The sequence below is a fragment of the Aquarana catesbeiana genome, linkage group LG06 (assembly GCF_042186555.1).
Source record: "Aquarana catesbeiana isolate 2022-GZ linkage group LG06, ASM4218655v1, whole genome shotgun sequence".
NCBI classification, from domain to species: Eukaryota; Metazoa; Chordata; class Amphibia; order Anura; family Ranidae; genus Aquarana; species Aquarana catesbeiana.
Genome location: NC_133329.1, coordinates 81,844,743 through 81,906,169, shown reverse-complemented (window position 1 = coordinate 81,906,169; position 61,427 = coordinate 81,844,743). Strand labels below are relative to the sequence as shown.

The 61,427-nt window shown below is 44.6% G+C and overlaps 1 protein-coding gene across 3 annotated transcripts; it reads left to right on the top strand.

The window, feature by feature from the left end:
- The first annotated feature begins 15,309 nt into the window (after positions 1–15,309).
- Positions 15,310–53,233, top strand: NT5M (5',3'-nucleotidase, mitochondrial). Of its 3 annotated transcripts, none has more exons than XM_073636310.1 (6): positions 15,310–15,397; positions 15,755–16,237; positions 27,191–27,291; positions 32,535–32,595; positions 42,234–42,348; positions 52,554–53,233. In XM_073636310.1, exons 2-6 carry the CDS (start codon positions 15,920–15,922, stop codon positions 52,739–52,741), a joined length of 783 nt encoding a protein of 260 aa, XP_073492411.1. In that variant the 5' UTR covers positions 15,310–15,397; positions 15,755–15,919; the 3' UTR covers positions 52,742–53,233. The 3 variants fall into 3 exon arrangements, with proteins under 3 accessions (XP_073492411.1, XP_073492410.1, XP_073492409.1); XM_073636309.1 differs by having other exon boundaries at positions 15,327–15,573; XM_073636308.1 differs by having other exon boundaries at positions 15,327–15,594.
- Positions 53,234–61,427: the final 8,194 nt, after the last annotated feature.

Here is a 61,427-nt window from a genome sequence, read left to right as displayed (position 1 = left end):
ATTTAGAAATCAGATGAAAGGTTTAGTGCTGGAAAACACCTTTTGTTAGATAAAAAGTGCATTTTGTGTACATCTATATAAATCAGACCAAATTGAGGGACAGATGAGGAGGAATGAGGGACATTGCTCCAAATCAGGGACAGTTGGGAGCTATGTTTTCAGAGGAAGGTCAATGCTGGCAGCTTCTCTCGCTATATAGAGAGAGAGAGAGAGAGAGAGAGAGAGAGAGTGTTCCACTGACATAAAGAGAGGATCCAACAGGAACTATGATGTAAAAAGAGGCTCCAATGGGAACTATTACATAAATGGAGGCTCCAAAGGGGATTATGACATAAAGAGAGGCTCCGATGGGGACGATGATGTAAACGGAGGCTCAGACGGGAACTATAACATAAAGAGAGGCCCCAATGGGGACTATGATGTAAAGAGGGGCTCCAACAGGAACTATGATGTAAAGGAAAGCTCTGATGGGGACTATGACATAAAGGGAGGCTCCGACAGGAACTATAACGTAAAGGAAGGCTCCGATGGGGACTATGATGTAAAGGAAGACTCTGATGGAGACTATGACATAAAGAGAGGCTCCGATGGGGACTATGATGTAAAGGAAGGCTCCACTAGGAACTATGACGTAAAGGAAGACTCCGACAGGAACTATGACGTAAAGGAAGACTCCGACAGGAACTATGACGTAAAGGAAGACTCCAACAGGAACTATGACTTAAAGGAAGACTCCAACAGGAACTATGACTTAAAGGAAGACTCCGACAGGAAGTATGACATAAAGCCAGTCTCCAAAGGGGACTATGTCATAAAGAGAGGCTCCAATGGAGACTATGATGTAAAGCCAGGCTCCAACAGGAACTATGATGTAAAGGGAGGCTCCGATGGGGACTATGGCATAAAAGAAGGCTCCAATGGGGACTATGATGTAAAATGAGGCTCCGATGGGGACTATGACGTAAAGGAAGGCTCCAATGGGGCTATGACATAAAGCGAGGATCCTACTGAGACTATGATGGAAAGCGTGGCTCTGACAGATCCTATGACATCAATGCTGGCAGCCCCTCTCTCTCACTCTCTCTCTCTCTCTCTCTCTCTCTCTCTATATATATATATACAGTATATATATATAGAAAGAGAGAGTTCTACTGATGACTAAAACCCCATTGGGGGGATTTTCCTTTATTTCCTCTTCCAGAGGCACAACAGGAAGTGAGATCTGAAGATATAGCTCTGTTGTCACCTATCTTTTTTAGTAACATTTTCCTTTATTTCTCTTGTGGTGGCTGCAATACAGAAAGTGTAAGAACTTTTTCCTAGCGGGGACACAGACAGCCAAAAGCAACGCAACAGAGGACCTAATCCTCCGCTACTCCATTCAAAATGAGAAAATAATGTTTCTCAATAAAACAATTAGAAAAAAAATCCCACCAAAACCCACCTCTACATAGTGCGTGAACAAGGCTATACCCCTCATCCTGTCACTGGGTGACTCCGGTCCATAACGATGCACAGTGTTGTCACCAGAGGGTACTCGTTCCCATATGGAACTACAAGCTGACACTCTGACACATGCCAAGCCCCACATTGTAGTGCACACCAGCCCACGCTAGATCAAAGCTTGCTCTCTCGTAGCCATCATTTGCCCCTGAGCGATCAGATGTGCATTTCCAGAAGTACAACAATGCTCAATTATAAGGCCGCATTCATATTTTGCGTTTTGTAAAAGTTTGCAAAATCACACCACGTTTTTGCACTTTCTTTGCACCATACGCATAGGGCAGCCCATTGATTTCAGTGGGCTGCCCTATTCATGACAAATGCGGTGAAGTAGCTCATATACCTTTTTGAGTGATGAGCTTTGAGCATTTTTTACCAAGTGTTTCGACACGCACGTTATTTTGTGCAACAAACATTCATATTTATTGCCGCGTTTTGGGTGCCAGTGACAATGAATGCAAAGCAAGAGAGACAGGCATTTTTTTTTATTGGTTTCGTAAATGTGCAAAATTGTACAATTATATGTGTGTTTGCCAATCGCTAAAGTTTAAATGCTGCCTAAGATTTCCATTTTATCCTATAGGACCTATTCAGATCTGAGCACTGTGCTGTCATTTGTTGCACCAAAAAAGTACAGGCATTTCTTTTGGGGCAGGAGCATCTAAGAAAAAAAAAAATTAGCATAATGGGCACTTTTTTTGCATATTTTTAGGTGTCCACATCACTGCCTGTATGAGAAAAAAAAACCTTTTTCAATTCCCCTGTAGCGTCAGATATGGTGACCCATCACATTTCGCTACCCGCTGGAGTGCGCATGCGCGACACCGCCATATGCGTTCCAACACTTTCGCTCGGCATAATTATAATCTAACTCTATGTCCACTTGGATAGTGGGGCTTGAACCTGGGCTTAGGTGTGGAGTTTTGTCGTAAAAGTGTTAGAACGCATATGGCGGTGTTGCGCATGCGCACTCCAGCGGGTAGCAAAATGTGATGGGTCGCCACATTTGACGCTACACCCCTTCTACCTATCCAAACCCATGGTCACATGACTTTCAGGCCCCGATCCTTCACTCTTATCTTTTCTTCCAGCGGGGTCCTTCTTCAGGTTGCCACGTCACTGCCAGCATAAGGTGGACATTGGCTGTTGCAGCAGGGTCTTCTCAGGATCCAGAAGAGGAGTGATGTCACCCCGTTTGCCCTCATGTTTAAAGCGCTGCGCAGGGTCTTCTCAGGATCCAGAAGAGGAGTGATGTCACCCCGTTTGCCCTCATGTTTAAAGCGCTGCGCAGGGTCTTCTCAGGATCCAGAAGAGGAGTGATGTCACCCCGTTTGCCCTCATGTTTAAAGCGCTGCGCAAACTGATGGCGCTACATAAATCCTGTATAATAATAACAATAATGATCCAGAGGGAACAGGGCAGTGAGGATTGAACTGCACACCTGGATCTGTGGTCCCTGCAGCAGGAAATGGTGATGCCAAGGGACTTGTAGCTGAGTATATCCCCTTCCACATCCAAATAGAGAAACATCGGCACCCAGGTGTTCAATGCATGTAAAATCTTCTTTAATTTCAAACCCAAAAGGATCCAATACACAAAAAATTCAGATGCATTTCTGCCCTTATGGACCTTACTTGTAACAAATTTCATAAGACAGCACTCTAAATAATCTCCCTCTGAATTCACAGGGAGGGCCAGGTCCCTATACCTTACACAAAGCCCATGGGTTGTAGCACCGCGCTTCTATATGATGGACATTATATCTCCTTCCACTCCTGGTTCCTCCTACTTTCTAAATACCTTTTCTACCAAGCCAAGTCCACAGTCACATGACTTTTGGGTTCTAATCCTACACTCTTCTTCTCTTTTCTTCCAGCAGGGTCCTTTATCTGTCTACGTCACTGCCTGGGTGATGTGGACATTTCCTATTGGCTGTCTGTTAGCAGGGTACTCTCAGGTTCCAGAAGAGGAGTGATGTCATTGCAAGGGGACAGGACAGTGAGGGATAACCTGCACATCTGGATCACCTGGATGGTGGACTTAGGTCAATCTACTTTGCTTCACCAGGTAAGCCATAAAAACTCTCTTATATGATGGTTTAGAGGGGGGTTAGAGGAAGGGTTGGGAATATTTCAGGTTATGTCTGGAGTTGGGTTTCAAAGCTGAAATCCATGTATGGCAATTTTTACATTGTTCTATCTTGGACCAATTTAAGTATACATATTCTATGCCTGTGGAAGCACCATGGAAGCAGAAATTCACTGTAGTAGTCAGCACTACTACATACCTCCCAACATTTTGAGATGGAAATGAGGAACACCTACTAACAAATGTATGTAGGCATAGGACACGCCCCCTGCCACACCCCCTTAAAGGAGAATTAACCAAAAAAAATTAAATTTAAGTTAATTAAATCCACAAGGACTTTTTTTTTACCACTACTATTCCTTTATATTGGCTTTTAAATTGTACATATGCAGCAATTTAGAAATCAGATGAAAGGTTTAGCACTGGGAAACACTTTTTGAAGGATAAAAAGTGCATTTTATATACAACTATATAGATCAGACCAAAATGAGGGACAAATGAGATGGAATGAGGAACAGAGGGACATTGCTCCAAATCAGTGACAGTCCCTCCAAATCAGGGACAGTTGGAAGCCATGCTACTACAGTGACTGCTGCGGTTCTCTGCATCCCATGCCCATTGACTGCCCTGCTGTATAATCAACAAAAGGGGTCGCTCATTCAGCATGTGTGCCATTAACAGAATACCTTGTATTTTTCTCAATGAATGGAAGGCGGTCTCTGTTTGTGAACCCATAGAAAGATGAAGGGTGCTGCTCAAGGCTCCAGTAAGTCCTTATCTGCTATCAACCGCTGGGAGTGCAGGCAGGGAAGGAACTCGTCTTAGCTCCATGAATGTAAACAGGGAAGGGAGTTAGTCCTGCAAGCTGCACACCACACAAAAATCTGTATAGATAGTAAGAGCAGCCTCAGCCACAGCCCAGACTCCATCCAGGCCATGGTCCCCGACATGTTTCGCCCTGCCCAGGGGGCTTAGTCATGGAGTCATGACGAAATGCGTCGGTGGCAAGGCCCGGACGGAGTCTGGGCTGAGGCTGCTCTTATTATATATACAGGGTTTTGTGTGACGTGCTGCATTCAGGACTAGCTCCCTTTCCTGTTTGTGTTTGTGATCGGACAAGTAGGAGATTGTGAAATCACCAGCCCACCTCTCCACTGCGCTTAATCAAAGGACGCCTTGAAATTCATTGAGAAAAATTCAAGGCGTTCTCAGAATAGGATCCATGCGGAGTCAGCGACCTCTTGTTTTCAGTACTCAGCAGGGCAGCCTTAGGGGTACGTGGCGCAGGATCCGGAAGACACAGAGAATCTCTGTAATAGCGCTGACTTACTACAGTGATTTCCCCTTTCCACTGATAAATATGCATTTTTTTAAGTGCACATTTTCATGAGATTGTTGTATGTTTTTTTTGCATTGAAATATGTGCAGCTGCTTGCTACGGGTAGGGTGCCATTAACAAGGAAGGGTACTACTGCAAGTGCTTTTCATGAGTTTTGTAAAAAAAATGCATGCGTTTAAAAAATGCTCAGGTATAAATGGGTCCTAAAGCCCAATTTCAGGGAAAAATTGCAATTTTCCTATCCCTTTCTCCCACCCCCCTCTAACCAGTCATGTAAAGGTTTATTTTCTGGCTTAGCTGGTAAAATCCACCGTCCAGATCCAGGTATTCAGGTTATCACTCACTGTCCTGTCCCCTCAAGATCACTCCTCTTCTGGACAGGGGCGGATCCGGGGGGGGGGCAATGGGGCAATTGCCACCCCCGAGAAATCTGTTGCAGGCCGGGCAGGTGAGCTCCGCGGGCGGCTCCGCCGCGAGTGGCTCCAAGGGCGGGCGGCTCCACCACGGGTGAATAAGAGAGCGGGCGGCTCCGCGGGAGTGCCGGGCAGCTCCGTGTGAGGGCGGGCAGGCAGGAGATAGAGCAGATTGGCCGGGCTGCCGGGTGGCTCCGTGTGTGGATGGGCGGGTGAGACTGAGGCTGAGCAGGCTAGGTGTGTGTGTGGGGGTGGCTGGCCAATCAGCGAGCCGACGGGCATGGGAGCAGAGAGATGACATCATCTCTCACCGCCCCCACATCATTAACTTCCGCCCTCACTGTGCAGGTAGCGTGGGCAGCAGGGAGATTACATTATCTCTCTGCTGCCTGTCTCTGGGACAAGGAAACAAGAAACAAGCTAAACACCACCTTATCTGGCACGTGACAATCCACATCTGGTGGCAAGTGACAATCTGCATCTAGTGGCAGATGACGTGGCAAGTGACAATCCGCATCTAGTGGCATATGACGTGGCAAGTGACAATCCGCAATGTGTGGCATATGACGTGGCAAGTGACAATCCGCAATGTGTGGCATATAACGTGGCAAGTTACAATCTGCATCTAGTGGCAATTGACGTGGCAAGTGACAATCCACAATGTGTGGCATATGACGTGGAAAGTGACAATCTGCATCCAGTGGCAGGTGACAATCCGCAATGTGTGGCATATGACATGGCAAGTGACAATCAGCATCTAGTGGCAATTGATGTGGCAAGTGACAATCCGCAATGTGTGGCATATGACGTGGCAAGTGACAATCTGCATCCAGTGGCAGGTGACAATCCGCAATGTGTGGCATATGACGTGGCAAGTGACAATCAGCATCTAGTGGCAATTGACGTGGCAAGTGACAATCCGCAATGTGTGGCATATGACGTGGCAAGTGACAATCTGCATCCAGTGGCAGGTGACGTGGCAAGTCAGAATCCACAAGGTGTGGCAAGTGACATTCCGCATCTAGTGGCAGCTGATGTAGCAAGTGACAATCTGCAACATGTGGCAGGCAAGTGACAATCCACAAAATGTGGCAGGCTACGGTGGCAAGTGACACGCTCGGGGTTCCCACTAATTCTGCATTATGGTGAGTTAAATGATTTCATTTTATATTACAATGTATTAATAGAAATAATGCGCTTCAATCATCCTGACACCATAACAACCATGGTGCCGGGATGATTAAAGCACCAACAACAGCCATTTCCCCGATAAATTGTCCGCAAAAAAAATGTATTTTCTGGCAGTGCCCCTCCCGAGACTAGGCTCTGGATCCGCCCCTGCTTCTGGATCCTGAGAGAATCTGCCGCTGGACTGCCAATAGGAAGTGTCCACATCAGGCAGGCAGTGATGTGGGTACCTATCGAAGGACCTTCATGGGAGTAAAGAGAGGAAGAGCAAAGGATTGAGACCCGAAAGCCACGTGACCCAGGCTTGTTTGGGTAGGTAGAAGGGGTATTTACATTTTTTTCCCTTGCATTTTAGTGTAGTAGGAGGGAGGGTGTGGGTTTGTTTTCCAGCCAGAGTTGGGTTTTAGGCTGCATTCACATCTGCGTGTTCCGTGAACGCACACGTACGCTGACAGTGCCATCAATTGTTGATGGCACCCAAACATGGCCGGCAAAATGCACATTTCTGTCTGCAGCAAAACATATACCTAAAACGCAAGTTGAAAACGTGCCAAAACTTGCTTCCCTAGGGCTCATTCACATTAGCTTTGCTCTCTGAAGTGCAGCCCGCATTTGGATCGCTCTTTAGAGAGCATATGACAGGGGGGAGGCCTTGTATTGACTCCTCACTGCCTGGTTTAACCCCTTAAAGCCCGCAATAGTGCACCGCAATAGTGCAGCAAAACTACGTGTGTTGCCCTTGCACTTCCTGTCTGTGTTGTTATTGCTTACTGAGATTAGCACATCACACAGGGGCAAAGTCTGGCAACACTTGGTGCATCCAATATAAACAAAGCAGTGTTACTGAGCTGGTTGCTATGGCAATGGCACCCTCTGCACCCTAGCAACCAATGATGCTATGAGACCCAGCTACCTAGGCTTCCTTGCTACCAATCATGCTGTGGCCTATCTGCCAGTCTCCTAGCAACCAAATGGCAATCCTGTAACATATTCCCATCGCACACATTCCTGGAGGTGGCTACTCGCGGGTGGGTGCTGTATCAACAGCCGGCTGGGAACCGGTATCCACACGCAGCAACTCCATGCGGCCATTGTTGACACACCCCGTTTGGTCGCTAGGTTAAAGCCTATATCACCAGCACACCGTGGATCATCGAATAGCGTGAACAAAAAGTATTAAGGTGGGGTAGGCAACCTGGGGCCACTCAGCTGCAGAACTACAAGTCCCATCATGCCACTGGGAGTAATTGTAACTGCCAGCCTTGCAATGCCTCATGGGAAATGTAGTTCCACAACAGCTGGAGAGCCCCAGGTTGCCTAACCCTGTATTAAGGTGATCACATCAAAACAAAGGGTTAACATAAAACATATAACAAATCTTTTTTTTGTTTTGTTTATATATACAGTATATATATATAATTTATTTTTGTTTATATATTTTTTTATTTTTTTTAATATATATCTATATATCTAGATATCTAGATATATCTATCTATCTATCTATCTATCTATCTATCTATCTATCTATCTATCTATCTATCTATCTATAATTTTTTATTTATTTTTTGCAATAGAAAATTATCGACTTTTTAAGCATACAATACAGGGCATATTAAAAAAAATGCATATGCCAGAACAGTGTACACGTATCTCATGAGGGGGAAGGGATACAAGGGTGGAGGGATGGGGGCTTTAAAATTGCAATGGAGGTTACTAGTTAGTCTTTATGTACACGGGACATTTCAAAACCTCTCCTGAACGATGAAACTTGACAGCTAGTAACGAAGGTTTAAGAACGTCTGTTGTGGCGCATTTAAATGCTGCGTTTATCCACGTTTAGAAGCGTTTTTTTTTCCATTGCAAATGGTCAGAAATGTATCTCCATTAAAAACATCTATAAAAGAAACGCGGCTAAACGCGAGTTACCGTGTTTACAAGCTGTTACAGGCATTTGGCGTTTCAAATGCCTCTGAACATCCGTCCTGAAAGCTTTTTTGCTTTCCAAAAAATGCTTCTAACATCAGCTGCCTGGAAAGGACTAGAAAGGACTCCTGTGTACATGTACTGATAAGATAACATAGAGGAGAGTTCAGGGGGCAGATGAAAAAAACACCCAACTGCTCCTAAATGTCCGTTTACCAGCAGCAATGTACATGAAGCCTTATAGTGTCTACAATAATGAATACATGTTATAAAATGTTCTATTGTAAAATACCAAAAGGGTTACAAATCAGAAAAAGGAAGATGGGACTGCTATTAAACACACGCAGATCATTGCAATATAAAAGTGATTTTTATTAAAAAAAAATTCATACAAATGTTATATGCAACTTTGAAAATGGGCATTTAAACAATAATACACTTATTCGAAGTTGTTGGAAGTAGGCAGATACAAAGTTTTACTTGTTATTTGTGGTTTTGACGCGTTTCCCCCTTTCGCTTCGGCAGGAAACCACAAAGTTTATTAGAACATTGTACAAAAAACGAACATAAAAAATCATACCATACATTTTTTTATGTTAGTGTCAGGGACTTGTCAGCATCGAACAGGGGCACATGCGTGCGCGCATGCGCCCACGCGCCCCCTCCCAAATTGAGCAATGGTATCTGCTTACTGGTATGCACCTGCGTACGAGCGTGCGCGTTAACGCCGTTTGGCGCCACAGAACTTTTAAAAGCCTTACAGCTGCACTTGTGCGGCGCTGTTTTGTCATCAGCTCTGTGCCTTGTTACCCGTATCTGAGTGCTGATCTACTATACCGACCGGGCTCTGTCTGACCTCTCTGATCTCTCCAATCCGATCCCGGCCTGCTTGACTCTGCCTGAACTTCTGCCTGTGATATCCGTTGCTGACCTCTGCCTGTTATACTGACTCTGCCATAGCCTGCTGTGTTCATCCGCCTGATTACCTGCCTACCCGGACTGTCTGACCCTGCTGTTGCCCGCTGCTCCGCCATGTGTGATGCTGTATTCCCGGCTCTTCTCATCAGCTCCAGTTGCCACTGCTGCTGCATCCATCAGCTCTTCAGATCGCTGACCTACTTCTGTCCGCTGTCATCTGCAGTCTAGCCATTCCTGGAGGATCTCCATTCTGCCACAAGTGCCGGCTGCTTCTAATTCCACAGACACTCCTACCCACTGTGCTCACGAGGCCACTGTCCCCATTCCAGTGACTCCTGAACCAGCGTTGTAAGAGAGGTCTCCTCCTACAAGTCGGGCTCTACTACCAGGTACCTAACAGTTAGCATCCATATTCTCACAAATACTTTGTGTGTGCCATAGTAAGAGGGGAGGAGAAAGACCTACCAAGTCTGCCTATACTCATGTACTCCTTTGGAATCCTCAGGAACACCACGGGAGAAAGGCCCCTGGACTAGGGTAACCAGACATCCCCGGTTTCCGGGGACAGTCCCCAGATTAACGGCGCTGTCCCTGTAGCCTGTCTGTCCCCAGATCTGTCCCCGGCGAGCGCTGAGGCAGAGGGGGGGAGGGGCGATCCGCTTGTCCAATGAACATGTGCTGTCTCTTATGGGTAATTGCCGGTCCGGGAAGCGGGACTTGTGTGACAGGGGGGCACCCAGCAATTCAAATTAAAGCTGACACAGTGGGAGATGCCTGCCTGGCAGCCCCCCCCCACAGTGTGTGGCACCCAGGGCGGACCGCCCCCCTTGTGCCTCAGCACTCGCCCAGGATCTGTGTGTTGATCGGCTCTCCTCTCTGATCCCCTGCACACGTGAAGATGCATTCCTGGGCACATGTGAGGCTGCATTCCTGGGCACACATGAGGCTGCATTGCTTGACACCGGTGAGGCTGCATTGCTGGGCACTGGTGGGGCTGCATTGCTGGGCACTGGTGGGGCTGCATAGATGGGCACTGGTGAGGCTGCATAGATGGGCGCAGCTGAGCCCTGCATTCTTTATGTAGTGCAATCCTTAACTCTGCACTCTTTTTTTTTTCTGTCTTTTCTTCATAACATTTGGTAGTCATATCAAAAATTGTAATGCTGTGTACACACGGGCGGACTTTCCGACCAGACTGGTCTGACGGACTTTCCGCCGGACTTTTGACAGACTTCCGCCGGACTTTTTTTTACGAACGGACTTGCCTACACACGACTGGACTATGGACGGTCTTGCCTACACACGACCGGACTTTCCGGCAGACTATGTCCGCCGGTCTTCCTGACGGAGTTACGATGAACTTTCTGAATGAACGGACACACGAACAAGTACGTTCATTTTGAACGTGACCCGGGTACGACGGGACTAGAAAAGGAAGTCAGTCTCGCCGCTTTTATCCGCGAGATTGACAACTTGCGAGCCCCGTCGCGGGGCATACCAGGCCCTTAGGTCTGGTATGGATTTTAAGGGGAACCCCCTATGCCGAAAAAACGGCGTGGGGTCCCCCTAAAATCCATACCAGACCCCTATCCGAGCATGCAGCCCGGCCGGTCAGGAAAGGGGGTGGGGACGAGCGAGCGCCCCTCCTGAATCGTACCAGGCCGCGTTCCCTCAACATGGGGGGTGGGTGCTTTGGGGGAGGGGGGCCTATGGCCCCCCCTCCCCCAAAGCACCTTGTCCCCATGTTGATGAGGACAAGGGCCTCTTCCTGACAACTTTGACAGTTGGTTGTCAGGGTCTGCGGGCAGGGGGCTTATCGGAATCCGGGAGCCCCCTTTAATAAGGGGGCCCCCAGATCCCGGCCCCCCACCCTATGTGAATGAGTATGGGGTACATGGTACCCCTACCCATTCACCTAGGGAAAAAGTGTCAATAAAAAAACACACTACACAGGTTTTTAAAGTAATTTATTAGACAGCTCCGGGGGTCTTCTTCCGACTACGCCGCTCTCTCTGGCCTCTTCTCCCGGTGTCCGGTTCTTCTCCCGATCTCCGGCCTCTTCTCCCGGTGTTCGACCTCTTCTCCTGGTGTCCGGTTCTTCTGCCGGCTCCTCCGCTATCTTCTGCCGCTCTTTTGCTAGCGGTGGCCCGGACTTCATCATCTTCTTCCCTCTTCTCTTCTTCCGATGTTGACACGACGCTCTCTCCCACTGTAATGCTGTGTGAGCGCTCCTCAATGACTTATATAGGCGGTGACCCCGCCCCCTTATGACGTCACAGTCCCGGGGCATGCTGGGACTGTGACGCCATAAGGGGGAGTGGTCACCGGGTGGTGTTGACCACCCCCCTTATGGCGTCACAGTCCCAGCATCCCCGCCCGCAGACCCCGACAACCAACGGCCAGGGTTGTTGGGAAGAGGCCCTTGTCCTCATCAACATGGGGACAAGGTGCTTTGGGGTGGGGGGGGGCCGCAGGGCGCCCCCCTCCCCCCAAAGCACCCACCCCCCCATGTTGAGGGCTCGCGGCCTGGTACGGTTCAGGGGGGGGGGCGCTGGCTCGTCCCCACCCCCTTTCCTGACCGGCCAGGCTGCATGCTCGGATAGGGGTCTGGTATAGATTTTGGGGAGACCCCACGCCATTTTTTCGGTTTAGGGGGTTCCCCTTAAAATCCATACACGACCTAAGGGATATCATCGATTCGCACTCACCGCAATAGGAAAAATAGTTTTTCCTATTGCAGCGAGCGCAAGATGTAGCACCCTGCCCTTGCGTCGTATCTGGTGGTCCATCGGACCAGCATACAGACGAACAGGCTTTCCGTTAGGAACTGAGTCTGGCAGAGTTACGACGTAAAGATTTGAAGCAGGTTTCAAATCTAAAGTCCGTCGGATTTCCGACCGGAACGGTCCGTCGGAAGTCCGATGAAGCCCACACATGGTCAAATTGTCCGCCGGATTCGGTCCGTCGGACCAGTCCGGTCGGGAAGTCCACTTGTGTGTATGCTGCATAAGAAGTAAAAGTTTTTTTAAATCTTTATTTACGGATGAAATGTGAGAGATAACGTACAGTATATATCATACAATCATTCTACACATAGCACGTACACTGCATATATCATTTGAGGAAAATATGCTTATAAAATAGTTTACCATTTGCCAATAAAAAAAATAATATGTCCTTGGATTTCATTTTAAAAATTTGGTCATCTTACCCTGGACCAGACACCCCAGCCAAACCCAAACAGGGGAGCAAATAATGGACTGCAAGGGGAGATAAGGAATTATATAGTAACTGCAAAAGTATCCCAAAAATATACTATATTAATAGGAAGTATTCATATAACACCATGCATTCATTCTTCTCTCGTGTACACCTCTGGAAGAATGAATGCATGATGTTGTATGAATATTCCCTATTAATATAGTATATTTTTGGGAAACTTTTGCAGTTATTATATAATTCCTTATCTCCTCCTGCAGTCCACTGCTTGCTCCTCCGTTTGGGTTTAGCTGGGGTGTCTGGACTGGGGGGCCTTTCTTCTGTGGGGTTCTTGAGGCATCCAGGGAAATACACCTGTGATGGCATCCAGAGTCCACCATTGAACAAGTGTAATATTGTCCAAGTCTCCATTATCATTGGTTTTTTAAAGTCGCATAGAACATATGTATGAGTTTTTGTTATAGAAATGGCTTTTATTGCAATGATCTGTAAGTGTTTAATGGCGCCTTAAGAGTCCCATTTTTCTTTTTCTGTTTTGTAACCTTTTGGTATTTTAGAACATGTTATAACATGTATTCGTTATTGTACACGCTATAACTAGTCACCTCTGTTGCAGTTTTAAATCCCCACACCCTCCACTCTTGTATCCTTTCCATCATGAGATACTGTATGTGTACACTGTTTTCCACAATGTTCTGGTATAGTCACTCTTTTATTTTATTTTTTATTATTAGTCCTGTATTGTATGGTTACAAAGTTAATAAAACTTTGTTACAAATTTATATATATATATATATATATATATATATATATATATATATAGATAGATAAATAGATAGATATATCTATATCTATCTATCTATCTATCTATATCTATAGATAGATAGATAGATAGATAGATAGATAGATAGATAGATAGATAGATAGATAGATAGATAGATAGATAGATAGATCTATATAGATATATATAGATCTATCTATATCTATCTATCTATCTATCTATCTATATATATATATATATATATATATATATATATATATATATATAAATATATATATGTTGGCATTCATGGTTCCCTCAATGAACTGTAGCTTCCCAGTGCCGGCAGCACTCATGCAGCCCCAGACCATGACACTCCCACCACCATGCTTGACTGTAGGCAAGACACACTTGTCTTTGTGCTCCTCACCTGGTTGCCGCCACACACGCTTGACACCATCTGAATCAAATAAGTTTATCTTGGTCTCATCAGACCACAGGACATGGTTCCAGTAATCCATGTCCTTAGTCTGCTTGTCTTAAGCAAACTGTTTGCGGGCTTTCTTGTGCATCATCTTTAGAAGAGGCTTCCTTCTGGGACGACAGTGCGCGGTGTATGGTCTGCGCATTGACAGGCTGACCTCCCACCACTTCAACCTCTGCAGCAATGCTGGCAGCATTGGCAGTAATTCATACGTCTATTTCCCAAAGACAACCTCTGGATATGACTCTGAGCATGTGCACTCAACCTCTTTGGTCGACAGTGGCGAGGCCTGTTCTGAGTGGAACCTGTCCCGTTAAACCGCTGTATAGTCTTGGCCACCATGCTGCAGCTCAGTTTCAGGGTCTTGGCAATCTTCTTATAGACTAGGCCATCTTTATGTAGAGCAACAATTCTTTTTTTCAGATCTTCAGAGAGTACTTTGCCATGAGGTGCCATGTTGAACTTCCAGTGACCAGTATGAGAGAGTAAGAGCGATAACACTAAATTTAACATACCTGTTACCCATTCACACCTCAGACCTTGTAACACTAACAAGTCACATGACACTGGGGAGGGAAAATGGCTAATTGGGCCCAATTTGGACATTTTCACTTAGTAAATGTATTCACTTTTGTTGCCAGCGGTTTAGATTAATGGCTGTGTGTTGAGTTATACAAGCTGTACACTCACTACTTTACATTGTAGCAAAGTGTCATTTTTTTAGTGTTGTCACATGAAAAGATATAATAAAATATTTCCAAAAATGTGAGGGGTGTACTGACTTTTGTGAGATACTGTATATATATATATATATATATATATATATATATATATATATATATATATATATATATATTTATATATATTTATATCTATATCTATATCTCTATATATAGAGATATAGATATGTATATCTATATCTATCTATATCTATAGATATATATACATTCCCAGGCTCCATTCACACTTGTACGACTCCAAAGTTGGTGCAACTTTGACGCATCTTTAGATGGGTGCAACTTGGATACGACTTTGGCTTTGACCAGTGATAATGGACAACTGTAGCAAAGTGTAATTTCTTCAGTTTTGTCACATGAAAAGATATAAGGAGAGAGAGAGAGACTTGTATGCTTAAAAAATGTAATTAAACTTTATTGCAAAAAAAATATAAAAATAAAAAAATATATATAGTATATAAAACCTAGTGTATTATTGTTCAAATGTTTATTATTACTGTTTTCAAAGTTGCATGTAACATTTGTATGACTTCGTTTTTTTAAAGCAATGATCTGTATGTGTTTTTAATGGCACCTTCAAAGTCCCATTTCCTTTTTCTGGTTTGCAACCCTTTGATACAAAATTGGGGATGTGGTGCTGTGGTCTGGCTCTCCCTCCGCTTGTGATGACTACTGGAAAATAAGATCCGGGTTTGTCTTGAGTAAAGGTTGGAATGAGTTAATCTTTTACCATCCTGCCTCCTCTAGTGAGTTGCTATGCAGCCCAGTAACATGAACAGAAGGGGCATGTCCCTTTAAGAAGAGGAGGCAGCTTGTCCTTACAAGGTAATGGCGGTGCAGCAGGACAGGAACTGCTGAGCCCAGGCTACAATCCACTGCCTGTGACTGCACTGCAGAGCCCTCCCTGGGAATGTAGGACGCAGGGGGGACATGACAGTCCAGTTATATAACCCTGCAGGAAAGCACGCCAAGCCCCTCCATTCTGCTGCAATCATAGGACGGTGAGCTGCTGCAATCACAGGGTATGCTCCAAGCGGGCACACTGTTGCTGCATCATCTGTAACTGACAGCTGTGCACCGCCAATCGTCTGTCTGTGACCGTTCAGGACACTCCTCTGTGACTTTCATATCATGTAGCCTGTAACCCGTAAGGATAACTTGTTTGCACTTCTTTTTTGGCAGAACGGATTTGCACAGAAGAGGGAATCCCTTCAGGGAATGAATGGTGACCTTGTTTTGGAATACGCTGCACATGCGTAATGTCTACAGGTCCCCCCGGGAGGTTCTGCTGAACATGATTCTAAGATCGAGTCCCTCTTGGTTGCCTAGCGAAGGATCCGGAGCTCTATGAATGCAGAGGTCCAGCCTGTCACTTCCGTAGAATGCACGCCTAGTTCCCCCGTAGTCATGTCGCTGCCCAGGTTGCTCCGCGGAGGCGGGGCCCTGTCTGCCGGCCTGCGAGGTTGCAGGATGCGCCAATCGGCTGCTCCACACGAGAGATGCCTGCGCGTGCTGGTCGACATGGATGGCGTGCTGGCCGACTTTGAAGGTGGCTTCTTACAAAAGTATAGAACTCGATACCCCCAAGAGCCTTACATCGAGCTGGAGGAGCGCCGAGGATTCTGGGTGTCTGAGCAGTATGAACATTTAAAGGCTGGACTTAGCGTAAGTCACTTTGTAAATTGGGTATTCAATCAATCAATGTTTAACTTTCACATGTATGAATACAGTAAAGAGCCCTGAGTCTGATCTAAAGCATAGGTGTTAGACTAGGTATGGACTTTGCATGCCAGGAACGTGTCCAAAATTGAGGTCTTTCTCGACAAGCAGAGAAACGTGGTTGTTAAGCAAATCCATGGTGGTGCCCCAGGGGCGGACCGACAAATCATGGGGCCCCCGGGCAATAGGAGATTATGGGGCTCCCGGGCAATAGGAGATGATTATGGGGCCCCCGGGCAATAGGAGATTATGGGGCCCCCAGGCAATAGGAGATTATGGGGCCCCCAGGCAATAGATTATGGGGCCAAACAGTATACACACACACACATACAGTATACACACACAGACACACAATATACACACACAGAAAACACATACAGACACTGAAATGGTACTGGAGAGGCGGGGCAGCTATAATCTTGGGATTTTTAAAAAAACACAGATTTTTACATACTGTCCCTGGTTTTATTGAGGCTGGCAACCCTGATTGGGCCCCTTAGTGGCATGGGGCCCTCGGGCAGCCCCAGAGTGCCCGAATGGTCAGTCCGCCCCTGCGGTGCCCATAATTGTCTATGGCGCCCCCATGCATCTGCAAATGCATGTGAGTCAGGTGCAGCATGCTTTTGGAAAAGAGGGATTTTTTTAAATTTTTTTTTGCGTTGAGTGGGCTGTCCTATAAGTGACGTGTGGGAATGCGCTGAAGACGAGCGGAAACGCATGTAGTCAGTTGCACCTGTAAAGGTGTGAGCCAAGTCTTATATAATCGAAAGGAAGTAGATCTAAACCCAATCACTAAGAACCTGTTGATACTTGATACCATCAATTTATGATAACATGCGTTCCTGCGATGTGCGTTACTGCAACGTGTGGCAACACACATTAAGCCCACGTTCACATTGGGCCGATTTGGCATGTGATTTAACATGTAAATCGCAATGCGAAAGAAGCTCATGTTCCTTTTTGTTACGATTGGAGTGTGATTTACCGCGCGACAATTGCAGCAGAATTGCGGCACGATTATGGTGCCATTAAAAAGTAATGGCGTCCTGCGTCTTGCAGCGATTTGAAATCGTGGACGATTTGAGATCACTCATGATCAGGTGTGAATGGAGCCTAATGCTAGCCATACACCTGTCAAAAATCGTTCGAACGAGTTTTCAAAAAACGAACACTTGGTCGTGAGAGCAAATGATTTTGCCATCATACAATGACCGAATTTTGATCGATAAATCGTCCAGTGGATATAAATGAATCTGTTTTTCATTCGTTTTGCCACATATGCCTAGTGCAAACTGTTCGGGCGAGAAACACATTAACCTTTCAATTTATCGTCAGTTTGGTTGAAGTTTTCCAAACTTTTCCTTCGATTTTTTGGCTCCAAAATGTCACAACCGATTTTCAATTTGTGCCCATTAACGGGACGATAAACGAACGAACTGTCCAGATTTTCCAACAATTTTTCTTTTAATCTATGGCCGCCATTAGGCTTGGTTTACACCTGTGCAATTTGCTTTTCATCTGTTTCTGCAGTGCGTGTTACCTTTTTGCACGCGCGTTTTTCCTGCGTTTTTTGATGCGTTTTGATTTTTTTTGTGCTTTTTTTATTTTGGCCAATTTGTTGCTGGGCAGATTAAAAATACGCAAATCGTGGCAAAAAAAACGCATGTACTTTTCTGCAGCTTCTCCATTGAAATCTATTGAACCAAAAACGCACCATTTTGCTTTTAAAAAAAGTCCCTGACCCTTTCCAAAATTGCAGCGGCTAAAAAAAGCATAGATGTGAACGTTTCCCTAAAGAAACCATTTTAAATTGACTGTAGTGCGTTTCCATACCTTCCAACTTTTTGAGATGGGAATGAGGGACACCTATGAGCAAAAGTATGCAGGCATAGGACACACCCCTTGGCACGCCCCCTTAACCACTTGAGCCCCGGACCATTATGCTGCCTAAGGACCAGAGGTCTTTTTCCAATTTGGCACTGCGTCGCTTTAACTGCTAATTGCGCGGTCATGCAATGCTGTACCCAAACGAAATTTGCGTCCTTTTCTTCCCACAAATAGAGCTTTCTTTTGATGGTATTTGATCACCTCTGCGGTTTTTATTTTTTGCGCTATAAACGGAAAAAGACCGAAAATTTTGAAAAAAAATGATATTTTCTACTTTTTGTTATAAAAAAAATCCAATAAACTAAATTTTAGTCATACATTTAGGCCAAAATGTATTCGGCCACATGTCTTTGGTAAAAAAAATGTCAATAAGCGTATATTTATTGGTTTGCGCAAAAGTTATAGCGTCTACAAACTAGGGTACATTTTCTGGAATTTACACAGCTTTTAGTTTATGACTGCCTATGTCATTTCTTGAGGTGCTAAAATGGCAGGGCAGTACAAAACCCCCCCAAATGACCCCATTTTGGAAAGTAGACACCCCAAGGAAATTGCTGAGAGGCATGTTGAACCCATTGAATATTTATTTTTTTTGTCCCAAGTGATTGAAAAATGACAAAAAAAAAAAAAAAAAAAATATTTACAAAAAGTCGTCACTAAATGATATATTGCTCACACAGGCCATGGGCCTATGTGGAATTGCACCCCAAAATACATTTAGCTGCTTCTCCTGAGTATGGGGATACCACATGTGTGGGACTTTTTGGGAGCCTAGCCGCGTACGGGGCCCCGAAAACCAATCACCGCCTTCAGGATTTCTAAGGGTGTAAATTTTTGCTTTCACTCTTCACTACCTATCACAGTTTCGGAGGCCATGGAATGCCCAGGTGGCACAAAACCCCCCAAAATGACCCCATTTTGGAAAGTAGACACCCCAAGCTATTTGCTGAGAGGCATATTGAGTCCATGGAATATTTTATATTTTGACACAAGTTGCGGGAAAGTGACACTTTTTTTTTTTTTTCATAAAGTTGTCACTAAATGATATATTGCTCACACAGGCCATGGGCATATGTGGAATTGCACCCCAAAATACATTTAGCTGCTTCTCCTGAGTATGGGGATACCACATGTGTGGGACTTTTTGGGAGCCTAGCCGCGTACTGGACCCCGAAAACCAATCACTGCCTTCAGGATTTCTAAGGGTGAAAATTTTTGATTTCACTCTTTACTGCCTATCACAGTTTCGGAGGCCATGGAATGCCCAGGTGGCACAAAACCCCCCCAAATGACCCCATTTTGGAAAGTAGACACCCCAAGCTATTTGCTGAAAGGCATGGTGAGTATTTTGCAGCTCTCATTTGTTTTTGAAAATGAAGAAAGACAAGAAAAAACATTTTTTTTTTTTCTTTTTTCAATTTTCAAAACTTTGTGACAAAAAGTGAGGTCTGCAAAATACTCACTATACCTCTCAGCAAATAGCTTGGGGTGTCTACTTTCCAAAATGGGGTCATTTGGGGGGGTTTTGTGCCACCTGGGCATTCCATGGCCTCCGAAACTGTGATAGGCAGTGAAGAGTGAAATCAAAAATTCACGCCCTTAGAAAGCCTGAAGGCGGTGCTTGGTTTTCGGGGTCCCGTACGCGGCTAGGCTCCCAAAAAGTCTCACACATGTGGTATCCCCGTACTCAGGAGAAGCAGCAGAATGTATTTTGGGGTGTAATTTCACATATTTCCATGGCATGTTTGAGCAATATATCATTTAGTGACAACTTTGTGCAAAAAAAAAAAAAAAAATTTGTCTCTTTCCCGCAACTTGTGTCGCAATATAAAATATTCCATGGACTCGACATGCCTCTCAGCAAATAGCTTGGGGTGTCTACTTTCCAAAATGGGGTCATTTGGGGGGGTTTTGAACTGTCCTGGCATTTTATGCACAACATTTAGAAGCTTATGTCACACATCACCCACTCTTCTAACCACTTGAAGACAAAGCCCTTTCTGACACTTATTGTTTACATGAAAAAGTTTTTTTTTTTTGCAAAAAAATTACTTTGAACCCCCAAACATTATATATTTTTTTAAAGCAAATGCCCTACAGATTAAAATGGTGGGTGTTTCATTTTTTTTTTTCACACAGTAATTGCGCAGCGATTTTTCAAACGCATTTTTTGGGGAAAAAACACACTTTTTTAAATTTTAATGCACTAAAACACGCTATATTGCCCAAATGTTTGATGAAATAAAAAAGATGATCTTAGGCCGAGTACATGGATACCAAACATGACATGCTTTAAAATTGCGCACAAACGTGCAGTGGCAACAAAATAAATACATGTTTAAAAGCCTTCAAAAGCCTTTACAGGTTACCACTTTAGATTTACAGAGGAGGTCTACTGGAAAAATTACTGCACTCGATCTGGCCTTCGCGGTGATACCTCACATGCATGGTGCAATTGCTGTTTATGTTTGACGACAGACCGCCGCTTGCGTTCGCCTTAGCGCGAGAGCAGGGGGCGACAGGGGTGTTTTTTTTTTTTTTTTTTTTTTCTTTATTATTTTTTTGCTTTTTTAATCTTACTTTTAAACTGTTCCTTTCATATTTTTTTTTTTAATCATTTTTATTGTTATCTCGGGGAATGTAAATATCCCCTATGATAGCAATAGGTAGTGACAGGTACTCTTTTTTGAAAAAATTGTGGTCTATTAGACCCTAGATCTCTCCTCTGCCCTCAAAGCATCTGACCACACCAAGATCGGTGTGATAAAATGCTTCCCCAATTTCCCAATGGCGCTATTTACATCCGGCGAAATCTAAGTCATGAAATACTCGTAGCTTCCGGTTTCTTAGGCCATAGAGATGTTTGGAGCCACTCTGGTCTCTGATCAGCTCTATGGTCAGCTGGCTGAATCACCGGCTGCATTCTCAGGTTCCCTGTTGAGACAGGAGAGCCAGAGAAAAACACGGAAGACGGTGGGGGGGGGGGCATTCCCTCCCACGGCTTGTAAAAGCAGTCTAGAGGCTAATTAGCCGCTAGGATTGCTTTTACATGAAAGCCGACCGCTGGCTGAAAAGAATGATACCAAGATGATACCTAAACCTGCAGGCATCATTCTGGTATAACCACTCAAAGTCGTGAATGGCGTACCTGAAGACAAAAAAATGGTTAACAATGGTTAACAATAAAGCACAGTAAAGTGTAAATAATTACACACCTGAAAAACAAACATGATAAAACATAATAACAATAACAATAACAATAAAACATTGCAGAATAGAATACAGTAAAAAAGAGCAGAACAATAGAGAGAGAGAATAGAGAGAGAGAGAACAATAAAACAACAACTATTTTTTTTTATTTCATATTTTTTTTTTTTTTTACACTTTTTTTGTAACTAACTTTTATAACGGTAACCGGTTCCAGGTTCGGGTCTCTCAAAATGCGATGGCATCTTGGGAGACCCTGTGAAAGTGTGCCTAGTCTGTGCAATGCTGTACTCTACGCTAATACTCAACTAGTGTATGGTAGCGTTCAAAACATTCACCAATGCAAAGACCAGGATTGTCAGGACAGGAGGGACAATAATAGCGGGTGTCACGCCTATATCCGCGCTTGCTGCAGACACGACATCTTTTTTGGGGGGTTCGTTGGGTAGGGGTACTCGGGAGGACATAAAAATGCCTCTCATGCAGCCGACTGCATTTGGTTGGGGATGTGAATGGGGGAAGTACGGGCGCTGCAGAAGCGGTGGGTTCCCAATTAGGATTGGCGAATGCAGCAGGAAGGGCACTATGGGCACGATGGGCCTGTGTTTGTCTTTTTGGTGGCAGCGGGACACTACTTGTGCTTGCCACCTCACCAGCTTGAACTGCACTTATGGGACTCGCCACGTCACCAAGTGTTACTGCAGTGCTGGTTTGACTACGACCGGGGTGTACTAGGCCGCTGGCGCTTGCCAGTTCACCAAAACGCTACCAAAAAACGTTAGCGATCGCAGGGATCAGGCCTGACTCTGCGAACGCTGCAGTTATGCGTTTAGTGTTTTGTAAGTGTCAGTGATCGATCGATACTGCACTTGGGTGGGCTGGGCCGGGCCGGGCGGAGGGGCAAAACGCAGGTGCTAGCAGGTATCTGGGCTGATCCCGCTAACACTGCGTTTTTGGGAACCCTAAACTGCTGGTGACGCTAGTATAGATCTGATCGGATCAGATATTGATGCGATCAGATACTATACCACTAAGGGAGGTGTACGGTGCGTGCGTGGGTGTTAGCGGTACTGGCGCTAATCTGACGCTGCCTGGGGCTGGTGCTTGCCAGTTCACCAAAACGCTACAAAAAAAACTGTTAGCGATCGCAGGGATCAGGCCTGACTCTGCGAACGCTGCAGTTATGCGTTTAGTGTTTTGTAAGTGTCAGTGATCGATCGATACTGCACTTGGGTGGGCTGGGCTGGGCCGGGCGGAGGGGCAAAACGCAGGTGCTAGCAGGTATCTGGGCTGATTCCGCTAACACTGCGTTTTTGGGAACCCTAAACTGCTGGGGACGCTAGTATAGATCTGATCGGATCAGATATTGATCCGATCAGATACTATACCACTAAGGGAGGCGTATGCTGCGTGCGTGGGTGTTAGCGGTACTGGCGCTAACCTGACGCCTGGGGCTGGTGCTTGCCAGTTCACCAAAATGCTACCAAAAAAACTGTTAGCGATCGCAGGGATCAGGCCTGACTCTGCGAACGCTGCAGTTATGCGTTTAGTGTTTTGTAAGTGACAGTGATCGATCGATACTGCACTTAGGTGGGCTGGGCGGAGGCACAAAACGCAGGTGCTAGCAGGTATCTGGGCTGATCCCGCTAACACTGCGTTTTTGGGAACCCTAAACTGCTGGGGACGCTAGTATAGATCTGATCGGATCAGATATTGATCCGATCAGATACTATACCACTAAGGGAGGCGTATGCTGCATGCGTGGGTGTTAGCGGTACTGGCGCTAATCTGACGCTGCCTGGGGCGACGCATATCACCGCCGGGCGATCAGGGGGCTAAACCTTTATTCGGTAATAAACGGCGGGTGCCCTGACACTATAAAAAATAAACGAACTAACCAGCGTCATCCGTAACGGTTATACGGTGATCAGTGGTGAAAGGGTTAACTAGGGGGCAATCAAGGGGTTAAAACATTTATTAGGTAGTATATGGGGGTCCCTGACGCTATAAAACGCTGACGGCGAACCTAAATATTTACCTCACTAACTAGCGTCACCAGCGACACTAATACAGCGATCAGAAAAATGATCGCTTAGTGACACTGGTGACAGGGGGTGATCAAGGGGTTAAAACTTTATTAGGGGGGGTTAGGGGGGTACCCTAGACCTAAAGGGGGGTAATACTCACTGTCCCAACACTGTAACTGTCACAAACTGACACCAATGCAGTAATCAGAAAAAAAAAAAAAAAAACTGCTGGTGTCAGTTTGTGACAGGGGGGGGGGGGTGATTGGGGGGTGATCGGGGGGCGATCGGGGGGGGGATCGGGGTGTTTTGTGTGCCTGGCATGTTCTACTGTGTGTGTGTGTGTTGTGCACTCACATAGATGTCTTCTCTCCTCGGGCCGGAACGGAAAATACCGACCCGAGGGGAGATGACATCACTTCCTTTGCTGCTGTTTAGCATACAGCAGCAAAGGAGTGTTTTCATTGGCCGGCGGCGATCGCGAGGGGGGGGCCACGAACGGATGGTCTCCCCCTCATCACCGATCGCCGCTGGACAAAAGACGACCGCCTCGGGCACCGGGGGGGGTCCGATTGGACCCCCCACCCGCGGAAGGCAAATCACGTACCCTGTACGTGATTTTGCCTGTCCGTGCCACTTTGCCGACGTACATCGGCGTGAGGCGGTCGTCAAGTGGTTAAAGGAGAATTATACAAAAAAAAACAAGATTGGTTAAACCCACTAGTGCTTTTTTTTACCACTACTATTCCTTTATATTGGCTTTTGGAATTTACAAATGCAGCAATTTAGAAATCAGATGAAAGGTTTAGCGCTGGAAAACACTTTTTAGCGATAAAAAGTGCATTTTATATACAACTATATGGATCAGACCAAAATGAGGGACAAATGAGGGGGAAAGAGGGACAGAGGGACATTGCTCCAAATCAGGGATAGTCCCTCGATATCAGGGACAGTTGGGAGCTATGTGTTTCTGCAAAAAGCAATAAAAAACACATAGGTGTGAACCAGGCCTAAAGCCTAATGCCTGTCAATATTTTTTTTTTATTTTTTAGGGTTGGATATAGTGGGGGTGTTGAAATTTCCATTCTCTATTAGGGAGATATACCTCACTTCCTGTAACTGTGACACTCCTACAAGAATTATAGGGGGCAGTTGTCACCGCTGGTATAGTAAAGGACCGACATCAATAAAAAAACTTCCAGCAAAAAAACAGACCTTGCTTGAGAGAATATGGGGGGATGCCAATGGCCTTCTTTAAAAAAAAAAGCTAGATAACTGGCTGTTGGGCTGACCCACTGGCTGTAACACTGTCTGAGTCACAGCTCCCAACTGTCCCTGATTTGGAGAAATGTCCCTCTGTCCCTCTTTCCTCCTCATTTGTCCCTCATTTTGATCTGATCTATATAGTTGTATATAAAATGCACTTTTTATCTTTCAAAAAGTATTTCCCAGTGCTAAACCTTTCATCCAATTTCTAAATTGCTGCATTAATGTCAACAGCCAATATAAAGGAATAGTAGTGGTAAAAAAAAACAAAAAAAAAACGCTTGTGGGTTTAATTAACATTTTTTTTCTTTGGTTAATTCTCCTTTAAGGGGGTGTGGCAGGGGGGCGTGTCCTATGCCTACATACGTTTGCTAGTAGGTGTCCCTCATTCCCATCTCAAAATGTTGGGAGGTATGTTTGAGTCTCTGAAGTACACAGACCAGGAAAATGAGATGAGAAATCTGTTTTTCTCAGCATACTTCAGGTCTGTGATTCAAAGCATGAAAGCAAGAGAGTCAGCATGACAGCCAGGCAACTGGCATTTTCAGAAAAAAAGTTTCTTTAATGACAGATTTCCTGTTGGGACCATTCACACTTGTATGCATCACACATGGCTGCTTTGTGCGTTCCTTATTTCCATTCCTTATAAGCAGCACAGTGGCTAAGTGGTTAGTACTTCTGCCTGGCAGCAATAGGTTGGCTGGTTTGATTCCCAACTATGGCACTACCTGCCTGGAGTTTGCATGTTCTCCGTGTGCCTGCGTGTGTTTCCTCCCACACTCCAAAGACATGCTGGTAGATTAATTGTCCCTAGTATATAAATGTGAGTTAGGGATCTTAGATTGTAAGCTCCTTGAGGGCAGGGACTGATGCAAATGAACAATATAGATGTAAAGCACTGTGTAAATTGACAGTGCTATATAAGTACCTGTAAAAAATTGTGCCCAACCCACAATGATCCATATGCTATGCATTGTTTTGTACACAGGTTTAGGGTTCGTTCACACATGCCGTTAACATAGCAGCTCCTCTGAAAAGTGATCTGTGGTGGATCGCTTTTCAGAGGTCACTTCAAAGCGCACCACCCTTTATTTTTTTTCCTTGTGATTCTGCCAGTAACACACTTTCCATCCTAAGATGACAATGCTCAATGCACTGTATCTATGCAGGAGCGTTGTCACCCTAGGCAGCTCTGATCTGGACAACAGCACTCCAACCTCCTCTTCTCTACAACATAAGGGAATGTTCTGTAGTTCACAGGCTCCATTCACACTTGTGCGATTCGTCATGCAAATTTGGACATGTTCTCCAATGATAACCATTCAAATTCGTGCAAATTAAAGTTGCAACGACTTCAAAGTAGTTCATACACTACTTGTGGTTCGACTTCCATGCAACTTGAGGGCCATAGGCTTTAATGTTAACCCTCAGAAGTCGCATGAAAGTCCTACCTGAATATTTTACAGTGCAACATTTGTCCATTATCACTGGTCAAAGCCAAAGTCGTATCCAAGTTGCACCCATCTAAAGATGCGTCAAAGTTGCACCAACTTTGGAGTCGTACAATTGTGAATGGAGCCTGGGAGTGTATATACAGTATATCTCTATCTCTCTATCTCTATCTCTATCTCTATCTCTATCTCTATCTCTATCTCTATCTATCTATCTATCTATCTATCTAATCTATCTATATCTATATCTCTATATCTCTATCTATCTAAATCTATTTCCATATATCTTTATATCTATATCTCTATATCTATATTTATATCTCTATATCTATATATCTATAGCTCTGCGGTTTGACGCATGTTCTCGTCGCCAATTGCGGCAGAGCTGCATCGCGTTTGCGGTGCCATTCGAGAATAATGACACTTAAAAGCGTATCACGCATTCTGCTGCGATTTGCGGGGTCGTGGGCCGAATCGGCGCGATTTTGCCCATGATCCCAAATCAGGAAATGTGAATGGGGCCTATGGGAAGCCTGTAAAAAGAGAACTATGGTTGGTGACATGCTGCTAAAAATGCTGGTTGCCTGGCTGTTATAGTGATCAGGGGTGTAACTACGAATTTAGGGCCCCAGAGTAAAATTCGGATGTCAGCTGTGACATTACGTGATTCTGGATGACATTAGGAAGAGGGTAACGTCAGTCTGTAGTAGAAGCTCAGAGGGCAGTAGATCTACACTGCTAAGGCAGTTAAACAAATGCTTCTTACTGCACAGGAGGGATCTGTGACTACTGACAATCCCCTCAGCTCTTCTATACTAGAACCCTCGCAGTTTAGTGTTGACCAGCTTCCCTAATGGGGCCCCTTCCCCACCCCAGGCCCCAAACTGCCAGCCGAGCACAGGGTGTAATGCCTATTGTTATGCCACTCATAGTGACCTTTCCATCACCTTCTCTCCCTTTGACAATAGTTCTTTGGGAACACAGACAGCAAAAAAAAAACAAAAAAACACCCTATCCAAAACGAAGAAAAAAAAGTCATCTTTTTAATATTTTTTTTTTTGCAGGGGAAAGCTATTAGCATCTGGGAATCAAAGAACTTCTTCTTAGAATTGGATCCTATAGATGGTGCTGTGGAGGCAGTAAAAGAAATGGCCAGTTTACCCAAGTAAGTTTGCTTTAAGTTTAAAAGAGAACTCTACTCTTCTTGCAATTGTCTTTGTTGCTATGTTTCTCACAACACCACAACAGAGATACACTATCAGTGGCGGCCCGTAATGCAGGGGCGCATAGATTCCATTGTGTTTTTTTTTTTTTTTAATGCACGTGATTAGAGCCAGAGGCTCTAATAGGCTTCAAAAAAGGGTGCTCTGCGCCCCGAGCCCACCCAGTTGTGTGACAATAGCGAATTCATATTTGCTATTGTCTTCCTGATTCTCCTCCCGGCTATTTAGGAAGCAGGCCCTGAGACCCGTCACCCGATTGGCTGAGAGGGGAAGTGATCCTATTGGCCGCCAAGGAGGTGGAGGGTGGAGACGCAGGGGAAGCCACCATGAAGCACCAGGAGGAAGTGATAGGGCTGGGGATTGACCGGGAGGGGTTCCTGTGAGTGACCAGACCGACCGGTTGGGCGGGGGGATGTAGGGTGGTGGCAGGTGGATTGTGTGCTGCCCCCCCCCAAAAAAAATATACCACCAGCCGCCACTGTACACTATATTGTCAAAAGTATTGGGGCACTCCCCTGGAAGAATGGTCAAACATTCCCATAGACACACTCCTAAACCTTGTGGACAGCCTTCCCAGAAGAGTTAAAGCTGTTATAGCTGCAAGCTGTGGGCCAACTCAATATTGACCCCTACAGACTAAGACTAATATTTATTAACTTAACAATATAAATGATCTTCTTATTGTGGGTTACATTTTCTAAAAACCTTGTATGTACAGTGTACAGTATGTATAAGTGCTGCTGCCGGTGTTCTATCAGAATACCGCTACCCATCAGAAAATGCAACCAAAGTGACGTTCCGTCCTGGCCATCTTGGTATACCCGCACTTGTCCGCAGTAAGCCTACAGTCAGAAGGCGGCGATTGTATACTGCCACTGACTACCAATTAATAAGCTGGCGGGCAATTGTATACCACCAGTGGCCACCAATGAATGGAGGGGAAGTAATTGTTTACTGCCACGGACCACCAATGCATAAAGGGGAGGTAACTGTTTATGGCCACTGACCACCAATGAATAAAGGAGAGGTAACTGTTTATGGCCACTGAACACCAATGAATAGAGGGGAGGTAACTGTTTATGGCCACTAACCACCAATGAACAAGGTGGGGGGCAATTGTATACTGCCACTGACCACCAATGAATAGAGTGGGGCTGGTAATTGTATACCGCCACTAACTACCAAATAATAAGGTGGCAGGCAGTTGTATACCACCAGTGGCCACCAATGTATCGGGTGGGGGAGGCAATTGTTTTCAACCACTGACTACTAATGGATATAGTGGGGGAGGCAATTTTATACTGCCACTAACCACCAATGAATGAAGGGGAGGTCATTTTTTTTGCCACTGGCAACCGATGTTTGAGAAGGAGGGGGAAGAATTGTATACCACCATTGACCACCAATGATTAGAGAGGAGGAAGTAATTGTTAACTGCCATTGACAACCAGTGAATGGAGGGGAGGCAATTGTTTACTGCTACTTACCACTAATGAATAGGGTGGGCGAGGCAATTGTATACTTCCACTGACCACCAATGAATGGAGGGGAAGTAACTGTTTACTGTCACGGACCACCAATGAATAGAGGAGAGATAACTGACCACCAATGAACAAGGTGGGGAGGCAATGGTTTACTGCCATTGCCCACCAATGAATGGGGTGGGATGGGGTGGCAGTTTGTTTATTGCAACTGACCACCAATGATTGGGGGGGGGGGGGGGGGCTGTGTACTACCATTGACAATCGATGATTGATGGGGGTGGTTTACTGTTACTAGCCTCTAATGAAGCCAAGCTCAGTTTTTTGCCACAGCACAGATACAGTATCTTCTACATCACACTTTTCGAGTTGTAAAGTTGGGAGGTGTGTTATCCCTAGGGGATAAATTATGTTTCTCTCACAGAAGAATTGTACACTGAACGGTGCATGTGCAGCTCGGTGTACATTGTAGAGAAGATTGCAGGGAGGAAGGTAAGAAGCCTTTATTGCAGAACAAACATAGCATGTCTCCTCTGTAATAAAAAAAAAAAAAAATTCTTTCTGTTTGGAATTTTTTGTTTTCAGGCCACGGTTCCGCTTTAATAGATTTCCATTCAGCCAAGAAGAGCAGTCTCCATGGTCAATGACAAAGGCGCGGGCCCCTGGGGGTTTGCTGTGCCACAGTGCTGATTTGTTTAACTTCCTCCTGGAGACCTTCTTCATTATTTCACGGTTCATTATGCTTCACAGAAACTGCCACTTCCAGACTTTTATGTAAAGTTAGCGAAGCAATGCATTTTTGCTGGAAGTCGAATACTCTGAACTCTGTTTTATAAAAAAAATGCGCTAGACAAGCACAAATGTCCTACACTTGTGAGACCCAAATCTCCCATCACTACCCTTGTTCTGTTTTAAATCCTGATGGGTTTTACTTCCTCTTGTTTCTAGAACTGTGTTCTAGAACTGATGGAGGATGTGGAGAGCACAGATGGAGAAACCAAAATCTCACAGTAAGTGAGGCAGAACAGCCTTATAAACCATCTGTTATGTAAGGCTGGTCAGACACTAACAATGATGTTGTTTGAGTTCCCCTGGCTGGTCAGTGTACCTCCTGGCTGGTCAATGTACCCCGTGGATGGTCAGTGTACACTCTGTCTGTATCCCCTGGCTGGTCAATGTACCCCGTGGATGGTCAGTGTACCCACTGGCTGTATCCTCTGGCTGGTCAGTGTACCCCCTGGCTGGTCAGTGTACCCCCTGGCTGTATCCTCTGGCTGGTCAATGTACCCGCTGGCTGGTCAATGTACCCCCTGGCTGGTCAGTGTACCCCCTGCCTGTACCCCCTGGCTGGTCAATGTACCCCCTGGCTGGTCAGTGTACCCTCTGTCTGCATCTTCTGACTGGTCAGTGTACCCCCTGGCTGTATCCTCTGGCTGGTCAGTGTACCCCCTGGCTGGTCAGTGTACTCTCTGGCTGGTCAGTGTACCCTCTGTCTGTATCCTCTGGCTGGTCAGTGTACCCCCTGGCTGGTCAATCTACCCCCTGGCTGATCAGTGTACCAGGGGGTATGCTGACCAGCCAGCCCCATGAATGGTCAGAGTATTCCCTGGCTGGTCAGTATATCCCATGACTGGTCAGTGCACCCCCTGGCTGGTCAGTGTTTCCCCTGGCTGGTCAGCATATCCCCTAGCTGGTTATTGTTCCCCCTGGCTTGGCTTATCAGAGTAGTCCCTGGCTGGTCAGTATACCCCATGGCTGGTCAGGGTACTCCCTGGCTTATCACTGTACCCCCTGGCTTGGTATTTTTTTCCCCTTTCTTGTCAGAGTACTTACTGGCTGGTCAGTATATCCCATGACTGGTCGGTATATTCCCTAGCTAGTCACTATACCCCCTGCCTGGTCAGTGTATCTTATGGCTGGTCAGTGTACCCCCTAGCTGGTTATTCTTCACCCTGGCTTGTCAGAGTACTCCCTGGCTGGTCGGTATACTCCATGACTGGCCAGTGTATCCCCTGGTTGGTCAGTATACCCCCTGTCTGGTCAATGTACTCCCTATCTGGTTATTGTTCCCCATGTTGTGAGAGTACTCCCTGGCTGGTCAGTAAAACCCTATGACTGATCAGTGTACCCCCTGACTTGTCAGTGTACCCCCTGGCTGATCAGTGTATTCCCTGGCTGGTCAGTGTACCCCCTGGCTGGTTAGTGTATCCCTTGGCTGGTTACTGTACCCTCTGTCTGGTCAGCATACCCCCTGCTGGTCAGTGTATTCCCTGTCTGTATCCTCTGGCTGGTCAGTGTATCCCCCTGGCTGGTCAGTGTACCCTCTGGCTGGTCAGTGTATCCCCTGGCTGGTCAAAGAACTCCTTGGCTAGTCAATGTGCCCTCTGGCTGGTCAGTTTTCCCCTGGCTGGTTAGTGTATCCCTTAGCTGGTTACTGTACCCTCTTTCTGTTCAGTGTACCGCCTGTCTGTATCCTCTGGCTGGTCAGTGTACCCCCTGTCTGTATCCCCTGGCTGGTCAGTGTACCCCCTGTCTGTATCCTCTGGCTGGTCAGTGTACCCCCTGTCTGTATCCTCTGGCTGGTCAGTGTACCCCCTGTCTGTATCCTCTGGCTGGTCAGTGTACCCCCTGTCTGTATCCTCTGGCTGGTCAGTGTACCCCGTGTCTGTATCCTCTGGCTGATCAGTGTACCCTCTGTCTGTATCCTCTGGCTGGTCAGTGTACCCCCTGTCTGTATCCTCTGGCTGGTCATTGTATCCCTTGGTTGGTCACTGTACCCTCTGTTTGTTCAGTGTATCCCCTGTCTGATCAGCGTACCCCCCCTGGCTGGTCAATGTACCCCCTGGCTGGTCAGTGTACCCCCTGGCTGGCTAGTGTACCCCCTGGCTGGTCAGTGTGCCCTCTGGCTGATGACTGTACCCCCTGGTTGGTCAGTGTATCTCCTGGCTGTTCAGTGTATTCCCTTGCTGGTCAGTGCACCCCCTGGTGGGGGGGAGGCAAAGTATTCTTTGGATGGTCAATATATCCCTTGGCTGGCCAGTTTTCAGGAAGCTATGTACAGCACTCTGCTGACCCCTTCCATTACCCATAATCTGCTTGTATTGCATAGAGAAGTGCAGAGACCCCGTGATTATACCACTGGGTCTAAAATAAGGTATGCATTGAAAATGGAAAGGTTTTATTTAACATTTTTAATAGAATGTTGATGAGAAGGGGAGGGGGGGAACCAGGGAAAACAAAATATAAGCTTATTAAACTTCAGCTTTAAAGTGAAACTATAGGCTTTTTTTTTTTTTTTTTGGATAGAGCAGATTTGTTTTTCTCCATCTGTGTCCCATTGGGGAGATTTTCCTTCACTTCCTGCTTATAGCCAAAGAAGAAGTGAGAGGAAATCCCTGCAAATTAAGGGAATCCCTTGGGGACCCCCAGAACTGGTGTCCCCATTGGAAGATTTCCCCTCTATTACTTTTCTGGGGACAACCCAAAATTTGGGATTTTCTTTTACATTCACTTTCAATGATAATGGTAAACAGGAGAAATAGAGGGTGAATTTCCTTAACGGGGGCACAGACAGTAATAAAAACTGACAGGGGTTCCAATCCCTCTCCAATCTATCCAACACTAAAAAAAAAAAAATTTTGCTTTTAATTATATTTTAAGTTTAAATGATATACTAACTGTGTTGTTGTTCTTCTATCCTATAGCACGGATGTCTTCATTTGTACCAGTCCAATCAAACGATACCAATACTGTCCATATGAAAAGGTAAGAAAACATTTGCAAGAACAACCTTCTGCCATTAGTAAGAAATTGACAGCTAAGAGGCTGCCTGTCTGTCGCTATGGAATTTCTCCCTCATTAGCTGACACAGTGAGCTGTCTCTCCTGTGCAATTAGTTTCGTTTTTTTAACGAATTTCGACACGTTAGTTAATTCGGAAATATCCAAATTAACGAGAACCCAGTTAACAAATTTTTCTGAATATTTGTAAATTTGGAAATTCGTAAACTTGAAAGTTCGTAAATTGGAAAATTGAAAAATTTGTAAATTCAAAAATTCCTTTATTCGTAAATTTGAAAATTCGGAATGCGAATTTTCGGAATGAAAGAATAACTAACTAATGATAACTAACTATTAAATTATAGGTATTGGAATTTCCTTTCAAATTTGACTGTTATAGGGCGTACACACGGTCGGACTTTGTTCGGACATTCCAACAACAAAATCCTAGGATTTTTTCCGACGGATGTTGGCTCAAACTTGTTTTGTCTACACACGGTCGCACAAAGTTGTCGGAAAATCCGATCGTTCTAAACGCGGTGACGTAAAACACGTACGTCGGGACTATAAACGGGGCAGTGGCCAATAGCTTTCATCTCTTTATTTATTCTGAGCATGCGTGGCACTTTGTCCGTCGGATTTGTGTACACATGATCGGAATTTCCGACAACGGATTTTGTTGTCAGAAAATTTTATCTCCTGTTCTCCAACTTTGTGTGCCGGAAAATCCGATGGAAAATGTCCGATGGAGCCCACACACGGTCGGAATTACCGACAACACGCTCCGATCGGACATTTTCCATCAGAAAATCCGACCGTGTGTACGGGGCATTAGTGAACAGTGAACACATCTAAACAATTTGAATGTAATGAATTAATAATAATAAATAACAATAGTAATAAAAACTTTTTATTATTATTATTATTATTAATTATTAATTTGTTACGTTCCATTTGTTTAGATGCGGCATTCGTTATTTCGGATAATTCGTAACTTCGGATAAATTCGTATTTGTTGCGGTCACTAACAGCCAAATTTGAAAAAGGAAATTCCAATACCTATAATTTAATAGTTAGTTATTATTAGTTATTCTTTAGAAATTTCAGATTTTCTTTCTTATTTTCGAATTTACAAATTTTCAAATTTACGAATTGCTATCATAACGAATGACCCGAAATAAACAAAAAAACCCCCAAAAAAACAAAATGAAACGAAAACGAACACGGCAGTGCACATGTCTATCTCCTATCTGGAGGTCAAGATTCAGTAGTGTCAAACCCCTTTCACACTGAGGCGCTTTACAGATGCTATAGCATCTGCAAAGTGCCTGTAAAGCGCCTCTCTTTTTACTCCAATGCGAAAGCCCGAGGGCTTTTACACTGGGGCGGTGCGCTGGCAGGATGCTCAAAAAAGTCCTGCAAGCAGCATCTTTGAGGCACTGTAGGAGCGGTGTATACGATCAGCAACGATCAGTAACGATCATCTGTCCTAAACCCCAGATGTATACACTGCTCCTACAGCGCCCCTGCCCATTGAAATCAATGGGCAGCGCCGCCGAAGCGCTGGCAAAGCGACGCTGCAGCAGCGCTTTGCCGGGACTTTTAACCCTTATTCTAGTGGGGGTTAAAAGCGCCCTGCTAGCGGCCGAAAAGCGCAGCAAAAACGACGCCCGGCGCTGCTCAGTGTGAAAGTGCCCTTATGACCAGCTGCAGAACAACATCTCGCTGCCTCAGCTGCAAAGAAAGCCTGAGTCCTAGAATCACCCATCTGACAATCACAGTGGCTGTGGCGCAGCATATTTGTTGCGGAAAACTGCGCCGCGGAGCCCAGGTGGAGGCGGACAGCCCCAGCCGGGCAGGCTGTGCAAAGCAACGACCAGATTCAGCTGTGGACCGCGGTGTTTGGAAGTGATCGGATTGCACAGCCAGTGTTTATCTGCGGTTTAGGACAGATGATCATTGTTGATCGTAAAGCTACTTGCATCCAGAGAGAATCATCTGTCCCTAATGGCAGGATCGCTCCCTTTGCCCAACACCGGTGGACAGCTTCAGCTGCTGTCAGCCTATCATTGCTTTGGACAGCCTGGCTGTGGCCGTCCGCATCCACCTGGGCTCTCTGACGCAGTTTTTCACAACATACTTGCTGCGCCATGGCTAGTTTGGTTATGTGAATGAGGACTAGGAGGGGATTCCCTCTCAGTTCTTGTTGTGTCTCAGGACAGGAAGTGAAGCCTAATGGAGCTGATGGAGTTTTATCCATTTCCTGCTCTATACAAAACTAAAAAAAGGTTTTGGCTTTGGATACACTTTAAAGCAGTCACGGTTATATTATTAAATGGAGTTGCATAATGTACAATTTATATTATCCAAACACGTTAAAAATATGATAGTACATTCCCATACCTCCCAACTGTCCCGGATTTCGAGGGACTGTCCCTGATTTGGAGCAATGTCCCTCATTCCTCCCCATTTGTCCCTCATTTTGGTCTGATCTATAAAGATGTATATAAAATGCACTTTTTATCTTTCAAAAAGTGTTTCCCAGTGCTAAACCTTTCATCCAATTTCTAAATTGCTGCATTTGTACATTTTAAAAGCCAATATAAAGCAATAGTAGTGGTAAAAAAGCACTTGTGGGTTTGATTAACCTTTTTTTGGGGGGGTTATTTCTTCTTTAAGGGGGTGTGGCAGGGGGCGTGTCCTATGCCTACATACATTTGCTTGTAGGTGTCCCTCATTCCCATCTCAAAATATTGGGAGGTATGCATTCTCCTTAAGCCCGGGACCACACTGCCGCAGCTTCAAAGTCACGTGACTTTGAAGCTGGACCCCAGCGCAACTTTGGCACGACTTGCATGCGACTTCTTTAACCGTTTCTGCACCACCCCACACATATATACTGTGGCAGAGCGGCCCTTCAGTGTGAAATCACGTACCTGTACATGATTTATTTTTCTACGGGTCGGAGGCGTGCATGCGCGCTGCTGGGGACCCGCTCTCGCTGTGATTGGACACAGCGGGAACCAGTCAGTAGGTCCGGTGAAGCCGATGTCTGCCGGGACAGTTGTTCCGGAGGCAGACTCGATGGCGACCTGCCAATGTAAACAAGGCAGATCGCTGTTCTGTCAGAGGGGAAGATGGAGATCTTGCTTTTCTGCTAAGCAGGAACACAGATCTCTGTCTTCCCCCAGTCAAAGCACCTCCTCACACAGTTAGCAAGCACTCCCGGGGAACACATTTAACCCTTTGATCGCCTGTGATGTTAACCCCTTCTATGCCAGTGTCATTAGTATGGTGACAATGTATTGTTTTAGCACTGATCACTATAGTGGTGTCACTGATCCCCAAAAAGTGTCACTTAGTGTCCAATTTGTCTGCTGCAATGTCGCAGTCCCACTAAAAATCGCTGATTGCCGCTATTACTAGTAAAAAAAATGTAAAAAATAAAAATTCCATAAATATATCCCATAGTTTGTAGACGCTATAACTTTTGTGCAAACCAATCAAAATACGCATATTGGAGTTTTTTTTTACCAAAAATATGTAGCAGAATACATATTGGCCTAAATTGATTAAGAAATTTACATTTTTAAATTTTTTATTTTTTATTTTTATTGGGTATGTATGTTTTTTTTATAGCGCAAAAAAATAAAAAAACGCAGAGGTGATCAAATACCACCAAAGGAAAGCTCTATTTGTGGGAAAAAAAGAACGTACATTTTATTTGGGTACAGAGTCGCACGACTGCGCAATTAAAATAACGCAGTGCTGTATCGCAAAAAATGGCCTGGTCATGAAGGGGGGTAGACCTTCCAGAGCTGAAGTGGTTAATACAAGTCAATGCAAGTCGAACCAAATTCGGATAAAAAGTAGTGCAGGAACATTTTTCTATGTCGGAGTGACTCAAGTCACACCGATTTGAACGGTTCCATTGCACAGAATGGGGTGCGACTTCTGATGCGACAAGTGATCGAAAGTCGGAGCGATTGTCGCATCAATGTGAGCTTTATTAGTGCCAATAGAGTGTGAGGCACCACCTGATTACTGGTAAATTGAATGTGTAATTTAATGGAGCAGTGATACGACATAGCTGTTGGTAAAGCTAAAATCAGATTGTAACATGCACAACCAATTTAAAGCAGTATTAAACCCAAAAGCAAACATTTGTTATAATGCAGCTTACCAATTTTCATCTGGTGATCTAGCCAGTAAGTCTTTTGTTTTCAAAAGAACACACTCTCCAGCAGAACGTATCAGTTTACAGGGATGGGACAAACCATTTACCACTGACAGGGGGGCTTACAACGATCAGCTTTTTTTTTTATTCATGTAAAACCTTTATCACAAAAAGTAAAAAAAATATTTGCTGTAACTGATTATAAAGTATTAGCTGGAGTTTGGCTTAAATTTGTTAGTGTATCTAAATCTGCTAGTACATCTAACACCCCCCCCCCCCAATGCTGCTGTCTACTGTGCCCCCTGTTCTCCTTCATCCAGAGTGGGGCACTCTAATACAGGAGGTGTATCATTGGCCAGATCACCAGGTGAAAAAAAACAAAAAGCCTTAAAAAAATAAAACTAATGCAGTCACCACATCTAAGGTTTGGTAAGCTGCATTATATTACATTTTGGTTTTGGGTTTAACCGCTTGCAGACCAACGAGCAACAGCGTCGGCACAATGGCACGGCTGCACAAATGGGTGTACCTGTACGTCCCCTTCAATTCGCGGGCTAGTGGGCACGCGCGTGCCCCGTGAGCGTGCCCACGAGTCCTGCGGACTCGATGTCCACTGGTAGCCCGCGATCGTGACATGGACAGGCAGAAGGGGGAGATGTAAACAAGGCATTTCCCTGTTCTGCCTAGCAACATGACAGAGATCTACTGCTCCTAGTGATCGGAAGCAGTGATCTCTGTCATGTTCTAGTGAGCCCATCCCCCCTACAGTTAGAACACAGTCAGGGAACACAGTTAACCCCTTGATCGCCCCCTAGTGTTAACCCCTTCCCTGCCAGTGTCATTTACACAGTAATCAGTGCATTTTTAGAGTACTGATCGCTGTATAAATGACAATGGTCCCAAAATAGTGTCAGAAGTGTCCGATGTGTCCGCCATAATGTCACAGTCACGATAAAAATCGCAGATCGCCGCCATTACTAATAATAAAAAAAAATAATAAAAAAAAATGCCTTAAATCTATTCCCGTTTGTAGACGCTATAACTTTTGCGCAAACCAATCAATATACGCTTATTGCGATTTTTTTTTTTAACAAAAATATGTAGAAGAATACATATGGGCCTAAACTGAGAAAAAAAAATATTTTTTAAATATATTTTTGGGGGATATTTATTAAAGCAAACAGTAAAAAATATTGCTTTTTTTCAAAACTGTCGCTCTCTTTTTGGTTATAGCGCAAAAAATAAAAACCGCAGAGGTGATCAAATACAACCAAAAGAAAGCTCTATTTGTGGGAAAAAAGACGTCAACTTTGTTTGGGTGCAGCGTCGCACAACCGCGTGATTGTCAGTTAAAGCGACGCAGTGCCGAATCGCAAAAAGTGCTCTGGTCAGGAAGGGGGTAAATTCTTCCGGGGTGGAAGTGGTTAATACCGCTTTTTTAAAGTTACATTTTTCTGTATTAATGGGTAGCTCCAGAGTGCAAGTTCCACTTGGCCCTGCGATAGATAGACTGGTAGTTTTCAATCGATTACAAGCACCCTGATCAGCACCCTCATAGTCCGTTGACACTTTCTGCAGCTCAGCAACTGTCAGCCATTCACTGATCATGAGTGCAATGCTCTGCAGGCTCCTGGAGGAAATAAAAAAAAAATTACTATTATTTTTACTTATTATTTGTTTACACAAAGGTGGGCTCGTATCTACAGTTTTCTCTGATTATACTAAACTAACTAAAGGAATAATTTGTTTGTAGGATTTTCCTGCAACAGACTGACAGCTCAGTCCTGTAGATTGCTGCCACCACCCTGATACACACAAAGTGAGAACAGGGCACCGGAGATTACTGTGGGAGAGGAGATCTCCTAGTGTGACAGGGCAGTCCTGTAGATTGCTGCCACCACCCTGATACACACAAAGTGAGAGAAGGGCACCGGAGATTACTGTGGGAGAGGAGATCTCCTAGTGTGACAGGGCAGTCCTGTAGATTGCTGCCACCACCCTATTACACACAAAGTGAGAGAAGGGCACTGGAGATTACTGTGGGAGAGGAGATCTCCTAGTGTGACAGGGCAGTCCTGTAGATTGCTGCCACCACCCTGATACACACAAAGTGAGAGAAGGGCACCGGAGATTACTGTGGGAGAGGAGATCTCCTAGTGTGACAGGGCAGTCCTGTAGATTGCTGCCACCACCCTGATACACACAAAGTGAGAGAAGGGCACCGGAGATTACTGTGGGAGAGGAGATCTCCTAGTGTGACGGGGCAGTCCTGTAGATTGCTGCCACCACCCTGATACACACAAAGTGAGAGAAGGGCACCGGAGATTACTGTGGGAGAGGAGATCTCCTAGTGTGACAGGGCAGTCCTGTAGATTGCTGCCACCACCCTATTACACACAAAGTGAGAGCAGGGCACCGGAGATTACTGTGGGAGAGGAGATCTCCTAGTGTGAAAGGGCAGTCCTGTAGATTGCTGCCACCACCCTGATACACACAAAGTGAGAGCAGGGCACCGGAGATTACTGTGGGAGAGGAGATCTCCTAGTGTGACAGGGCAGTCCTGTAGATTGCTGCCACCACCCTTATACACACAAAGTGAGAGCAGGGCACCGGAGATTACTGTGGGAGGGGAGATCTCCTAGTGTGACGGAGCAGTCCTGCTTTTCATCCCTTTATCAATGAAGGAGACATTTGTAGCCCTTAGGCAGGGGTCAGCAACCTATGGCCCGCGAGCCACACCCAGCCCGCCACTGCTAAATGCCCAGGCCCATCAGTGCACGTGATGAATTCACGTGCACCCGGCCCGCGGACATTTTAAGTAAGAGTGGGGCAGGAAGCTGAATGAGAAGACAGGAAAGACACACAGCAGCACTGATAAGACAGGAGCAGGAGCTTCCGGAGTTAACTTTCCAAGTGATTGGTTTCTAGGTGGTCCTAGCAACTAATCACCAGCTTGCTAGTATGAAAAATTTACTCCGGAGGCTCCTGCTGTCTTATCAGCACTGCTGTGTTTCTCTCCCATGTTCTTATTCAGCTTCTTGCGCCCTGCTCTATATGTGTGAAGATGCAAGCTCTTCCCAGACCATTTCATGCATTTTTTTGCACATGATCTCTTTGCCAGCAACGTCCTGCATGTATTTACACAGACTGTCTGTGCCCAGGCTTGTATGTCTGTACAGAAGTACCAATGTGTACCTGGGTACTGCCATTGATTTATATGGGTGGCTGTGGCTCCTGGGCAGGGAAATACACTCAAATTTTACATCATAAGGCCCTAGGTGCCTAGTGTTGTATGTAGATTTAGTTTTATTATACAAGATTTACTGTATATAGTGCCAACAGTTTGTGCATTGCTCTACAAAATGAAGGCAGACAGCACAGATACAATATAAATCAATACAAGAGGAATCACAGAATCCTGGTCTTTAGAGCTTACAATCTAAAAGATTTTAAAAAATGTGTTTTCTAATAACAAAATCATAGCTGCAAATTAACACTTTTACATTTAATGAAAACTTTTATGTGATATGCCCCGTACACACGGTCGGACTTTCCGACGGAGTATGTGCGATCGGAGCTTGTTGTCAGAAATTCCAACCGTGTGGGCTCCATCGGACTTTTTCCATCGGAATTTCCGACACACAAAGTTTGAGAGCTTGCTATAAATTTTTCCGACAACAAAATCTGTTCGCGTAAATTCCGACCGTGTGTGGACAATTCCGATGCACAAAGTGCCACACATGCTCAGAATAAATTAAGAGAGGAAAGCTTTTGGCTACTGCCCCGTTTATAGTCCCGATGTACGTGTTTTACGTCACCGCGTTCAGAACGTTCGGATTTTCGGACAACTTTGTGTGACCGTGTGTATGCAAGACAAGTTTGAGCCAACATCCGTCGGAAAAAATCCATGGATTTTGTTGTCGGAATGTCCGATCAATGTCCGATCGTGTGTACAGGGCATTAGACCAACACAAAGTGGCACATAATTGTGAAGTGGATGGAAAATGATAAATGGTTTTTACATTTTTTTACAAACAAATATGTGAAAAGTGTGGCGTGCAATTTGTATTCAGCCCCATTTACTCTGATACCCCATAACTAAAATCTAGTGGAACCAATCGCCTTCAGAAGTCACCTAATTAGTAAATGGAGTCCACCTGAGTGTAATTTTATCTCCGTATAAATACAGCTGTTCTGTGAAGCCCTCAGAGGTTTGTTAGGCCAAAAAAAAATATTCCAAGCTTTGAACATCTCACCGAGCACTGTTCAATCCATCATCCGAAAATGGAAAGAGTATGGCACAAATACAAACCTACCAAGACATGGCTGTCCACCTAAACTGACAGGCCGGGCAAAGAGAGCATTCATCAGAGAAGCAGCCAAGAGGCCCATTTTAACTCTGGAGGAGCTGCAGAGATCCACAGCTCAGGTGGGAGAATCTGTCCACAGGACAACTATTAGGCGTGCACTCCACAAATCTGGCCTTTATAGAAGAGTGGCAAGAAAAAAGCTGTTGTTGAAAGAAACCCATAAGAAGTCCTGTTTGCAGTTTTCGAGAAGCAATGTGGGGGACACAGCAAACATGTGGAAGAAGGTGCTCTGGTCAGATGAGACCAAAATTTAACTTTTTGGCCTAAAACGCTATGTGTGGCAGAAAACTAACACTGCACATCACCCTGAACACACCATCCCCACCATGAAACATGGTGGTGGCAGCATCATGTTGTGGGGGTGCTTTTCTTCAGCAGGGACAGGGAAGCTGGTCAGAGTTGATGGAAAGATGGATGGAGCCAAATACAGGGCAATCTTAGAAGAAAACCTGTTAGAGTTTGCAAAAGACTTGAGACTGGGGCAGAGGTTCACCTTCCAACAGGACAACAACCCTAAACATACAGCCAGAGCTACAATGGAATGGTTTAGATCAAAGCATATTCATGTGTTAGAGGGGCCAGTCAAAGTCCAGACCTAAATCCAGTTGAGAATCTGTGGCAAGACTTGAAAATTGCTGTTCAGACGTTCTCCATCCAATCTGACAGAGCTTGAGCTATTTTGCAAAGAATGGGCAAAAATGTCCCTCTCTAGATGTGCAAAGCTGGTAGAGACATCCCCAAAAAATACTTGCAGCTGTAATTGCAGTGAAAGATGGTTCTACAAAGTATTGACTCAGGGGGGCTCAATACAAATGCATGCCACACTTTTCACATATTTATTTGTAAAAAAAAAAATATAAAACCATTTATCATTTTCCTTCCACTTCACAATTATGTGCCACTTTGTGTTGGTCTATCACATAAAATCCCAATATAATACATTTACTATTTTGGTTGTAAAATGACAAAATGTGGAAAATTGCAAGGGGTTTGAATACTTTTTCAAGGCACTGTACAGTTTGTAACTAGTAAGTAGGTAAACTTTGATGCTAATTCTGTTGTCTTTCTCATTCGCAGTATGCCTGGGTGGAGAAGCACTTTGGACACGAGTTTTTGGAGCAGATTATTCTGACTAGAGATAAAACTGTGGTTTCTGCTGACCTTCTGATTGATGACCGGCCAGATATAATGGGTAATAGCGATGGCCATGAACAGCTAGTGCACATCTTACACCTTAGATACTGTACAATCATAAATTTTAAAAATGACCTTGCGCCACTTGGGAAAAACTCTAATGCCCCATACACATGATCGGATTTTCCGAAACAAATGTTGGATGTGAGCTTGTTGGCGGAAAGTCCGACCGTGTGTATGCTCCATCGAACATTTGTTGTCAGACTTTCCGCTAACAAATGTTTCTAGCAGGTTCTCAAATTTTCCGTCAACAAATGTTTGTTGTCGGACTTTCCGATCATGTGTACACAAAGTCCACGCATGCTCGGAATCAAGTACAAGCCGGAAGCACTCGGTCTTGTAAAACTAGCATTCGTAATGGAGACATCACGTACGTCTTGTACGTCTCTACGTTTGTAATTGTTGGCCAACATTTGTGTGACCGTGTATATGCAAGACAAGTTGGAGCCAACATCCTTCGAACAAAAATCCACGGTTTTGTTGTCGGAAAGTCCGATCGTGTGTACAGAGCATAAGATTATGTGTAAGTGATAGAACAACTATAAAAGACCAATAAAAAAAAAAAACTGCTCCCCAATAGTGTAGGAGATACCTACACTGTAAAATGAATATAAACGTGAGGGGGCGCTAAGATACAAACACTAATCATATACTGTGGAACAGTTAGCAAAGTGCAGTAAACCAATCAATTCAGATAGTGACAATAAAAGAGAGTCCTTGTAAATAAAGTTCATAAAAAGTCATTCGAATCCATGGATTCCTTCATTCTTCAACATTTAATACTGTTGTAAACCATCACTAGCAATTTCTTATTCACCTGATAGTGCTCAACTGTATGTACACTCACCAGATAGCCATGACCCCTTCAACTAAAAAGAAGGTAAAAAAATGCCTAGGTTAGAATGTCTCCTTTAGGATCTTCTTGCACCTGTTGGGGACTCTAAACAACTCTGCCCCTCTCCACCATAACACCACATAATATAAAAAAGGGAAGTGATCGAGTGTAATACAGTTTATTAATCACAAGTAGAAAACAAGTTAAAAGATGCTTACATAGTAGAGTGCCCTCCCCGGCACTAGGTAAACCCGCATAGGTTGTTTGAGGAAGCGCCACCGCTCTGCTCAAGCTCTACAGCCGGCATGCATTCCACTGGCTGATTGGTGAAAACCAGAAGGCAGGGACCTGAAAGTGACGTGACCGGTGAAATACGCCTCGACTTACGGTTCGTTGTCTGACATCAATAGGAAGCGTTGCCTTCGCTCATCCATGTCTTTATGGACCTTCCTTTGTGTACTGGTGTGCAGTCATGTTGGAACAGGAAGGGACTTTCCCTAAACTGTTCCCACAAAGTTGGGAGCATAAAATTGTCCAATATGTCCTGGTATGCTGATACCTTAAGAGTTCCCTTCACTGGAACTAAGGGGCCAAACCCAACCCCTGAAAAACAACCCCACACCATAATCCCCCCTACACCAAATGATTTAGACCAGTGCACAAAGCAAGGTCCATAAATACATGGAAGAGCGAGTTTGGGGTGGAGGAACTTGACTGGCCTGCACAGAGTCCTGACCTCAACCCAACCCTCACCTTTGGGGTGAATTAGAGCGGAGACTGCGAGCCAGGTCTTCTCATCCAACAACAGTGCCTGACCTCACAAATGCGCTTCTGGAAGAATGGTCAAACATTCCCATAGACACACTCCTAAACCTTGTGGACGGCCTTCCCAGAAGCGTTGAAGCTGTTATAGCTGCAAAGGGTGTGGCTGCACTACTGCTGATCTCCTGAGCTCCAGAGAGGCCTACTGATCCAGGGAGCTTGATTACTCCCTATACCCAGAGTGGATGCAGGAATCTGGGGTGGACCCAGGGGAGGATCCCCCGGATGGCCAGAGTACCGGTCCTCCCATACCAGTGTTTGAGGACCTGGGAAATGGCCCAGCTAAAGGTGAAAGCCTGTCAGCCTACAGAAAGAAGGTTTGTGCTAGGATTGCGAGAATTGCCAAGGAGGAGGAAGTACTGGCGAAGTTGAAGTTTGACTTCAAACATAAAAAAATTGCAAATGACCGGCTTCACAGTTCCAAGAGAAGACAGATGCGGCCTGAGTTAATGGCTTTGGAGGCTAAAGTGGAAAAGCAGAGTCTGCTGGTGGCCGCATTGAAAGAAACCAGCGGAGCTTTCAAGGAGAAATATGGCAATGAGGATCGCTTCCGTACAATGCGCAGAGGGACCATAGAGTCCAGTGGAGGAGAAGCATCACCAGAGTGCGAGAAAGAAAGGTCAGTGCAAAGCAAAAAAGTTTCTTCGGGCTTGGACTGTGTTTCTGGCCAGCAGGCTGGAAAATCTTTACATTCTGAGCCAAGTATCAGTATGCCTGCAGAAAGTGGAGAAAGCTCTGGCACACAGGCTGCGGGTGATCAGCAGTCAGGTGTTTTGACTGCCAGTATGTCATTGGGTCAAGGAAGTTCTGTGCCCTTGTCACCGCAGCAGGAGGGTATGGAGCAAGATGATCCATCTGAGCCTGTGAAGGGAGCAGGAATGCTTAAATTAATCACAGAAATGGAATCCCCTTTGCATGGTCGTAAGTTTTCCGTGTCTGGATCATCTGAGGATGAAGAAGAGGATAGTGATGTCCCCCCAAAACCTTTGAAACATCGGTTGGCTGAAAAAGCTGTTTTTGTTAAAGATTTGCCTATACAGCATAATGGAGATGTAGTTCCTATAGATGGTGCTGTAGAGGGCAGTGGAGAGCAAGCTCATCTCCTGGCTGAGACTCCCACCTGTGTACAGAGAGCCAGTGAGGGGTGTGCAGACTCTGCTGTGAAGAGTGCTGATAAAGACATCTCTGCTGTTAGTAACCCTTTAGTTACTGGTAATGAAGTAAGAATTACCAAGGGTAATGTAGATGATATTTCTGTGTCAGAAGTGTCTGTTCCATCTGTTGATGATAATGTTGTTTCTAACTTATCTAGAGAGGGGTCTGTAACTAAAAGTGATGTGCGGGATGTTGCAAGGAGTGCAGTTATTTCCTATGCTGCAGCGGTGGCTGCACCTGTCCCAAGGGTGAGTAGGGCCAGTTATTCTGCGGTCACTAGGACTGATGTGGGTGAAGGTCAGGCCAATCTGACACCATCTGGTAGCTCCTTTAAACGCCGCAATGTGGTCCAATTGAAGTGGACTGGAGAAGGCCCCCCCCCAAATAGGAGAGATGTGGTGGACCGTATTCTGGGGATGGGTTTTAAAGCGGAGGAGATTTTTGCCCTTATCAGCCCAGTTGGGTCATATGAGTATGACCTCTCCTTTGTCAAGGCGGAAGGATTAGATGTCTTTTGGGAGAGGTATGAGCAGAGGTGGAAGGAGTCCCCAAAATGGGCAGGTTTGTCACCCAAAGTAATCTCTCGCCAGCCATTATATAAGAACGTCACCATTCTAGTACGCAATGAGTCCATTCCTGCTGCGGATCTGGTGGTGTGGTTGGGGAGATATGCTGATGTCCAAGCTCCATTGAGGAAAGTTGTAGATGATAGGGGGATTTGGACAGGAGGATGGAAGGTGTTGGTAAAACTGCATGTCACGGGTAATGTTGTTAAGCACATCCCTTCGTCTGCCTTTATAGGTCGTGACAGGATTATCACTTTTTATGCAGGGCAACCAAAGTTGTGTCATCGCTGTGGTGAAAAGGGGCATTTTTCAAGCTCATGTTCTGTGCAGAAATGTTCCCTCTGTCAGGGCTCAGGGCATGTCGCAAAAGACTGCAATAGTATTCGTTGCAATCTTTGTAACAAGTTAGGTCACCCCTATAGTCTTTGCCCTGAAGCCCTCCATAATCAGCCAGAGGTGGTGGAAGAACTTCTAAGGATGGAGGAGGAGGAACGTGGGGGGAAGCAAGGGGTTGGTGGAGCTGTTTCAGCTAGTCCTGAGGGTCCCCCCCAGGTGTCAGTTTCCCAGCCTGAAGGTGTGATCCCTACTGTGTCTGCTCCCCAGTCTGTGCTCCCTACTATGTCTGTGTCTACTTCTGTTGTGTGTTCTTCCCCAGTGTTTCAAGTGCCCAGTGTTTCAAAAGTAAATAAGTCATCCAGATTGGCTGAGGCTGCCAAAGGGGCAGATTCGTGCAGATCTGAGGTGGCAGCTTCATCTGGGCCTTCCCTAAGGCAGCGTAAAACCTCTAGTGGAGGTTCTAAGGTGAAGAAGGGGGAAGTTGCCACTGCTAATAATGTAGATGAGGTCTTTCAGGGTAATGTTTCAGGGGAGGAGGGAGAGTGGACCAAGGTGGGGAGAAGGAGGAATAAGGTAGTCCTGACCTCTGCCTCCTCGGTTTCATCCTTAGAGGTAGATGATCTACCGCTGGGAAACAAGTTTGGGTCCTTATCTGAGGGGGAGGAGGAGTCTTCTAATTCCATGTCTCAGATGGAGGAGGATGAGGTAGAGTGTTCTCTAAAGAGGTCAAGGTCTCCAGTAAGGGGGGAGGGAGCTCAGGCTAAGAAACGCCTACCTCAATCATCCTGATGGCAGTTCCCACTCCGATAAAGTTGGCAACGATTAATGTTGCCAGCATAAAATCTGTAAGGGCTCGTAATATGGCCTTATTTTTGCTCAGCGAGATGGATGCTGATATTTTATTTTTGCAAGAGACCCGGCTAAATAGCCTTGCCGATGTCCACCTGGCAAAGAGGGAGTGGAGGCGTGGGCCCTCCTTCTGGTCTCTTGCGGCTGAGCCTTACAGCGGAGTTGCAGTACTTTTTACTGGCATGGTAACGTGTCGGCGGGTTATCGAGGTAGAGATTGGAAGGTGTGTGGTCCTGGACGTCTCTGTGAAGGGGCATGATCTGCGTTTAATAAATATTTATGGACCTCAGACTAGATGGGAGAGGAAATGCCTCTTTACAAAGATTAAGCCTTTCCTTTTTACATCTCGGCAAGTTGTCTTTGGAGGTGATTTTAACACCGTTACTAGGCCCAAAGACAGGAAAGGCTCCACTGACAGCCTGAGATATGATAGCGTTTTTCTTAATACGATAGCCAGGGAAGCAGGTCTGGAAGATGCGCATATTAAGCGTTGCCCAGACAGCACGGGGTACACATTTAGGCGAGGCAGTTGTGAGAGCAGGATAGATAGGTTTTTTTTAAAAGGGGACTCTGCCTTTTCGGCTCCTGAGTGTCGTATGGTGGAGTTTTCTGATCACCTTTTGCTGTCTGTGATTCTCAATGCTTCAGATATACCACCTAAAGGAAAGGGTATTTGGAGGATGAATTCGGCTCTGCTGGATGACGAGGAGGTAAGACAATCTTTTGAGGATTTTTTTCAGGCTCAGGTAACCATCCTGGATTTCTGCAGCAGTAAGTCTGAGTGGTGGGAGCTTGCCAAAAGCCGGATTAGTGGGTTTTTCAAGGCCATAGGAAAAAGGAAACAGCTTGGTAAGTACATTGCCTACCAGCAGCTGCGGAGAAAGCTTGATCGCCTTGTCTCGAGTGGTGGAGATTCCGGGGCAATCTCTGAGGTGAAACTTCTCCTTAGGAAGTATCAGTATGACCGGCACGCTTCTTTGGTTCTGGAAAGGGACTACGGGAAATATCACTCGCCCGACCCTTATCAGAACTGCAAACAAAGCGCAGCAGTTAAGACGGTTGTTGGGCTAAGGGATAGTACGGGCTCTTTTTCTCAAGGTCTTTTTATGTGGATCTTCTGGGGGAGAAGTACCTCGATCGGGCAAAGATGTCGAGTTTTCTGGATTCTACACCAGGTTTGGGAAATAACATTCCGCTTGCAAGTTTGACAGGGGGAATCACAGCAGAAGAGGTAGTCAAAGCTATAGATGGTCTGGCTATTAAGAAAACCCCTGGGCCAGACGGATTGACGGCTGAATTTTATACGATTTTCAAATCCAGCTTGGTACCTTATCTTGTGGAGGTATTTAACGGCTGTCTGCAGGAGGGTTCGCTCCCTCCCTCCATGAGACAATCTGCTGTGATTCTGTTGTCAAAAGGCAAGGATCCCTCGATGATTGAGAATTGGCGCCCCATTAGCCTTCTCAATGTCGATAGAAAGATTCTGGCGAAGATAATTTTTTGGCGCTTGTCGTCAGTAGCAGACAGATTGCTTTCTCGTCAGCAGCACTGTTCGGTCCAGGGCAGAAGCACTTTTTCAGCGGTGTTAGCTGTCCGGGAGGCTCTGGAACGTTGCAGGGCTGAAGGTTGGGGAAAGTATTTGCTGGCACTGGATCAGGCGAAGGCTTTTGATCGTGTCAATCATGAGTACCTCTGGCTTCTCCTTGACAAGTATGGCCTGGAGGGTGGGTTTATTGGATGGCTTAAGACTTTATACAGAGAGGCAGAGAGCTTCATGCTTGTTAACGGTTGGGTTGGACAGCCCTTCGGGGTTGGATCGGGGGTGCGCCAGGGGTGTCCGCTGAGCCCTTTGCTATACGTGTTCGCAATCGACCCCTTCATCAGAAGGCTAGAGAGCGGACCGTTGTGCGGGGTGCCGGTGGGCATTACTGGTGAGCCGCCCTTGAGGGTTGTAGCCTATGCTGATGACGTTTCTGTCTTTATCTCTGGGACAGAGGAGGCACAGGAGGTGGTTTCAGTTATAGAGCAGTATTCCGAGGCATCAGGCTCCAAGGTCAACCGTGATAAAAGTGAAGTTTTTTGGATGAGCGAGGGAGGTGAGAGCTTTGCACTTCCGGACACCTTCCCGAGGCCTCAGCAGAAAGTCAAAGTATTAGGCATCGAGTTTGGCCCTGATGATTACAGTAAGTCAAATTGGGAAGCCAGGCTGAATGATGCTGATGTCAAGGTGAAATGCTGGAAAGGGTGGCGGCTCTCCTTGAGGGAAAGGGTGGACTTGATTAAGACCTACCTGATTCCTACCTTTTTGTATGTCAGCTTTGTTTGCATCTTGCCAGAGTCTTGCTATACTAGGATTTATAGTTGTTTCTTCCAATTATTATGGGGGAACAGGCTGAATCTTGTGAAGCGGAATGTGACTTACCTATCTAGGTGGAAGGGTGGCCTAGGGATGGTCAACCCGGTTGTGTCCTTCTCTCTGATGTTTTTGAAACATAATTTTGGTAACATGCTAGCAGAGAGACCGCCTGGATGGGTGGGTATTTTCCAGATCTGGTTTAGACCTTTTCTGGGCTGTTGGGAGAGTGGCGGGCCAGTGAAAAGCCTAAGGATCAAGCATGGTAAGCTCCCGGCTTATGTTGCCCTGTGCCTGAAAATTCTTAAACGGTGGCATGTGACAGCAGAGGATATCAGGTCCCTTCCTAGGAGACTCCTGGGGGAGAAGATCGTGGGTACTGTCTTTCATGCGCCACTGGCCTTAAGGGATTGCCCAGGTCATATTATGAGGGAGGGTTTACGTTTAATAAATTCTGAGCGGATTCCCTTGAAATTTAGGGACCAGGCCTGGCTCGCTTTCCACGGTAGGCTCTATGTGAGGGGGAACGTGAAGTGCCGCTCTTTGGACATTCGTGGTTGTCCAAGAGTGGAGTGTCAGGGTGAAGTGGAAACCATGGACCACTTCTTGCTTCAGTGCCCTTTCAATATAGAAGTCTATAAAAAGGTGGGGAGGGCTCTGAATATTCCTTTCCTGCCTTGCATGTCTTATGCTGAGTGGGTGTATGGAGCATTGCAGAATCGCAAGGGATTTGATTTGGACACTCTTTTTCTAGTCAGCTTAGTAGTCCGATATTACACCTGGAATGCACGGTGTCAGGTATCCCTTCGGCAGAAAGTCCTTCCTGTTCCGGTGGTGGTGTGTGAGATTCTTGGTGAGGTAGGGAAAATTCGGGGTCTTGAGAAAGACAGATGGCGGCAAAGGGTCTGGATAAAGGCGTGGAGGAATATCAGGCCTGTAGCTGCTGTTTGTTGATCTCTGGGTGTTGGGTTCTTTCCCTGTTTTCTCTCTGGACACTCCTTTTAGATTTTCAAGGATAAACATAATTTTGAAGAAAGGCTACATACACATGATAATCTATGTTTCTTGGTCTGAATGTTAATCAAGTTGAGTAATGTGTAGAATTGTTGAAGATGTCTGTGCTATTTAGTGATATATGTATATAGTATAATATAGGGTTGTCCCGATACCACTTTTTTAGGACCGAGTACAAGTACCGATACTTTTTTTCAAGTACTCGCCGATACCGATTACCGATACTTTTTTTTTAATGTCACGTGACAGTTTTTTTTTTGCTATTTTTTGGGGGGGGGGGGGGGGGTGAACGTTGTATGTGTGTGTGTTTTGTTTTTTTTTACAATTTTTATTTTTTACAATAATATTTTTTTATTCTTTATTGTTTTTTTTGTTTTTGTTTTTTTAATCAGCCCTTTTGGGGGGCTTTGGTGAGATATCAGGGGTCTTAACAGACCTCTGATATCTCCCCCTTGAGACAGAGAAAGAGAGAGAGGATAGAGGTTCCCCAGTCCCTTTCTCTGCAGCGTCAGCTGCACTGAGAATGAATGGAGAGAAGACAGCGGCTTCTCTCCAGTCATAAACTGACACATCGTAATCACAGGAGATTACAATGTTTCAGTTATGTGAATGGACAGAGTCAGCTGACTCTCTCCATACACAAAGGAAGGAGGGGGAGGACGGAGGAACGGAGGGGGAGAACGGAGGGGACAGATAAGGAGAGAAGAACAAAGGGGGAGTACGGAGGGGGACAGATAAGGAGAGAAGAATGCAGGGGACAGCGGAGAGGCACAGAGGAACGGAGGGGGCATGGAGGAGGATGCAGTGACATACAGCGGTGAGCGATCACTGCTGTATGTCACTAAAGCTGGTGAAAGCCGCTGGGGGAGAAGCTTGTAACTCCCCCACGCGCCGATCACAGCTGACAGTCCAGGTATCGGGGGAGGCATCGGGAGCATTTGCCCGAGTACAAGTACTTGGGCAAATGCTCGGTATCGGTGCCGATACCGATACTAGTATCGGTATCGGGACAACCCTAGTATAATATAATACAGTGATATTCCTCTTGGTTGAAAAAAAAAACCCTTTTGTTCATATATTATAGGTTGAAGTAAGCCTTTATTATTAAGTTTAGTCGTATATACAATATGTTATGCATATTTGAAAAAAAAAAGAAAAGAGGAAATATATGTATGTGTGTATATGTATATATGTATGTGTGTATGTATGTATGTATGTATGTATGTATATATGTATAATATTTATTTTTTTATATTTTTGTATAAAAAAAAAAGTTGGAATGTGTTTCTTGTTTGCAAGATTCTCAAATAAAAAAATTGCCAACTCAATATTGAGCCCTATGGACTAAGACTGGGATGACATTAAATTTCATGTGGGTGTGGGTGTAAAGGCAGGTGTCTCAATACTTTTGGCAATATAGTGTATCTGGGGGGGCATTTCTGAGTGGAGAAATGTAGACATGTGCAATTCGTTTTTTAACGGATTTAGGCAAATTTGTTAATTCGCAAATATCCGAATTTTCGAATTTTTTTCGAATATTTGGAAATTCAGATATCTGGCAATTCGAAATGTGAAAATCCGAAAATTCGGAAATCCAAAAATAAGAATGTAAAATCCGAAAATTCAAAAGAACGAAAATTTGAAAACCTGAAATAATAACTAACTAATAATAACTTAACTATTACTAACTATTAAATTATAGGTTTGGTATGGAATTTCCTTTCAAATTTGGCTGTTAGTGAATGTAACGAACACAAATTTATCCGAAGTTACGAATTATCCGTAATAATGAATGCCGTATCTAATTATTTTGGATTTCCGAATTTTCTAATTTCCAAATTTTCTCATTTCCGAATTGTCAATTTTCCAAAAAAACAAGAAACGAATAAAACGAAAAATGAAAAAAAATTTCGGCAGTGCCCATGTCTAGAGAAATGTCATCAGCACACCAAGGATTCCTCAAAAGGGTCCAAAGCTTTATTCACGAGGTGACATGGTACACATACGGCAACATTTCGGAGCCACACAGGGCCCCTTTATCAGGCAGGTGACATCTGTGTCCCCATCTGTGTACAGAACGCCTCCATATAGCATTTTACAGAGAATTACAGAGCTGCAGATTGAATAGGAAAGGTTCATTTTATTAACACTGAATCACAATATGACTTGTGTCGCAATTGTATATGCTATATTATTCTTTTTTTTGCTAATTTTTTTCCCCTTGAAAGTGGTGTTACCATTGAATTCTTCAATCAGTCTCCTTCCTTTTGCAGGAGCAGAAGCCAACCCCAGCTGGGAACACATCCTCTTCGCGGCCTGCCACAATCGCCATCTGTTCGCGACCTCACCCCTCAGGAGGCTCCATTCGTGGCGGGATGACTGGAAGGGAGTCCTAGAAAGTAAACGTTCTCAGCTTTCCGAGGGATGCAGGGTAACCCGTCAAACAGAGCCGAAGGATTAACCAATCAGAACAAAGCCATCTAACAAACCTCTCCTCCCCTTTTTGGATGTAATTGGATGAGTCTGGTGCTCTGAAGCTGTGGATGCCAATGGAGGAAGACGGTCCAAACACAATTCCCGCAATGGGCCATTCCATTACATAAGCTGGGGTGGGGGGGTGGGAGGAGTGCCTGCGTTACACTGTATTAGAATACATACGCACAAAGTTTTAGACATTATTATTTTCTTATGCTGTTTTTTTAAGGAATATTTAATTGTTTACTCTATAGTAATAGGATAGGAAGATAGCAGTGGGATCATAAGCAACACTCTACCATATCAAGGATATTAACATATTAATTCTTTTTTTAAATATTTTTATTGTTGTTTTGAGTATATTTTTAGTCTTTTACTCCATAAATATATATACAAGAATATAGAATAGATAGATGTTTTTTGAAGATGCCGAATTAAATGGATATTTATGAGTGTATTAAAGAGAAAACTAACACAAGGATATTTTTTTGCCATAGCTGCTTTTATGCAATTGGTTTATTCCATAGGATGACCCCAGGGACTATGAGTGCATAGTCGGTGCCTTTTTAGGAGATAGTGACTGAACTCCAGGAAAACATCTAAATATTAGACATGTGCAATTCGTTTAGTTCTGAATTTGTTTTTTAACTAATTTTGACAAACTTGTTAATTTCCGAATTTCCGAATTCTTCATTTTCCGAAATTCCAAATTTCGATTTTCCAATTTCCAATTTTAGAATTTTCAAATTTCCGAATTTGCGAAATTTCGAAATTGAGAAATTCGAAACTCAGTAATTGAAAATTCGAAAGTTGGAAATTCAGAAATTGAAAATTGGAAATTGGGAAATTGGAAATTTGGAAATTCGGAAATTCGGAAATTTGAAATTCGGAAATTTGAAATTCGGAAATTCGGAAATTTGAAGTTCGGAAATTCAGAAATTTGAAATTCGGAAATCGGAAATTTGAAATTCGGAAATCGGAAATTTGAAATTCGGAAATCGGAAATATGAAATTCGGAAATGTAAAATTCGGAAATTCGGAAATTTGGAAATTTGAAATTCGGAAATCGGAAATTTGAAATTTGAAATTCAGAAATTCGAAATTCGCAAATTCAAAATTCTGAAATTTGGAAATTCGAAATTCGGAAATTCAAAATTTCCATTTGTTTAGATGCGACATTCGTTATTTCTGATAATTTGTAACTTCAGATAAATTTGTATTCGTTACGTTCACAAACAACCAATTTTGAAAGGAAATTCCAATACCTATAATTTAATGGTTACCGTAGTTACTATTAGTTATTATTTCGAATTTTATAGATTTTCTTTCTTTTTTTCAGATTTTTGAATTTCTTAATTTCTGAATTCCGAAAATCTGAAAATTCGGAATTCAAAAATTCGGAATTTGAAAACTCGGAAATTTGAAAATCCGAATTCTGACTTTTCGAATTTCCGAAAAAAGCAAAAAAACAAATGAAACGAAAACGAACAAATTTATTGTCAGTGCACATGTCTACTAAATAAACAAGTGAAATACATATAAGAATGGTTTGTCAAAGGATTTGTCTTTCTGTCCATCCTGTCCTGAGATTTAAACTGCTCTACCATACAGCACAGCCCAGGGAAGGAGACCTGTTTCCTTCCCTGTTGCAGTTCAGTAACACAGGTCTTGTCCCTCCACCAGCCTGTGACTGTGAAAGGAGATGGGGCAGACTGGTGAGGTCACTTTGCTCTCTCCTCCTAGCAGCATGTTCCTGGCACTGCAGTACAAATGATTGACTCCTTGTGCTGCTTCTCCCCTTCCCAGTGTGGGTGTTGTTGTAAAGGGACTGCAAGAAGCTGATTTCAAGTCAAATTTCGATACTTACACTGCTTACAGCTCGTTTATTTAAATGCTTTGATCCCTGAAAAGTGATCTGCGTTTAGATCAGTCTTCAAATGGCATTTGACAGGGCGGTGAGGAGGCAATGTATTGTATTTACGCTATTGGGATGAGGCGCCGTATTGTTATGAGGACTATCCAGTCATTCAATCCTTTATAGGCAATGTATTGTGTTTTCACTGCCTGCTATAACCCCTTTGCCCCCCACACTAGCATTCTGCAACTGCTTGAATTGCTTGCGTTTACGTGGCGCTTCCATTCACTTGAATGGGTTGTACTTAACAGGTAGTAAATAGAGAAAACGATGCTTTCTTAACCAGCGATCATAGTCTGTGTATGAAGATCGGCTTCAACCTACATGTCTCCGCCAAGAAACCACTCACTGACGCGTTTCGCCTCACCCACTGGGGGTTAGTCCACCCTATGACTAAGCTCCGGGGGTTTAATTCCTGCCATGGCCGCAAAGCAAAGCATTGTGGATGCAGCATATATACACACTTGTCCTCTGCCTTTGCAATTAAAGGGAGTAGTGGATTTGGCCGGTAAAAACGCAACTCATCTGTGGGGTTTTACTGGCCCTCAACCGCCAGTGTGAATGAGCCCTAAGATCCAGGCAAATCTAAAAAAAATGCCATTTAAAGTGGCTGTAAACCTCAGACATGAAATATGAACAAAATCATATCCCTCTATAGTGTACTTGTCTTAATTAAGAGCACTAAGGGTCATTTCTGTCTGTTGCTTCTTTCCTCTGCTATCAGCATGAGTCATTTCTGATGCGTTTTCCTGACACCTAGAGAAAAAAGGTGACAGGAGAGGGACTTCCAGCTAATTGACAGCCTCAGCTCTGTTCCTGTGTGCTGTGTGAAGGTCGAGTGTGTCCCTTCCCTCCAATCAGCTCTCAGAGCTCTCCTCACTGAGCTCTGCAGCGTGCGATTTCAGCTCTCTCCGCCCACTTCTCACAAGTTTTCCTGACACCAAGAGAAAAAAGGTGACGGGGAGGGACTTCCAGTTAATTGACAGCCTCAGCTCTGTTCCTGTGCACTGTGTAAAGGGCGGGTGTGTCCCTCCCTCCAATCAGCTCTCAGAGCTCTCCTCACTGAGCTCTGCATTGTGTGATTTCAACTCTCTCCGCCCACTTCTCACAAGTTTTCCTGACACCAATAGAAAAAAGGTGCCAGGGGAGGGACTTCAAGCTAATTGACAGCCTGAGCTCTCCTTACTGATGTAACTTCAGAGCTGAGAGATCCTGTGTAAATACAAGCACTTTAATGTAATTGTGTATTCCTTTAAAAAGGGATATGCAATTAGCGGACCTCCAGCTGTTGCAGAACTACAAGTCCCATGAGGCATAGCAAGACTCTGACAGCCACAAGCATGACACCCAGAGGCAGAGGCATGATGGGACTTGTAGTTTTGCAACAGCTGGAGGTCCGCTAATTGCATATCCCTGCTTTAAAATATTAAATTTTTTTTTTTTTTTTAATAAAATATAGCTAGTATAAGTGCCTCAATCTGTCTTTATGTTAGCCTCTTCTGCACAGCAGCACTCTACTGCAATAACTTATCTGTGTGTTGCTGCACCTTTCATTGCCCAAGCTACTGGCAAATAGCGGGACAATGACACCACAGTACTCCTTAACTCTAATAGAGCAGGTGGTGTCACCCTGTTGGCTGTGCAGTCTGGTAGAGGTCCAAACATTTCAAAAAGTATCAGAAGGATCTGTCCCTTGAGTGCAGGCCTCCTTTATTAGGTTCACACTTGTGTGTATGCATTTTCATGCATTATCCAAGTGTTTTTGTTTTTTTTTTAATGCCTTTTTTTCATGTTTTTCATGCACTCCAATTGAAGTCTAAAGGGGCAAAAATGCACAAAATGTTGCACCAAAAGAAGCGCCTGCACCACTGTCCAGCCGCGGTGCATAGGTATGAACGGGCCCATAGACAATAATAGGATTCTTCTTGTCCTGCATTGTTGTGTGAGGACCGACGTGAAATAAAGCACGGGAACAGGGACCTAACATCTTCCCGACACCTATACGCATATATGCATCAGCCGGGTGAGTGGGATTTAAAGCCGAACAAAACTTACCTTTACTTCAATGGTCCCGTCCCTCGCTGACATAGGCCACTTCTCTTGTGTGTCGGTCTTTCGGCTATCTTCATTGGCCAGTGCAGGATGACGTCACTCCTGCAAAGGGTTAAGTAATAAATAAGATAACGTGTTAAAGTTTTTAATTTTTACCAGTACTTTTAAACTTTGATCTTTGTTTTTCCTTTTTATTTTAATTTTAGTTTTTGGTTCTTTTTGTGTTTTTTCGTCTCCTAACCAAAGGATTTGCACGGTGGACTTGTATTTATCTTCTGCACCTTGCATAAATCTAACCCAGACTCTCCTTGGTGGGCAGATTATGAAAACTTGGGGAACAGAAAGGTATTTATTTAAAAAAATATTCATTGGACGATGTCACACACGGGCTGCTCAAACTATGGCTGTAATTTCTATAATTGTATAATTCCTCTGATCGTCAGCTCCATCTAGTGGCCAAAATGCAGTATTGTTTTATGAATGATCTTAAAGCGGAGTTCCACCCAAAAAATTTACTTTGTAGTATTCAGCAGCATTAAACCTAAGAAACAACATTTGGAAAAAAATTTTTTTTTCTTACTCACGTTTTCATGTCTGTTGCTAAAGGGTGCCTTATAATCTGCCTCTTCCCGGCAGATTGTTGACGCCTGACATCATTTCCCTCGGCGCCCGTGCTCACTAGTGCTCCTGGGAAATGCTTGTCATTTCCCAGGAGTCGGTGGGCAGCGCCGAGGGCTTTACTGCCATCACAACGGGGCAGGCACTTCCGCTGCTGCCGCCCGTTGTGATGGCAACGTCAGAAGTGTACCGTGCTGCGAGCCGTAGATACTGCGTATGCGCGAGGATGGCGGGGCATGCTGGTCGCTCAACTGCACCAGTTCACGGAAGATAGTGCTTGTGGGCTTCACATGCCCACAAGCAAGATGGAAATTGCCAAGAACGAGCAATATAAAATATCGACCTCTATTAAATCGGCAAGCGAGCGGCGATTGATCAGAGAAAAGTGAGTGCTTTTAATTAGATTTTTAAAATAAATATATTCATCCAAAAAAAAAAAATGTTAACAGTTGGAACTCCACTTTAATGAGAAACAAAACTGCATTTTGGCCACTAGCTGGCGCTGATGATTATAGGAATCAATCTATTAGAAAAATTACAGCCAACATTTGTGCACATGCACAAATTTGTATGACATCCGTCCAATGAATGTTTTATAAATAGTGCTGAAGTGTCTTGCTGATTATACTTGTCATACTCTTAGGAGTTATGTGATGATTTTTTTTCCTATTTTAACTGCTTTTTTGTCATTGAGTTATTAGTTTAGCCTTAGCTTTAGCTTCTACCTCAGGGTTTGCCAGTTTGTGTTCCCATTTTTTGATCCAGGGATGAATCCTGTTATTTCCATTGGGTAACTAAGAGGCCTTTGCTACGTTCAGAGAATTCACATGTTGTTTTAAATAACGTTTTTGGTGCATTTGTGGCATTTCTGGATAAATCCATGCCAGTTCTTTCCTTTAAGGCTAGGTGTAGACCTGTAGAAGAAAAGATTGCCGCTCCAAAAGCCCCAGACCTTTAGAAATACCCGCCCTATTATGAACTCGCAGGTGCTGGCTCTGCACAGACTTGGAAGGAAGAAAAAAGTCCTGGACGGCCGCACACCGCTGAGGGCATCTTTATTGATAAAGTAAATTCCAATACAGTCACTTCATATGCAAAAGAAACAGGGAGAAGCCCTGACGTGTTTCACACCGTGTAGTGGTGCTTAAGCATAGCTCATGATTAAGCACCACTACACGGTGTGAAACGCGTCAGCTGCTTCTCACTGTTTCTTTTGCATATGAAGTGACTGTATTGGATTTTACTTTATCAATAAAGATGCCCTCAGCAGTGTGTGGCCGTCCAGGACTTTTTTCTTCCTTCCTAGGTGTAGACCTGCCAATCCTCTGAAAAATTATCTACGTTTGGATCCTTTTTCAGGGACATTTGACAGGTCATGAGGAGGCGATGTGACGCCTCCTCACTGGCTGTTTTAACCCCATTATTGCTAAAAAAAAATGCACCTCAACCACATGCAGGACATTTGTGTCGCTTCCCCATTCGCTTGAATAGGTTGCGCTCTGGGGGGGCGTCTGCCGATCGCTACAGGTTAGACGATTTTTGCTGTGAAGCATCAAAATTGCGGCATGTGAACACCCCCTTTTGCAGCTTAAGAGGGGCGGTTGGGGGGGTTGCTAAATACATGACTTTTAATGCCCCTCAACCACTAGTCTAACTGAGGCCTAACTGTTATTTGATTAGTGGCAGCACAGTTACCTTTCCTCTGATTTTGGTGATACCAGAGTGGTATATAAATGGTTGTTGCTGAGTCTACGGTCCAGACGTGGAAGAGGGCCTCTGAAGGAAAAAACTGTCTGTGTTGTTCCTAGCAGCCAGATTATCCTTTACATTTGAATTCTTCACTGACTCAATAAGCGGAGAATGTGACTAGTGGCTATGGGCAACACAAGTGTTTTTCTTTTAGATTTGAGGCCTAGTCTCTCTGTGTCAGCCATAGAGGACATGGGTATAGGCAGTGGGGGGCAATTAACGGTGGTAGAGTGCTGATTAAGTCCCATAGATCTTATATTATTAATATATGAATCATAGTCACCAACATTTTAAATTCATTGCCAGGGACACTTTCCTGATCAGCCAGTGAAAGCTGGACAGTTGTATTTGTACTATCCAGAGACCAGGGCCTGGTAAATTCTTTCAAACTTGCCATACCCCAATAGTGAGGGGGTTGAAGGCCACTGTAGGCAATTACAGCAGGTTGTGGATCTGTGGGAGCTAGTAGAAACTGTGGGTATCTGGAGCTGGCTATAGCCCTGGGAAGAGGGAAGCTGTGGCCCGACAGCTAGCTGGCCATGGTGGCCTAGTGGTTGAGGGTCACTTGTTTAAATACATTTCCAAAGTGAGGAACTGTTCCTGGAATTTAGGAAGCTGTTTGGAGCTATAGAAAAATAGGAATTGCCTCAGATGTTTTTGGGGGGAAAACTCAATATTTACCTCACGAAAAATAAAAAAAAACAAGTGTTGAGCATACTGAGCGCTGAGTAGTTTCAGGAGAATGCTATTTTGCTAATTATTTACCTCAGAAAAAAAAACTGAATGCACCCTGGTATACCTTCATACTTCAGAAAATAACAGTCGTCATATAGAATTGAGCTTGCCGTGTTGTCAGCCATGCTGGTTTTATAAATTGACTGCATTGTGTACATTTTGGCTTTTGCCCTCCTGTCACTGTAAACCATCATTACAATGACACTGCCTATGTACAGTATATCGCCTAACAGTGGGAACCGTAATTCTGGTCTATCCCTGTGTATGGGGGGAGAAATATTCTTGTTGCCCATTGCAACCCTATTACCTCCTATATTCTCCCATTGTAGCATTAAGGGGCCCTTCAGGGAAGGCGATAAAGGGGGCCCCAACTAAGGGCCACAATTCTGAAAGGGCTAGATTTGTCTCAGACTTCTGATTGGTTGATATAATCACCACAGACTGATTTTGGTGTGCAATGTGATGAAGAACTGAAACTGTGATATTGTGAGGTGACGGACAGAGCATCTCATTGTAAGAAATGCACTGGTGGAAATGAATAGTATAGAAATACATATTACAATATTTAATAAAGTCATAATATAATATTTAACCCACTTTGTGGTGGTGTCGTTATTTGGTGCTCATTTGGTGACTCACCCCAGCTTGTTTAGCAATATGCAAAGTGCAGTAACCCATAGCAACCTGTCAGCAATGGCTTCTCACCGTGCCAACTACAAAATAAAGTGAAATCCGGATGGCTAATCCAATCTGCACCTCAACTAACTGAGATATATGCCCAAATCTGATGATACCAGAACGCCACCCAACATCCTGCGCTTCTCTCTCTCTCTCATGACTGACGATGGATCTACACCCACGGACATTTTTTTTTTTTTTTCAAAATAAAGGACTTGTCAAAAACTGCATCTGTAAACAATGCATTTCCCGTTCTGCCTAGTGACATGACAGAGATCACTGCTCCCTGTCATCGGGAGCAGTGATCACTGTCATGTCAGTAGTAGCCCATCCCCCCCACAGTTAGAATCACTCCCTAGGACACACTTAACCCCTTGATCGCCCCCCTAGGGTTTAACCCCTTCCCTGCCAGTGTCATTTACAGAGTAATCAGTGCATTTTTATAGCACTGATCACTGTATAAATGACAATGATCCCAAAATAGTGTCAAAAGTGTCCGATGTGTCCGCCATAATGTTGCAGTCATGATAAAAATCACAGATCGCCGCCATTACTGATTAAAAAAAAAAAATTAATAATAAAAATGCCATAAAACTATCCCCTATTTTGTAGACGCTATAACTTTTGCGCAAACCAATCAATATACGCTTATTGCGATTTATTTCTTACCAAAAATATGTAGAAGAATGCATATCGGCCTAAACTGAGGAAAAAATGAGTTTTTTAATATATTTTTGGAGGGATATTTATTACAGCAAAAAGTAAAAAATATTGCTTTTTTTCCCAAAATTGTTGCTCTTTTTTTGTTTATAGCGCAAAAAATAAAAACCACAGAGGTGATCAAATACCACCAAAAGAAAGCTCTATTTGTGGGAAAAAAAGAATTTTGTTTGGGTGCAACGTCGCACGACCGAGCAATTGTCAG

Coding starts and splice junctions, on each gene's coding strand:
- NT5M (XM_073636310.1), top strand. CDS start 15,920: ATGAATGCAGAGGTCCAGCCTGTCACTTCCGTAGAATGCACGCCTAGT. Junction 32,596..42,233: donor AATACTGTCCATATGAAAAG/GTAAGAAAACAT, acceptor TCTCATTCGCAG/TATGCCTGGGTGGAGAAGCA. Junction 42,349..52,553: donor TGACCGGCCAGATATAATGG/GTAATAGCGATG, acceptor TTCCTTTTGCAG/GAGCAGAAGCCAACCCCAGC.